General features: G+C 54.9%; 8 protein-coding genes across 13 annotated transcripts in view; 5 read left to right on the forward strand and 3 right to left on the reverse strand.

Moving 5' to 3' along the window:
- Nucleotides 1–3,819: 3,819 nt before the first annotated feature.
- Nucleotides 3,820–13,879, forward strand: PRSS36 (serine protease 36; the record flags this gene model as incomplete). The annotated part of the gene is made up of 15 exons (XM_081131896.1): nt 3,820–3,856; nt 4,129–4,164; nt 4,396–4,428; nt 4,649–4,811; nt 5,164–5,447; nt 7,608–7,774; nt 9,429–9,678; nt 9,785–9,914; nt 10,269–10,519; nt 10,604–10,767; nt 11,846–12,083; nt 12,211–12,352; nt 12,636–12,901; nt 12,979–13,100; nt 13,367–13,879. 15 exons carry the CDS (start codon nt 3,820–3,822, stop codon nt 13,643–13,645), a joined length of 2,562 nt encoding a protein of 853 aa, XP_080988022.1. The 3' UTR covers nt 13,646–13,879.
- A 2,103-nt stretch (nt 13,880–15,982) lies between these two features.
- On the forward strand, nt 15,983–20,009 carry PRSS8 (serine protease 8). The gene is made up of 6 exons (XM_081131897.1): nt 15,983–16,365; nt 16,567–16,590; nt 17,944–18,106; nt 18,397–18,668; nt 18,754–18,920; nt 19,043–20,009. Exons 1-6 carry the CDS (start codon nt 16,281–16,283, stop codon nt 19,355–19,357), a joined length of 1,026 nt encoding a protein of 341 aa, XP_080988023.1. The 5' UTR covers nt 15,983–16,280; the 3' UTR covers nt 19,358–20,009.
- A 66-nt stretch (nt 20,010–20,075) lies between these two features.
- On the reverse strand, nt 20,076–31,483 carry KAT8 (lysine acetyltransferase 8). Of its 2 annotated transcripts, none has more exons than XR_013998435.1 (11): nt 29,154–29,424; nt 27,808–27,882; nt 27,554–27,729; nt 24,035–24,088; nt 23,785–23,949; nt 22,980–23,069; nt 21,299–21,439; nt 21,116–21,209; nt 20,865–21,015; nt 20,513–20,719; nt 20,076–20,252 (listed from the first exon to the last, which is right to left on the reverse strand). XR_013998435.1 is itself a non-coding variant. In XM_081132087.1 (11 exons), the coding sequence occupies exons 1-11, from the start codon at nt 29,362–29,364 to the stop codon at nt 20,188–20,190; spliced, it is 1,377 nt and encodes a 458-aa protein (XP_080988213.1). In that variant the 5' UTR covers nt 29,365–31,483; the 3' UTR covers nt 20,076–20,187. The 2 variants fall into 2 exon arrangements, 1 of the variants encoding a protein (XP_080988213.1); XM_081132087.1 differs by having other exon boundaries at nt 20,513–20,667; nt 29,154–31,483.
- Nucleotides 31,484–31,914: 431 nt separating this feature from the next.
- BCKDK (branched chain keto acid dehydrogenase kinase) lies at nt 31,915–36,221 on the reverse strand. 3 transcript variants are annotated; one of them, XM_081132088.1, is made up of 12 exons: nt 36,097–36,221; nt 35,136–35,506; nt 34,943–35,011; nt 34,746–34,856; nt 34,376–34,423; nt 34,176–34,295; nt 34,001–34,099; nt 33,734–33,807; nt 33,269–33,397; nt 33,087–33,176; nt 32,454–32,612; nt 31,915–32,360 (listed from the first exon to the last, which is right to left on the reverse strand). In XM_081132088.1, the coding sequence occupies exons 2-12, from the start codon at nt 35,328–35,330 to the stop codon at nt 32,216–32,218; spliced, it is 1,239 nt and encodes a 412-aa protein (XP_080988214.1). In that variant the 5' UTR covers nt 35,331–35,506; nt 36,097–36,221; the 3' UTR covers nt 31,915–32,215. The 3 variants fall into 3 exon arrangements, with proteins under 3 accessions (XP_080988214.1, XP_080988215.1, XP_080988216.1); XM_081132089.1 differs by having other exon boundaries at nt 35,869–36,182; XM_081132090.1 differs by lacking the exon at nt 36,097–36,221 and adding an exon at nt 35,671–35,930.
- A 3,242-nt stretch (nt 36,222–39,463) lies between these two features.
- On the forward strand, nt 39,464–42,886 carry VKORC1 (vitamin K epoxide reductase complex subunit 1). Of its 2 annotated transcripts, XM_081132094.1 has the most exons (4): nt 39,464–39,568; nt 40,437–41,057; nt 41,838–41,947; nt 42,425–42,886. In XM_081132094.1, exons 2-4 carry the CDS (start codon nt 40,885–40,887, stop codon nt 42,631–42,633), a joined length of 492 nt encoding a protein of 163 aa, XP_080988220.1. In that variant the 5' UTR covers nt 39,464–39,568; nt 40,437–40,884; the 3' UTR covers nt 42,634–42,886. The 2 variants fall into 2 exon arrangements, with proteins under 2 accessions (XP_080988220.1, XP_080988221.1); XM_081132095.1 differs by lacking the exons at nt 39,464–39,568; nt 41,838–41,947 and having other exon boundaries at nt 40,799–41,057; nt 42,425–42,615.
- Nucleotides 42,887–44,149: 1,263 nt separating this feature from the next.
- On the forward strand, nt 44,150–49,285 carry PRSS53 (serine protease 53). The gene is made up of 11 exons (XM_081132093.1): nt 44,150–44,293; nt 45,206–45,226; nt 45,333–45,495; nt 45,819–46,084; nt 46,228–46,382; nt 46,535–46,754; nt 47,478–47,628; nt 47,714–47,958; nt 48,045–48,190; nt 48,388–48,622; nt 48,916–49,285. Exons 1-11 carry the CDS (start codon nt 44,236–44,238, stop codon nt 48,933–48,935), a joined length of 1,680 nt encoding a protein of 559 aa, XP_080988219.1. The 5' UTR covers nt 44,150–44,235; the 3' UTR covers nt 48,936–49,285.
- ZNF646 (zinc finger protein 646) lies at nt 49,205–57,926 on the reverse strand. 2 transcript variants are annotated; one of them, XM_081132092.1, is made up of 3 exons: nt 57,836–57,926; nt 51,049–56,405; nt 49,205–49,794 (listed from the first exon to the last, which is right to left on the reverse strand). In XM_081132092.1, the coding sequence occupies exons 2-3, from the start codon at nt 56,321–56,323 to the stop codon at nt 49,682–49,684; spliced, it is 5,388 nt and encodes a 1,795-aa protein (XP_080988218.1). In that variant the 5' UTR covers nt 56,324–56,405; nt 57,836–57,926; the 3' UTR covers nt 49,205–49,681. The 2 variants fall into 2 exon arrangements, with proteins under 2 accessions (XP_080988218.1, XP_080988217.1); XM_081132091.1 differs by having other exon boundaries at nt 57,571–57,867.
- Nucleotides 57,927–58,532: 606 nt separating this feature from the next.
- ZNF668 (zinc finger protein 668) overlaps nt 58,533–65,782 on the forward strand; it is a 7,947-nt gene continuing 697 nt past the window's right edge. Inside the window, exons 1-3 of the mRNA XM_081132543.1 lie at nt 58,533–58,609; nt 63,852–64,517; nt 65,028–65,782. The exon at nt 65,028–65,782 is cut by the window's right edge and continues 697 nt beyond it. Coding sequence (XP_080988669.1) covers nt 63,871–64,517; nt 65,028–65,782 — 1,402 coding nt within the window. The 5' untranslated portion in view covers nt 58,533–58,609; nt 63,852–63,870. The remainder of the gene's footprint in view (nt 58,610–63,851; nt 64,518–65,027) is intronic.

Consider the following 65,782-nt stretch of genomic DNA (forward strand, 5'->3'; position numbering starts at 1 on the left):
ACATTGCACCCTCCGGACCTCCTTACACTCTTAAAAATTATTGAGGAATCCAAAGAGCTTTTGCTTACGTGGGTTATATCAATATTTATTGCATTTGAAATTAAAACAGAGAAATACTTGCCCTGGTGTGGCTCAGGTGATTGACCGTTGTCCCATGCACTGCGAGGCCACCAGTTCGATTCCCGGTCAGGGCACGTGCCTGGGCTGCGTGCTCATGCACAGTGGGGAGCGGGCAGGAGGCAGCGATCAATGACTCTCTCATCAATGTTTCTGTCTCTCTCTTTCTCTTCCTCTCTCTCTAAAATCCATAAAAACATTCTTTGGCTAATCCTCACCAGGGGAAATTTCTTCCATTGCTTTTCAGAGAGAGAGTGGAAGGGAGGGAGGGAGGTGAAGACAGAGAGAGAGAAAGAGAGAGAAACATTGGTGTGAGAGACATGAATTGGTTGCCTCTGGCCATGTACCCTGACCAGGGGAGGGGAGCAAACCTGCAACCCAGGTACATGCCCTTGACTGGGAATGGAACCTGTGACCTTTTAGTGCACAGGCCAACGCTCTAACTACTGAGCACACCAGTCATGGCAAAAACATATTTTTAAAAAACACAAAAGAAAAAAAGCCTGAGGAGGGGGCAGGAGTAGGGTGGAGGGGGTCAGTGAGGGGGAAAGGGGAATATCTGTAACACTTTCAACAATAAAAATAAATTTTTTTTAAAAAGAAAAGAACTGAGAAATACTTAAAATATTTATTAATTCATTTAAGAATAATAAATCTGTTATATGTTAATGAGAACCTACATATGTTTCTCATATCTGCTTCTGCAGCCAGCCTTTTGGGACAGTACGTATCAAGTAGCCTTTGAAAGCCTACATTGCCCACTTGACATCATGAAAATACTTTTGCCTTTGGGTACCCCTGGAAAGGGTCTTCAGGACCCCTCCAGGAGTTCCTAGGGCCATAGTTGAGAATTGCTGCTCTAAGACAATTATTTATTTATTTATTTAGAGAGCAGAAGGGGGAGAGAGAGATGTGGACTTGTTGTTCCACTTATTTGTGCATCACTGGTTGCTTCTTGTCTGTGCCCTGACTGGGGATCAACCTGCAACCTTGGTGTACCGGGACGACGCTCTAACCAACTGAGCTACCCGGACAATAATTCTTAACTCTTTCCCCAACCTAGCCGACCTAGGGAGTAGGCCTTGCTCCCCTAAACAGCTCAGCGGCTCACCAAAGCAATGGGTGTGGTGGGAGGAAGGGGGAACGCTTTCCTCTCGGGAGACATCCTACATATTTTCTCTGTCTTTCCTACCTTTGAGCAATGCCAGTTGCTTCATTTTGCTGAGTGTTTTTTGAATAAATGACTGGTTCTTTATCCTTGGAGGGACAATGCCCATAAATGAATGCTGAGGGGACCTAGAAGCTCCAAGAATGTGTTAACAAGTCTGAAGTTGTTACCACCAAGTTCACCTTCATTGTCTGCCATGTTCTAGCTAAGGCTAGCAAGATTATTAACTGAATCCGGTTCATTGTTGGGTCTCTGTACTGGCATTACCTTCCTGCCAGGTGGCTTTTCATTTCCCCTCTTTCTTGCTGCCCTGGGACAGTATCTCCCAATAAAGCACAAGAACGTGGGCTTTGCCTAGGCCTCTGTTTTCTAGGGAAACTGGACTAATGGAATATTATAATTATTAGCTTATATTATTGGTACGGAAATTGATATATGTGTGTGGATGTTCTTTGCTTGCCCTTTGTTAAACATACACAGAAAGAGTCAGGAGGCTTTGCTAGAAATAAATGACAACGATATATTCAAGGGTCTTAGGGTTTGCAAACCCGAAATAACTACTAGGCAATACCCAGGGTGTTCCAAAGGAGAAAGAAAATCCGAGAGTTTTAGAAGAAAAAGTACAACCTTGAGAAGAATCAGTTCTGCATTCTCAGCCCCTGGGTTGGTCCAAGATGGTAATCATCAGATGTCCAGTAGGCGATGGAACATTTTCTTCTTGAGGCCATTCAGGCAGTTAACTGAAGACCTGATGTATGTACAGGGATTAGCGCACAACACACCCATGTGCATCCAGGTACTGATGCGGGGCTGGAAAGTCCAAGAGCTTAAGTTGCCAGAGTGAATTAAAACAAAACTTATCTTTTCCTTGTGCTTCAGCCCACTTGAAGTTAATTTAGCAACTTGCCCTGGCCAGTTTGCTCAGCTCAGTGGTTAGAGCATCAGCCTGAGGACTGAAGGGTCTGGGGTTCAATTCCGACCAAGGGCACCTACCTTGGTTGCAGGCCCGGCCCCGTCCAGGTGCTTGTAGGAGGCAACCAATTGGTGCGTCTCTCTCACATCGGTGTCTCTCTCTCTCTTCCCCCTTCCACTCTCTCTGAAAAAGCAATGGGAAAAAGATCCTCTGATGTGAACTAAAAATAATAATAATAATAATTTAGCAGCTTGACCACAGTGGCTCCATTTTATTTCTTCACTTTATTTCTCACTCTCCATTTTAGTCTCCACCCTTCCCCATGCCTATCTGGTCCCCCAGAGGGTGACCTTTCGGGCCGCATCCCAGACCCCCTTGCTTTTGGTAGTCTTCAGAGGGGGAAGGAGCCGGCAGGGGATCAGAGGGGAGGAGAGTGAGACGGGGATGTTTACTTCCCAGCTCCCTCCCTAAGCCACAGGTTGACAAAGGCTGCATTCCTTTGAAGGCGCTGCTGTTGGCTGGCCCTCCCTACATCTGCGGCTCTGTCTCTTTCCTGGTTCCAGTAACTTCTCGTTGTCTCTTCAGCAGGCCTCTCTATTATTGCTAGCCCCGGGTTGCCTCATCAGCCCTTGCTGGTTTTCCTTAACCCTGCCTACACCCCTGTAAATAGTTCCTTCATTAAACTCTCCTCAATTTCTCTTTGAGATGCCATATGATTCTTTTTTAAAAAATTACTTTTAGAGAGAGAGGAAGAGAGAGAAACATCGATGGTCTGCCTCCTGCCTCTTACTGGGAATGGAACTGGCAACCTTTTGGTGCAGGGGAGGACACCCAACCAGCTGAGCCACACCAGCTAGGGCACCATATGTTTCTTAAATGGGCTTGTATTGATATAAGCTGAGGGGTTGAGTGACTTTCCCAAGGTCACACAAAGAGTAAGCGACAGAAGCCCTGAGAGTACTAATTCTAGTACAGAGAAGGGCGGAGTCTTTTTCTGGCCTGGCCACCCTGCCCAGCCCCCTCCCGGAATCTTGTACCCAGCCCAACCTGCCGGAATCTGTGATCCTTTTGTTGGGATGGGATTGTATTCCCCAGGGCTCCCTTCCCGGACCTGGCCCACAACTTCAGTAACCAGAGCTGTGTGAGAAGAAAAGCCAAAGCCACTGGGGTAGCCGCACCCCAAAGAGAGGTGAGGTCTCAGGTGAGTCAGGCCAAAGAGGGTCCACCTCTCTGTCCCAAAGGCCAATGCTGACCTGTAGCCCTGCCCCACTAACACTGGCCTCTCAGCCGCTGGCTATCCTCTCCTGTCTTTGCCCACAGGGTTCTCCACCCCTCCCTCCCCCACCCAACGGGTGTCCTGGAACTGGGACATCTGCCTCCCACCCCCACCCTGGGCCTCCAGAGATGTGAGATGGGACAGGGCTCTGGGTTGGGCCTGCAGGCTCCCTACTTCCCCTTCCAACCCCTGATCCTCTCAGATTCCCAGAGATGGGTTCTGGCCAGGGAGGGTGGGGCTGCTCCAGGGACCATCACGAGCCACGGGCTGCCTAAACAGTGACAGAGCTGTGGCAGGGAGCAGACCTTCACCCATCTCTGTGCCTCCAGTTGACTCAAATGTGCCATGTTCCAGCGCCTGCTTCTCCCACTTGTGATCCTCGGTAACCTCAGGAGACAGAGGATGCTGCAAGAGGCCTGGGTCCTAGCATCCGAGCAGCTAGAAAGCAGGACTCCTGAGCTCTTCACGGGAGTCCAGTGTCAGAAGAAGGGCAGGGGGCCATCAGGAGGGAGTGAGGTGTCTGGAGGGAGAGGAGTCGCGTATGCTGGGAGGGAGAAGGGCTGCAGTGGGGAGGGAGAGCAGATGTGAAGCCCGGGGAGGGAGTCGGGGAGGGCACCTGCAGGCCTCAGCCCCTTCCTGCCTCCCTCTTTCCAGCCATCAGCCCCATCCCAGGAGCGTCCCAGGACTCAGGTACGGCAGCTGACTGGGGAAAGTCAGGTGCAAAGGCAAAAAAGATAGGAGGGCTAGCTTGGGTGCTGGGGTGGCGTGGGGAGGGTTGAGGGGGTTGCTGAAAGGGCAGGGAATTGGGAAAGAGGAAGGGGCGGATGGAGAAAGAAGGTGAAGGCTGGGCAGTGCCAGGGGCTGGGCAGTGCGGGGCCTGGGAGTCATCAGAACGTCCCTCTCTTTGCCTCTGGCTCCCAGCTCGAAGCCCTTCACCAGAACCTGAAGACCTGGGTAAGGAGGGAGGGGTGGCCTCAGATCCACGGGGAGGCTCAGGCTGGCTAGGCAACGGGAGGTGGAAATGACCAGAAACTTAGACGGGCCTGGGTCCTCTTTGTTCTTTGTTCAGGGGGCAGACCGAAGTAGGTTGGGGAACGGGGCTTTGTCCTCAGTTACCTGGGCCTCTGGGTGGGGGCAGGGACGGGATATGACCTCCGCGGTACCCCCACCGCAGACTGCGGTCGCCCCGAGCCCTCTACCAGAATCGTGGGGGGCGCCGACGCGCAGCCGGGCAGCTGGCCGTGGCAGGTGAGCCTGCACCAGGGCGGGGGCCACGTCTGCGGGGGCTCCCTCATCGCCCCGTCCTGGGTCCTGTCCGCTGCGCACTGTTTCGTGAGGTGAGTCCCCACCCACGTCCAGCTCCTCTCCTTCGAAAGCCAAACGCGCCCGCAGCTCGCGCCCGGGCGCACGTCTCGTTTGGAGACTGGCTGCCCCGCAACCCCCGCCCCCCCACCCCGAAGTCGGGTGCTCCGCGGGGTGTCCTGGTTCCCAGCGAGTGGGAGCCGCTAAGTATCCGAGTGAGAATCACGTCGCTCCCCGCCCCAGTCACCCCCCGCCCGTCGGTCGCAGCTGCCCCGACCGCGGCCCCCGCCCCCCCCCCCCCCCCGGTTCCCGCCGTCCCCACCTCCCCGTCCCGGGCCCCGCCCCCGGTGGGGTCAGCCTGCCCCCTCTCGCCCGGCCCCGGCGCAGCACCAACGGGACCCTGGAGCCCGCGGCCGAGTGGTCGGTGCTGCTGGGCGCGCACTCCCAGGACGCGCCCCTGGCCGCCGCGCACGTGCGCGCCGTGGCCGCCATCCTGGTGCCCGACAACTACAGCGGCGTGGAGCTGGGCGCCGACCTGGCCCTGCTGCGCCTGGCCGCGCCCGCCCGCCTGGGCCCCGCCGTGCGCCCCGTCTGCCTGCCCCGCGCCGCGCACCGCTTCGCCCACGGCACCGCCTGCTGGGCCACCGGCTGGGGGGACGTGCAGGAGGCGGGTGAGCGGGCTGGGCGGGGTCCCGGCCCGGGGACTGCTGGGGAGGTGCAGCCCACGGATCCCTCTTCTGCGCCGCACCGCGGGGGCGTGTCCTCATAGCTGGGCCTCAGGGGCGCGGGCCTGGGGCGGGGGTGCCAGACCGAGGGTAAGCACCTTGCCTCCCCAAGGGCTGCCAAACTGAGACCCCTGCGTCATACCGCCCCACCCCCATTCCATTCCCTCCTCACCTCAGCTTCCAGTTTTCTTTCCTGGGTTTAGGATCAGACTCGAGTTCCCATCCCAACTCTATTTCAGACGAAGCACTACGCCCAGTTCATTTCTTCCTCTGAAAATTGAGGAAAATAGTGCCCACTTCTTAGGGTTATTGGCTGGATTAAATGAGAAAATCCAAGTAAGGTTTATAACACAGTGACTAGCCTATCTGTAATCCGTGCGTTTTAGCTATTTTTACTCTAGGGGATCCGCGCTCCAAAGCACAGCACCTGGTGCAGAGGAGGCCTTCAGCAAATGTCAGTGTCTGCCCTCCTTTCCCCCGTCTCCCTTTCTCCCATCTTATCCCCCCCAACTGCTCTCTCCTCCCCCACCTCCTGTCTTCTCCCTACTCACCCTCATCACCCTCATTCACTTATTCTATCATTTATTCAACAAATATTTTTTGAGGACCTCCTTGTGCCTGGCACTATCTTAGGCATTAGAGATATGCCAGTAAACATAGCAAGCAAAAATTCCTGCCTTCGCAGAGTTTACATTCTAGTGGGTAGACAACAATACTTATTTAGCTAAAGAAGCAAACACTTCTATTAGAAGACATGGGAAGAAACGGACAACTCTTCCATTCCCATCATCCCCATTACCCTGCTATCTTTCCGTGTTAGCAAGGCCCCCACAATAATTCCAAAGCGGTGGCCAGACCTGTGCAATGCCACGGCCTTTAGAGAGGATGCTTGGGGAGCAGATGCCACGGCCTCTGCTCGCAGGGGCCACATCAGGGCAGGAGGTGACAAGGAAGGGTCAACCTGAGCACCTAGGAAGTCTGTGCGGATGGGGCCAGGCCGTCCTGAGAAAAGGCACCCAGAGCAGGAGATTCTTGGAGAAGTTTTGTGAAGTCAGGACATACGTTGGCATTACAAGAAGGTGGGGGGAGATGGAGGCCATCCTGGAAACCCAGGTGAGGCAAAGTAATGGAGAAGGGCCAGGCTACCAGGCTGGAGTGGAGGGGGCAGAGGCAACAGAGGCTGAAAAAGCTAGAGGGGCGGGGTGTTGGGCCATGAGGGCCTTAAGGTCAGACTGAGGGCCAGAGTACCCCAGCAGCTCCAGGGATCCCCAGGACAATCCCTGAACTTCTCTGGTTGGCCCTCAAGCACAGCCTCAGCCATCACCCGGCCTCTCAGGATTCTGGGTGGGGAGGGAAGGAGCTCTGTCCGCACTCTCCCCCACACTTGCTGGATCCTGAGACTTTGTGTCCATTGCAAGCAGGCTCACCTCAGGAAGGGACTGAGGTCTCAGGTTTAGACAGTGGGATCCATTTGGTTGTCCTTGGTAAGATCAGAGTGGAGCTTTAAAAACATTTCTCTGGCAGGCAACAAGTGAAGGGTGGGTTGGGGAACAGATCAGTGAGGAGCCAGGCCAATCATCGAGGCCCAAGGTTTTGCCTCCTGAACTAGGGCAGTTGCAGTAAAAATGCCAAGCGGTCACAAATGATAGGTTTTCTGGACTTGGGAACTTATTGGGGAGAGGAAGTTGAGACAGGGGTCAGGGATGACACCCAGATTCCATGCTTGGCAACTTGGTATAGGACCACACCTAGTGTATATGGCATCTTCGTTGAAGGGTCCCCTCTCAGGACTGACACAGCCCACATCAGGGCTCAGAGCTTAATGATTTTAGCCCCTACGTGAGTCCTTTGTTGGCTGGGTACCTTTGTGCAGTATACAACCATCCATGCAGCTCTCACTGGGTGCTTGATGGGGTCATTTCTGAAATGAGGATTTAGGAAGGGCAGAGAGGAGATGATAATTGATTTGGATCTGGTGGGCTGAAGCGCGATGGGGCATCTAGGTAGAGATGTCCAGGAGACAGGTGGAGGGGACAAAGCTGAGCCCTGGGGAACAGGGGACTCCACAGCTGCCTCACAGCATTTTCTCTCTCTTTCTGCCCGCAGACCCCCTCCCTCTCCCCTGGGTGCTGCAAGAAGTGGAGCTAAGGCTGCTGGGAGAAGCTGCCTGTCAGTGTCTCTATAGCCGACCGGGCCCCTTCAACCTCACTTTTCAGCTGTTGCCAGGGATGCTGTGTGCTGGCTACCCAGAGGGCCGCAGGGACACCTGCCAGGTGAGGGGAGGCCCCTGCACCTTCCTGACAAGGCCAGGCAGAGCAGGGTGAGAAACAGACAGATCCCATCTTTTTCATATCTCTGAGCCTTAGCTGCAGAAAGAAGACAAGATGCCAATGGATTAGATTGATGTGAAGATTATAAACGGACAGAACTTGGGGCTCAACAGTGGGCACTGTTATTTATGGCAAGATAGTGCAGTGATTATGTGCCAGACTCTGGAGTGAGTCTGCCTGGTTTGAAGCTCTGCACCACCACATATTAGCAGTGTGACCTTGGCCAAGTTATTTAACCTCACGTCCAGACTTTGTCATCTGGAAGATTGGAGATGGTAGTTTTACCTACCTCATGGGGTGGATATGATGAATAAATTAATTTGTATATGTAAGAGCTCTTAGAACAGTGTGTGGTCTTTAATAAGAGCTAAATAAGTATTAGCTATTAATATTGTCATACTCCCACTTCCCAGTTCTCCCTGGGTGCTTGATGGAGCCATTCCCGAGGCAAAGATGTAGAAGGACAGAGTATAGCACCTGTTAGTAGATATCAATAAATAGTTATCCTTTAAAGGAATTAATCCTCCACAGAAGGGAATTTTCCAGATGACCTGCTGAAGGCCAAAATATAGTATATTTTGACCATTTTCCCCAGAAACCTTTCTCAAATCACACACATTTTTTAGGGTGCTCAGTGTGCATGGTGGTGATGGGGACTCAAGGTAGGTGGTCTGCAGGGTCCCTCCCAATTATGAGGTTCTGGGACCTATGGACATACTCCTCTGCCTTTATCAATAGGATTGCAAACCAAATTCCAGCAGAACTTCCTACAGTGATGGAAATATTCTGTATCTGCACTGTCCAGGGTAGTAGTCACTAGCCACATTGTCTACTAAACACTTGAAAAACATTTGCAATGTGGTTAGTGTAACTGAGGAATTAAGTTTTTAATTTTATTTAGTGTCTGCCATATTGGACAGCACAGTTCTAGAGGAGTCTGAGCCGTCTTTGTGACCCTGTTCAGGCACAGAGATACCTGAGCTGGACTATAGAGATGTCTTAGGGACAATTCCTCTAAGCATGAACTAGCCCAGACCCACCGTTTTAGTGTCTGGTCATTGTAGTTCTTCCTCCTGTCTCTTCTGGTTGCTTTTAGATTTCCTTTTTTTTTTTTTTTTAATTTACTCATTTTATATCTTATTGCTTTCAGAGAGAGGAAAGGAGAGGGAGAGAGAGAGATAGAAACATCCATGATGAGAGAGTCAGTGATCGAGCCCGCAACCCAGGCATGTGCCCTGACCGGGAATCGAACCCCGATCGCCTGGATCCCAGGTCGACGCTCAACCGCTGAGCCATGCCTGGCCAGGCTAGATTTCCTTTTTTTAAAAAAGTATTTTTTAAAAACATACCTTTATTGATTTCAGAGAGAGGAAGAGGGAGAGAGAGTTGAAACATCATCAGCCTTTCTGCTTTACAAGTCTTTCTTCTGTTTAGAGTCGTAGGAAATACAGAAGCTGACACAGCCAAGGCAGGTTCCTAGGAGACAGTGGCTGTATGCTGGGCCAACTAGAAGAGGTGCAGAACCTTTGGAAGGTGGCCCATCATAAGCTGGTGGGTACCTGGGCAGATCCCCTGACACGGTGTCATCTATCACCAGGGAGACTCAGGGGGGCCCCTGGTCTGTGAGGAACATGGACGGTGGTTCCAGGCGGGAATCACCAGCTTTGGCTTTGGCTGTGGGCGAAGGAACCGGCCGGGAGTCTTCACTGCTGTGGCTCCCTACGAGGCATGGATCCGGGAAAAGGTGATGGGCTCAGAGCCTGGGCCTGCCTTTCCAACCCAGTCCCAGGGGCCCGACTCAGGCCCCTGGGAGCCCATGGATGAAAACTGCACCATCGCCCTGCCAGGTGAGGGGGTGGGACCCTGGATGTCCGCTGAACATGGGAGACTGAGTTGGGATGGAAAGTGCTGGGGGCTCAAGAGGCCTGCTGACCCAGGCCTCTCACCCCTCAGTGTGCGGGAAGGCCCCGAGGCCAGGGGCCTGGCCCTGGGAGGCTCAGGTGATAGTGCCAGGATCCAGACCCTGCCACGGGGCACTGGTGTCTGAAAGCTGGGTCTTGGCACCTGCCAGCTGCTTTCTGGAGTGAGTGAAAACCCACGTCTCAGACAGATGCTTGCCCCTCCCCCCTTCGGCCTGAAACACTACCTGCCTGGCCCCAGCCCTGAGTGGGGGGACCTCAGCCTGGACTGCCAGGGAGGGGGGCCTTCTCCTTGGGTGGTGTAGGACCCAGCTCACAAAGCACGGTCCTGGGCCATGGGGGCGAGTAGAAGGGTTAGTATAAGTTCGATCCAGGATGCGGGAGTCTGAGTGTGCGGTTCTCAGGCCTGTGATACAAAATCCCAGCCTGGGATACGGAGCCTAAGTCAGGGTGGGAGGTTTGAAGCCCGGGGTGCGGAACCCAGCTCACGTCCCCAATCTCCCCACCCCGCGGCCCAGCAGCTCCGCCCGCCCGCCCCGGGACCTGAGCAGCTGGCGCGTGCTGCTGGCCTCGCGCCCACGCGCGGAGCAGGTGGCGCGCCTCGTGCCCCACGGGAACGCTTCCTGGGACGACGCCTCGGACCTGGCGCTGCTGCAGCTGCGCGCGCCCGTGAACCTGAGCGCGGCCCCGCGGCCAGTGTGCCTGCCTCACCCGGAGCACTATTTCCTGCCCGGGAGCCGCTGCCGCCTGGCTCGCTGGGGCCGCGGCGGTGAGCGGGGGCCCAGGGGCGGGGCGGGTGGCGCGGGGCCCGGCTGAGCCGCGCGCGGACTCCTCCTTCCCTTTCCTCTCCCAGAACCCGCGCCCGGCCCTAACGCGCTGCTCGAGGCGGAGCTGTTGAGCGGCTGGTGGTGTCACTGCTTGTACGGCCGCCAGGGGGCGACAGTGCCGCCGCCCGGAGACCCGCCGCACGCGCTCTGCCCCGCCTACCAGGAGGAGGAGGAGGCGGGCCGCTGCTGGGTCAGTGGCGGGGGCGGGGCCTGCGGATCCGATTAGGACTCGGAGAGAGGCCGAGGGGGCGAGGGGCGGGGCCTGCGGAACCGACTAGGACTCGGAGAGAGGCCGAGGGGGAGAGGGGCGGGGCCTGCGGACCTGACTAGGACTCGGAGAGAGGCCGAGGGGGCGAGGGGCGGGGCCTGCGGAACCGACTAGGACTCGGAGGGAGGCCGAGGGGGCGAGGGGCGGGGCCTGCGGACCTGATTAGGACTCGGAGAGAGGCCGAGGGGGCGAGGGGCGGGGCCTGCGGACCTGACTAGGACTCGGAGAGAGGCCGAGGGGGCGAGGGGCGGGGCCTGAGGCTGAGCGCCCCTGGGGGCGGAGCCTGGCCCGGGGGAATTTGGGGGGGGGCCGGAGGCGAGCTCTGGGCTCTGTCGGGCTTTCTCGCTATCGGTTTAAAGGGAATCCTAAAGTGAGGATTGACTTCTTATGTAGATTATTAATGGAGCCTGGCTTGGAGGAAGTGGGACTTACGCCCGAGAAGGGGGTAATGTGGAGTCCAGGAAAGCCCTTCGATACCCTCTCAACACACACTCACACACACACACTCACACACACACACACACGCTCACACACACACACACACACACACACTCTCTCACACACACTCGCACACACACAGTCACTCACACACACGCACACACACACTCACACACACAGTCACACACACACGCACACACTCTCACACACACACACGCTCACACGCACCTACTCACACTCACGCACACTCACACACATGCACGCACACACACACACTCACACACGCTCACACACACACACTCACACACACAGTCACTCACACACACACACACACAGTCACTCACACACACGCACACACTCTCACACACACGCTCTCACACTCACGCTCACACACACACACTCACACACACACTCACACACACACACACGCTCACACGCACATGCACCCACTCACACTCACGCACACTCACGCACACTCTCACACACATGCACGCACACGCACACTCACACACACACTCACACTCACACACGCAGGTGTTGGTAACACGCTCTCTTGCTGCAGAACGACTCCAGTTGGAGCCTTTTGTGCCGGGAGGAGGGGACCTGGTTCCTGGCTGGAACCCGAGGTTTCTCCAGTGGCTGCCTGCGTCCCAGAGCCTTCCACCCTCTTCAGACCCACGGCCCGTGGATCAGCCATGTGACTCGGGGAGCCTACCTAGAGGACCAGCTGACCTGGGACTGGGGCCCTGAGGGGGAGGAGACTGAGACACAGACTTGCCCTCCCCACACAGAGCATGGTGGTGAGGAGGAGGCCTTTGGGGCTTAGTTCTTGGGGGTGCTTAGTTCTTGGGGGTGCTTAGATCTATGGTGGAGGCTTCAGGGGTCAGCTGTGAGACCTTCACTTAGGTGGTCACCTCCTCTCCCTAGCCTGTGGCCTGCGGCCAGAGCCCGCTCCAGTGGGGCTCTTGTGGCCCTGGCTGGCAGAAGTGCATGTGGCCGGTGATCGAGTCTGCACTGGGATCCTCGTGGCCCCAGGCTGGGTCCTGGCAGCCACTCATTGTGTCCTCAGGTGGGTCCACCCATTTCCTGGGCAAGAGGGAAAAATTAGGAGATGAGCCAAAGGATTCTTGCAATAGTGGGATATTCTCCCTTTAGGGCTCTTAGAGCACAGGGAAACTTCTGTGAAGTGTTTTGAGACAGACGAGAGACTTGGAAGGAGCAATGATAAAGGAGTTAGTGGAATAACGCTGGAGATTCTTTCCACCCTTTGCCCTGGGCTGGGAAAGACTTTACCAGTAAGGGGATGAGGGCGGAAGGTGGGCAGGAGGTAACAATGGGCTTTGTTCCAACAGGCCAGGCTCTACAACAGTGCCTTATATTGAAGTGTACCTGGGCCGGACAGGGGCCAGCCCCCTCCCGCAGGGCCACCAGGTATCCCGGTTGGTCATCAGCATCCGCCTGCCCCGGCACCTGGGACTTCGGCCCCCGCTGGCCCTCCTAGAGCTGAGCTCCCGGGTGGAGCCTTCCCCTTCAGCCTTGTCTATCTGCCTTCACCCAGGGGGTGTCCCCCTGGGGGGCAGCTGCTGGGTGTTGGGCTGGAAGGACCCCCAGGACCGAGGTGAGAGCCCTGGGTCCTGGGGGTGAGAAGTGACTGGAGGCCAGAATCCCTGGGACAGCCCTCTTTCCTCTCTCTAGTCCCCGTGGCTGCTGCTGTCTCCATCTTGACACCACGACTCTGTCACTGCCTCCATCAGGGTATTCTGCCCCCTGGGACTCTCTGTGTCCTGTATGCAGAGGGGCAGGAAGACAGGTGTGAGGTACAGGGGCCTGGGCATCCTGGTCTAGGGAGGGGAGAGGCAGTGCTGGGCAGCTGGACCCTGGAGAGAAACAGGGTTAAAATTCTTGGGCGCTGGGCCCTAAATGGGTATAAGCAGTGCTTCCTGGTTGGACTTTGGAGAGCAACCGGGGTCCTGGATTCCTAAGGATGGAGACAAGCAGAGCTTTGGACTGGACCCTAGGAGAAGGTGCAGGGAACCAGGACGAAGGGTAAGAGACCCTTTTGGCCTTGACTTTTACTCTGCAGGTGACCTCTGCGCCTCCGCTCCTGTGCCAGAGTGAGGGAGGCTCCTGGGTCCTCGTGGGCATGACTATTAGAGGGAGCCGGGAGCTGTTTGCCACCATTGGCCCTGAAGAGGCCTGGATCTCCCAAACTGTGGGAGAGGCCCATTTCTTGCCCCCCAGTGGCTCCCCCTACTGGCCACCTGAAGGCAGCAACCTCTGTCCTCTGGACATGGCTGGGGCCTCAGGCTCCACTCCTGCTGCTCTGTTCCTGCTGCTACTGACCTCCCTGATTCAGGGCTGAGGGGTCTGACTCCCTGACCACCAACCACCTCCCCTTCTCCTTCCCCACCCCCTCCAGCCCTCCATTTGCCTCCCAGTGGGGTTGGAATGTGACTTAACCGGCTTTCAATCCCTTTGCCAGAACCTCCAGAGCTTCCCACCCACCTACAAAGGCTTCAGATAATTGGGCCTCAGTGCCTGGATATTTTGGGCCCTGGAACCCTTGGGGGGCAGCAAAAGTGGACAATAAAGGTGTAAACAAAGACACATGGCCTTGTGGCATTGCTGAGGGCAGGCTGGGGGGCTAGAGGGAAGCCCAAGGGATAGGGCCCCTCCCTCCTGGGCCTCTGTGAGTCAGGCCTTGGGCTCCCAGGAAATGTGTCCCTGATAACGTGGCAGCTGTCTCTCATTCCTGCCCCAGGGTGGGGGAGGTTGGGCCACCAGCTGTGTGTGTGTCACCTCCCCAATGGAATCAGCATCCCCAGCACCTGCTAGACACCTCAGCCCTAGCTCTGACGTTGCTGCCCCTCCCCCCAGAGTAAGAAGGACTGAGGGTGAGGGTCATAGAAGAAAGGATCCAGGAATCCGAGTCTGAGGTCTGTCTACAATATCCTATACCCACAGGGAGCCACCCCCATCTACACACCCTGATGAATGATGTCCCAAAGTATATACCTCCGGTGTTCCCAGGACACACATGACACTTGTACCCACCAAGGGTCCACAACTTTCACATCCTGCCCAGTGCTCTCAGGGTTGGAGTCCCCTCACCATCCTTGTATGGACATCCCTCCGCCTCACCCACCAATCTTGGCTCCCCTCCCTGCATTAATTCAAGCATGTTCCCGGCTAACTACAGAGTCACAGCACAGCTAGGGTCTGTGCTCCCTAGGTAGTGGGAACACACATGGACAGCCCTGGCTGGGGTCAGGAAAGGGCCACAGAGGTGACGTTTGAGCACAGAGAAAGAGCAAGTGGGGACCTGGGGAAGGGAGGTGCTCGCGGTGGAAGCCAGCTGATGAAGGTGGCAAAGGGGTCACCTCTGAGGCTGGAGTCAAATCTCTGGTTGAGTAGGCAGAGGATAGGGGTGGGGACACCTAAAGGGCAGCTGGAAGTTCTTCTTGGGAGACTGAGGAGATGGGCAGAGGTCCTTAAAGGGCCAGGCTTATCTTTAGCTGCCAGGTCCCAAATAGAATATTCCCCTGACTCTCCACAGGGACATACATCCCCACTTGCTCCCCCTACCCAGTCACCCATATGCCACCCCCCACAAACATTTAATATACCCCATCTTCTACCCCAACACACCCACAATGCCCAGTGTCTTGCCCCCTCCTTCCCACCTTAGACCCCTTCGGAGTCAGCCTCCCTCCTCTCACCCACTCCAGGAATTCCCTGCCCTCCAGCCTGGGCCCTGAAGTCTTGGCTTAGGGGTCCAGACACCTAGTCTGTGGAAGGCAGTGGGGAAGTGGGGCTCTATTTTTCTGAACCTTGAAGCCAACAAGTATTCGCAATTGCCCACAGATTTATCCGCTCACAGAGGAAGTGCCCCTGACCTAGCCACGCCGGCCTTCTTTCCCTGAACCTGTGCCACCCGCACCCTCCACCTGAAAGTGCTTCGCCTGAGCCACTCCCTCCGACCTTTATTTTGTGAACACCTTTCCGTAACACCTTTTCTTTAGGTCTCAGTTCTGAAGGCATTTCCTTGAGGAGCCAGCCTATGTCAAGCTCCTGTAAACGGCTCCCCGAGCCACCTTTCCCCCTTCTTTATCACAGTTGCTAGTTTGAAATTATTCTATAATTGTTTGTGTGAATATTTGAGTCAAGTCTGTCATCCCTACTTCAGGGTGAGCTCAGGGAAGGCAGGGATGGTGTCTGTTTTGTCTCCTGGGACAGAGTAGGCACTCAGTAAATATTTGTGAGATGATTGGCACTGCCAGACACGCTCACCCCACCTCACCACACAGATGAGGCTGCAAGCTCTACAGAAGGCTTGAAACAGCCCTAGCCTGGGGCAAACCCAGGTTCCTAGGCTCAGAAACGGGGCCTTAGAAGGAAAGGGGGTAGGAGCATCTGTGGCCCCAGGATAACAAAGGCTGAGCCAAGCCCTGGGAGGCATAACTGGTTTGGGAGACCTGAAAGGCCTGGGGCCAACAGCAGCTGGGTGGCCCTCCAGGGAGCTGGGCCACTGGACTTTCCAATTTCCATCCCTGCCTGGGGCTGCTCTCTGGTGGACCAGCCGCCCCCTGCCCGCCCCCATGCGAGCGCTCAGGACGGGACACCCACACCTGGGGTCTGGGAGGGCTCAGGGCTTCCGAAGCGAGAGAAGTTGGCAGAGCTGAGCGGGGAGGGCGGGGCCAAGGGAGGGGCGGGCAGGTAGGTGCCTCGGTCCCGGGAGCTGCCACTCTGGGAGTTTTCTGTGTAGGCAGGCAGTGCTGGAGACGTGTCCTCACTGAGGGCTGCCGAGAGTCCTTCGTCTCCTTTTGTGCCTGCTCCCTGCCTTTGAAACCAGCCTTGGACACCCGCTCCGACCTTCCCAGCGCGGATTCCAGCATCTCGTCCCTCTGGGCCGGTCACCTGAGTCTTGGCTTTGAAACCAGTCCTAGGTCCCTTCCCTTGGGTGCCCGGCGTCTCCCCAGGGGCCCTCATCCTGGGCCATGGCCCAGAGGGCAGGCCTGGGGCCTAGTCGGCTGGAGGCTGTGGCCATTCTGCTTTTGCTTGGATTATTCCAGTCCGGGCTGGGTGAGTATGGAGGAGGAGGGGGCACGGGGAGAGGTTGTCCTGGGCTCAAAACCCCCGGCTCCCTAGCTTTTGGCCTCTCTCTTTCCCTTCAGCTTTGACTCCTGGGTGGGGGGGCAGCTGTCCAGAGAAGTGGCAGGTGCTAAGAAGTCTCAGAACTTGAGTCTTCCCTGCTTACCCCTCCCTCTTTCTCTTGCCTTCCAGGAACTGCTGGGGCCCGGGCCGAAGGTGAGGCTTGGGGGAGGGGAGGGAGGAGGGGGTAGAAGAGGGGACACAGACTCCGATTCCCTTGGAGGGTTTAATGAGTGCCTGCCTCTCTCTGCCAGGCTGTCTCCCACCCGTAACCCTCTAACTTAAGTCCCCCCAATGGCTCTGTGAGATGAGGACTGTGGCCCTCGTTCTACAGATAAAGAAACTGAGGTACAGAGAAGTGATTTGCCCGAAAGCGCACAGTCAGTAAGTGGGAGAGCTGGGGTTTTGAGGGAAAGAAACCAAGGGCCTCCTTTCTTCAAAGGAATGTCACCAGACTCTGAGTCCTGGCTTCACCACTTACTGGCTATGCGGGTGGCAGGTCCCCTCAACTCGAAAATGCAGTTGATTATGTGTTATCTCCTGGGGCTGTATGAAGAATCCTGAAGATAAAGGAAGTGAAAGCCCATTCAGGGCCTCGAGTTGTTCGAAGTCACTAAATAGTAGCTATTGTCATTATTATGAGGGAGGAGGAACCTGGCCGGGCAGTTTTCTCCGCCCCTGGGAAGGTGACTTTGTGAAGGGCAGCTGGATCCTGTTCCAAACAGCTAGCCTCAGTGGGGGCAGGGTGGCCTTCACCTGGACGGAGCCCAGGTGTCCTGTTCCTTTGTTTGATATCCGCATGCACGACTCCATCTTTGTGCCTAGCCCCATGCAGGGCACTGGGGATATGGGACTCTGCTCTGGCCCTTGCCTTTAGGGAGTGCCCAGGTTGGTGTGGTTGAAGCGCATGGAACAATCGTGTGATTGGGCAGTGTCAGGGAAGCCAGGCCCTGGGAGCTCCGGTGTATTGCCTGACTCAGTCAGCAGGTCAGGGCAGGCCAAGGAGGGGCTGCCATAGGCAAATGGAAGTTTGCCGAGCAAAGTAGGGCTGAGGAAAGGTATTCCAGGTAGTGAGCTAGATAAGCCAAGATCTAGAGGTGAGTGTGAGGCCCCATGTCTGTGACAGGAAGTGTCCAGGTAGATGGCTGGAGTAGATGGCACTGTCGTGGATGGTCTGGGATGTATCTTAAGGGCAGTGTGAAACCAGGGAAGGACTTAAGGGGGTGTCACCTGGCCAGACTTCATTTATAAAGGTCTTCAGACTTATAAGGGGTGGACTGGATAGAAGGCAGGACAGCCTGAAAGGAAGGAAGCTATAAGAGACCTGAATGAGGTAATGGGTCAAGGTGGCAAAACTGACCATGGGGACAAAGGGGTGGCTGACTTCTATGAACTCACTTCCCAAGTTCCACAATAGATCTCCTGGGCTCTACTGGGAGTGGCAGGGCTAAGGATATGGTATGGGGGTCCCAGAATGGCCTGACCCCCCGCCCCTTCCTCCCTGGGCAGCCTATTGCGGTGTGGCCTCCCAAACACGCATCACAGGTGGAAACAGTGCAACCCCTGGCCAGTGGCCCTGGCAGGTCAGCATCATCTATGTTGGCGTTCATGTGTGTGGCGGTTCTCTCGTGTCTGATCAGTGGGTGCTGTCGGCTGCTCACTGCTTTCCAAGGTACCAACTGGGTTGGAGGCAGGGTGGGAAAGTCAAAAGTAGGCTGGAGGTCAAAATTCAGGGATTCATTTACATCAGAGGTTGGGTTCTTGGGTTGGGTCTAGGGGTATCAATCAAGTCTGAAAGACCAGTCAGGAGTGAAGGCCAGAGGTCACAGGTCACAGGATAAAACTAGGGCACAGTTTGGGATGACAAAGTTCTTTGCCTGGGATCAGAATCTGGGGTTAGATGCCATCCAAGGAACCAGGACAGGTCTCCTGGGTTCTAGCCTTTGCCCCCACTGCTTGCAGGGAGCACCGCCATGAAGACTATGAGGTGAAGCTAGGGGCCCACCAGCTGGACTCCTATACCCCTGCAGCCGAGGTCCGCACTGTGGCACAGGTCATTTCCCACACCAGTTACCACCACGAGGGCTCCCAAGGGGACATCGCACTCCTCCGTCTCAGCAGCCCTGTCACCTTCTCCCGCTATATCCGGCCCATTTGCCTCCCTGCAGCCAACGCCTCCTTCCCCAATGGCCTCCAATGCACTGTCACTGGATGGGGCCATGTGGCTCCCTCAGGTGAGGGGGGCACTAATGTCTAGAGGCATGGAGGGAGCCTGACTCAGGGTAGGAGACCCTGGCTAAGCATCTTTTGTCCCCACAGTGAGCCTCCAGGCCCCCAGGCCACTACAGCAACTTGAGGTGCCACTGATCAGTCGTGAGACATGTAACTGCTTATACAACATCCAAGCCAAGCCTAACGAGCCCCACTCTATCCAGCAGGACATGGTGTGTGCTGGCTATGTAGAGGGGGGCAAGGATGCCTGCCAGGTAAATGCAGGGGGTCCAGTGGAACAAATGAGATGAGTGCATCTTGGGAAATGAAGGCTGACATGGGTGACTGGAGGCCTGGGGCCTGATCCTAATGGCTGTTGTATGGCTTTTCTCCTCAGGGTGACTCTGGGGGCCCACTCTCCTGCCCTGTTGGGGGCCTTTGGTACCTGACAGGCATTGTGAGCTGGGGTGATGCCTGTGGGGCCCCCAACAGACCTGGTGTGTACACTCTGACCTCCAGCTATGCCTCCTGGATTCACTACCATGTAGCGGAACTCAAGCCTCAGGTGGTGCCCCACATCCAGGAGTCCCAGCCCGACATCGAACTCTGCAGAAACCATCCGGCCTTCAACTCCACCCCAGGCCAGGGTCTGTTAGGGCCCATCCTTTTGCTGCCACTAGCCCTGACCCTGGGCCTCCTCCACCCATGGTAGGAGCACTGAGCTACTCATCCTGGGAGTTGACCCTGCTTCTAGGACTGCCATATATTGTGCCCAAGGACAGATGCCTATTCCCAGGAATGGACCTGGCCCCTCCTTGACACTCTTTGGGCCTGAGGCTTAAGTCATTCCTTCCTCCTAGGACCCTGTGGGAGTTCAGGGCACCATCCTGACGTTTGAGCCCATTCTCCTACAGTCTCTTTGGGACTATAACCCATAGCCAGGAATTTTACTGCCTGTGGTACTGGCCAGAACCTCTGGCCACCTGCTGTCCATAAGCCTATTGGTTGGGCTCCTGTGAAGCTCCCAAGGAGCCTTAGCTAAGAAAATGGACCCTGGCTCTTATGTTTCTGGAAGACTGGACAGCTGCCCAGCTGACTGCTGCTAAAGGGCTGGCTTCCGTGCCTGACTTGCTCTGCCTGATGAGCCCCATCGCTTCACCCTCGTCTTCTGGGCTGGAGCTGTCTCTGAGCAGCATGTTTCTAAGGACAGAAAAGGCCCCAATCTTGCCCCATTGGCTGCCATGCCCCCACTGAGCCTTGATTTCTGCACTCCGGAGGACTGAGCCCCCACCGGAACTGGGCTTGGGCTTGGATCTGGGGTGGGGGGTAGAAGGAGCAAGAAGGAATAAAATGTTTTGAGCACAACTGGCTGTGTGTGTGACATGCCATGAAGACCATCAGTTCTAGGCTTCTCCCTCCCACCTCTGAAGTCCAGAGCCACCGACAGAACTTGCTTTATTAAAAAAATGACGAAACAGACTGTACATATTTACAGGCTAGGGGGCAAGGAGGTGTGGGTCCAGCAGCAGGGCCACAGGCCACTCACTTCTTGGAGAGTTTGACTTGCTTGTGCTTGGGGGGTGCCCACTTAAGGCAAACAGAGTCCACTGTGGGGAGAACAGACATGAGAGAGACAGGGCTGGGCCTCTGGGCCGAAGCCAGGTTTCACCTTTAGGCAAGAATAAGGGCAGACTGAGTCCTGGGGAGGGGGCAGGGAAGCCCGGGCATGAGTAGCCTGCCCCAGGCTCCGGTCCTGGGAGCTGGTCAGACTGGTTTAGGATCATGTGACAGCAAAAGGAGACTGTGGCTCCCAGTAGTCCTTACACCTACCCCCTACCACATACACCCTAGGTAGCCCCCCACCTACCTGTTATGGGTGGTTTTTTATACTGAGCACTTTTGAGGTGTTCCTCTACCAGCTTGGGTGTGACACAGATGACATGCTGGCCTTTCCAGTACTTGACCATGTTGAGGGACTGTAGGGTGCTGATGATGTCATTCTGGGTGATGCTGGTCATCTGGCTGCAGAAAGGGATTGGAGCAGATGCTGGGAGAGTTCCCTTGGGGGGTCTGGCTGGGACAGCAAAAGGGGACAAGGAGACAGGATCACGGCCAATCTTAGGAGAATCTTTCCTTCTTGGAGAATTCCAGGAAGCCTCCCTCATGAGGTCTGTGATGGACAGCATGCCCAGGACAGGGTTGGGGTCCAGGGTCCTCACCTAAGGTCCTTGATGGAGAGCGTGCCACGGAAGTCTCGCAGAATCTCCAGCAGGACCCAAGACCAGTAGCTGCGGTAGCTGAGCTTGCCCAGGTCGGACAGTGGCTTCTCAGGGGAGCCTACAGTGCTCTCTAGCTTGGATAGCTCATAACCTGGCAGTGGGAGGAATGAGGGTCCTGAAAACCCAGCCCCACCCTGGTACTCTACCCCCACCACAGGTGCCCCTTTCTGGACAGAACAGGAGCCACTCACTGAAAGCAATGAGGAACTTCCCATAGCCACGGCGCTGGTAGGGAGGCAGGGTCAGGATGCAGGCCACATTGTTTCCATCTGGAGACTCCTTCTCCTGCAGGGGTGAGAGGTCAGGGTCTCTGAGGAAGCTCAGCCCCTACTTCAGTTCATACTCACTGCCCTCCCTCAACCTCGACCCAGTACCTTAGAGAAGTAGCCAACGATGTGGGCCCCCTGCCTGTCCACCTCAGTCAAAATGTAAAAGACGAAGGGCTCCACGTCGAAGTACAAGGTCTTGTGGTCCAGGAAGAGCTTGGCCAGCAGACACAGGTTCTGACAGTAGATCTGAGGGGCGGGGGAGGTGGAAGCAGACTCAGGAAGCAAGTACAATGAGCCCATTGAGGCCTGGGCAGGAGCTGCCACCCTGCTCTGCAAATACCAGGCTCCACAGACCAGCCGGTGCCAGGCCAGTGAGAAGTGCCTCCTCACCAGAACAGTAGCACAGGGTTTCCGTGTGGAAGTGTACCTGCGCAGTTCAAACCTGTGTTGTTCAAGGCTATGTCCCAGCACCTGGCACAAGGCTAAGCATGAAGCTGGGTGCTTGTTAAATACATACTTGATGAATGAATGGGCCTCAAACCTGACTCCGTAGCCTGAGCGGTCTGCCTGCTTGGCCATGCTCTCTGCTGAGCCTCGCCTGCTGCAGGCCTAGACACCACCTGGCCAGAGACCAACGTCAGGAGGAACAGTGGGACCTAAAGGTTGGCTTCATGGCACAGAATAAGGGTCCCTCTGGTGTACGACGCCTTTTATATCCACTCTCATTTGACCCAACAACTGTGTAAGCCCAGCATGGCTAGTCCCATTTACTTAAAACTGAGGCTCTGGGAGGGGAAGTGCTTGCCTGAGACCTCAAAGCTGGCAGAGGGTAGAGCCAGCAAGAATACCCATGCCTCCTGTTAGAGCCCTTTCTGCCACTCTCCCCATTGGTGCTCAAGAAGGCAGAGCAGTGGGCAAAGGCCGGGCTCAGAGTGAATCTTCCTTCCCCAAGCTAATTATCACAGGCTGACTGAGCGGCGACAGGTCACCAGTAATAACGAAGGCCCATTACTGAGCACCTACGTGGTCCAGGTACCATGCTAAGTATGTAAGTATGAGACACTGCTATCTCAGTTATTCCAACAACCCCATGAGGTAAATATTATCATGACTCCTGTCTTATAGATGAGGAAACAGGAACAACGTTAAGTAACTTGTCTAAGGTCAGCTAGGAAGTGACGGGTCATTTGAAGCCCAGAGCCACTCAGAAGCCTGTCTTCTTCGTCTTACACTCTAACTGCCGTTCCACAGGAAATGGCAACATCTGCTGAGACCTTCCCAGACTGACAGGGCAAAGGCCAGGTTCTCAACAACGGTGAAGCAGATCCCAGCCCCACCTGGCCCCATTAAAGTCCTTTTGCCAAGAACAAGGAACTCAGCCAGCAGAGCCACAGAGCTCTCAGACAGGAGACCTTACACAAGGCAGCTCCCTCCCAAGGAAAAACAAACACCTTTTCTTCAGGCAGGAAGAGAAAGCCCTTCTAGAAACAGCCTCAGGCATGACAATCTCCACTCTGGGTTCCAGAACTGCCCGAACCTAAACTACCCCGAACCTAAACTACCCCATCAGGAGAAAAGTCCTCAGGGAAAGAAAAACCAGTTCCCAGGCTGGCACCACAGGCCCACATGTTTACCACGCATCAGCCACAGGGCAAGTGCCAGGCTGAGCGTGATCCTGCAGGCCTCTTCCTGGCAGGGCTGCTTACCCTGATGACAGTGAAGACTGTCCAGAGATGCCAGTGCTCCCCCACCTCCCCACATCCACCACCTTGGCCACCCAGCTCACCTTGTGGTCTTTGCCATCCACCTCATACACAGAGATGTTGCTCTTGCGGTAGATCTCCTTTCCTGGGGGCTGCCGCCACTGACACTGACCCTGGGGTGGGGATGGGGAGATAGACGCCTGAGATCCCAAGGTTCTCTGCCAGGTGCCCGCCATCCTGCCCTGTGTGCCTTGCAGCAAATCTCTGCTCCTCTGTTTCCCTCTATATAGATCCTGGGCTCAACACTTTACCCACATCAAGTAATCCTTCCAACCACCTGACAAGACAGCCTATTTTACAGATGATGAAACCAAGGCCCACAGAGGCTAGGTAGCTGGCTCGAGCATCACACAGCTGGATGGCTTGAGTCCATGTCAGCCTGGCTCCAGAGGACTCTGGAGGGCTCTGATCCGTGGCACTGGTGTTTCCCAAATTGCATGCATTTGCCTCAGGTTCCTCCCTTTGAGAAACACGCTGCTTGCTGCATGAAAGATGAGATGCCCCACCCTGGCAGCTCCTGTGCACCAGTGCCTCCCATCTGTCCACACCTTCCAGTCCCATCACTTGCTTCTGCTTTTGCACTGAAGAACCTGGCACTGGGTTGGCTTTGATACATATGTGGTGAAGGGCAAGGAATCTGAGGAAGGGGTAAGGGCAGGGATTACTGTCCCCATTCCACAGAAGAGGAAACTGAGGTCTGGGGAGGGGCAAGTAGGCCTAAGTCACTCCAGCAAAGATGGAACCAGGCAGGAATCCTTTGAACCTGTCTCTGTCTCCAGTGCCACAGTGACAGCGCCCTCAGCGGGCTGGCCTGCCTGGTGGCCTCACCAGGTGGAAGCGGTAGCTCTTCTCGTATTTCATGTATTTGAGGCAGTACTCGCAGAGCCAGAGCTTGGGCTGTTTCCCATAGTCTTCAGGGAATGGTGAGAAATACCAGGCATCAATTTCGTAGTTCCCGATGTGGATTTTGTCCACATACTTCACCTTGGTGATCTGTGGAGGGAAGTGGATGGCTCAGTAGAGCAAAGAAAGCAGGGGGGAGGAGGAGCCCACAGTCAGGACCCCTGCCCCTGCTTACCGCCTCATGTTCTTTCTCCAAGGCTGCAGTTGTGGGGTCCATCTCTGCATAGGTCTGGGCAAGGAAAGAGCAGTGGACAGAGATGAGAAGTGGTGGTCAGGCTGTCCCTCTCCTATCCCAGCGCCCACCGTGCTTCCCTCCTGTCTTCCAGACCTCACATCCGGAATGACAATAACCACATAAATAGCTCACTTGTTTTACCTGGTTCTGAAGCTGCCTTGTCCAAGCTCCTCTCCCGCCTGCCCACCCATGTATCCCAGATGTCCGTGATGCCCAAGTTTGGGCCTTTTGCCAGATGAACAGGACTAGGATCAGGAAGCCTGGTTATAGTTCTTGGGCTGGTAAGAGCTTCAGCTTCACAATGAAATCAATCCAGCTCAGCCAGAGTTGTGAGACAGATGAAATAATGGATCCAGTGTGCCTGGACCTCTTTCCTGAACACCTGAGGAGATGCCTGCCCATGGGACTGCTCCCAGAGGTTCCTCCCACAGGCATATCAGACTTGAAATGTCCAGAAGGGAACTCATTCTTTCTTCCATGCAAACCTGTTCCTCCTCTTGGATTCCCCATCTCACTGGGAGCACCACCCTCAGTCCAAATGCCTGAGACCAATAATGAGCCTGTCTTAAGACTCCTGTCTCGGCCTGGCATTCAATTAACAGCCAAGTCCTGTCAACTCTACTCCTTGAAATCTCTGGAATCAGTTCCTCTCTGATATTCTCCTCTCCGTCCTACTCCAAATAGCCACTGCCACCATCCTAGGTCTGGACAACTAACTAGGTTTCCTTAGATTCCCAGCCTCCAGTCTCAGCCCCCCTGCAAATCTACACTATCATCCCTTCTTTTTCCAGCCTTTGTGCCTTTGCACATAAAGTTCCTTCCACCAGGAATGCCCTTCCTTATGCTATTACTGCCAGAAAATGCTTACTCAGTCTAGCAGAGGGTGAACCGGGTGACCGCGTGATAAGGCAGAGCTCTGTGAACTATCGCATGTAATTGTTTTTGTTCTGTTCTTTCCTGTCCCTCGAGGCCCAGCATCCTCTCCATCCCCTCCAGGAGGCTGGACCAGATTCTCCCAGTGCAGAATTTACCCTGTCCTTCCCAAGTCAGGAACACAGGAATCAACAACAGTAACCTCTAACTGCCCCACTTGGCTTCCCTATTTTCCACATTCTTAGAAAGCAGGGACTGAGTCAGGTCACACTCACAGCACATCCTGTTCCTAGGCCCAGCTCTGTAGGAGGAACCAAGTATAGCCTGACAATGGAGTGGGGACCCAAGAAGGCCTGTAACCTATACTAGAGCAGACAGCAGCCTTGCCCTGAGAGGTGAGAAGGGAGAAAGGAGCCAACGTTTTACTCAGAAGCCCCTTCCACAACGCACTTTGTCTGTATGGACTCATATATACAGCACTCACTTCTATTTTACAGAGCAGTAACCAGGCAGGGAGAAGTGAGGTCACTTGCCCTTGGGGATGAGCCAGCTGCCATTACTCCCAGTGCCAAGCACTCCACAGGCATTATTTCATTTAGTCCTCACAATAAGCCTGAGACAAGACTGCTCATTATCTGCACTGCACAAAAGAGGAAACTGAGGCACAAGGAGGTGAGGTCACTTGCCCATCACAGAAAAGGTACTGCTCAGGACAGGTGGGCATAGGCCCCTGGTCTGTCCAACTCCAGAGTCTAACCCCCACAAAGATGAAGGAAGATTTTCCTCCCCACATGCCTCCTTCAAATGCATCTCCCAGCTTTCCAACGCACAATCCTCTTCTGCAAATGCATTAAAGAACTACAAAAACACTACTTTTCTTAAATGCTGCAATTTATTTAGAATTAAACATTAATTAGGTTCCAAAGAATCTTGCTGCCTGTCAACTTGATTATCCATTCTTTGATTTTATCTCCACTGACCCACTGTCATCCACCTGGCCGACTGCCAGTGAAGAGGTACATCTCTGAGACTTAATTGGCCAGTGCAAATTGGTTGAGGATCTTAAAGAACCTTAGACCTGTGCTGTCCAATAGTGTAGCCACTAGCCACATGTGGCTACTTAAGTTTAAATACATTAAATAAAATTTAATTCTTAGTAAACACATCTCAAGTTCTCAATAGCCACATGTGGCTAGTGGCTACTCTATTGGACAGTACAGATAGAAAGCATTTCCATTTATCACAGGAATTTCAATTGGACAGCGCTGCCTTAGGCCTTGAAGGGTCATTTTAGTTCAGGGTATTTCAATTGCTTTTTATCACAAAACCATAATAGAAAGTGCAGTTAACACTATAAGTAAGTTGATGTTTATGCATATATATACATGTAATTGTATGTGAAATAAATGCTCAAAATAATACTTACCTTAAATAAAGTGCAATATACTCTGTTATTTTTCTGTTTTATCCTATTTTCTTCCATTTAAAAATTTAAATGCTGGTCACAACCCACTGGTAATCTACTAACAGCTATGTCCCACAGTTAGCAAAACATTGCTGCAAAGCACACGAGCACTTTAGAAGAAATCACATTAGTCGAAACTAATGAATGTCTGTGTGTCCCAAGAGCTCAATAAATCCAGTTCTCTTGCATTCCCCATTTTACAAATCAAGAAACTAAGGCTCAGAGGGGGAGAAAAGTAACCTCGCAGAGGCAGGCTGGCTTGATGAAAAGAACCTGGGTTTTGGAAACAAGTGGACTGAGTTTCTAGAATGTGTCAAAGTCACAGTTAAGGATTTGTGCCCTGAAGGTGGACAATGGCAAATCTAATTCATGACGGGGTTCCTAAATCTATCTGTACCTCCCTTATAAGCTGGTGATAATCATGCTTACCTCAGGGGGTTGTTGTGAAACTTCAATGAGATCATATATTCAAACACTTAGCCTAAAACTTTAGGTCACAAGCCAATAAATGTTTGCCATTATTAATTCCAGACTCACCTTTTACTAGCTGTGTGACCTTAAGTATGTTACCTAACCTCTCTGAGCCTATTTCCTCATATACAAAAAATATATACAGGATGGGGCAAAAGTAAAGTTTACATTTGTATTATTTTCCATACAAACAACTGCAAACCTACCTTTGCCCCACCCTGTGTGTGTGTATCCCTGTGGTGCTGAACTGCTAAAGAAGATTTGATGAGTTTATACACATACAGTACTCAGCATGATTCTGGGCAGTAGTAAATGCCCAATATCATTCATTCTCTTCCTTCCCTTTGGACTTCAAGTTGGTTTGTCTAAGGTGGCACAACAGGAGACAGAAGAGACTATCAGTGCAGGAGGCCTGAGTTCCAGTCCCAGCTGTGCCATTTGCTACCTATGAGACTGTAGCCAAGCCCTTGCCCTCTCTGAACCTGTTTTCTCATTTGGTAAGAGTAAATGAGAAGAGGTAGGTAAATGCTCTGACACACTGTAGAAGCTTAAGAAATGGGAGCTGTTGTGGTTCTGGCACTGGGACCCAAAGGAGTTGGCAGAGGCAGCTGAGCCTCCAGGGGCCCTGGGGAAGGGGAGAGAGCCCGGACCTTCTGCACATGGTTGATTTCATCATGCTTGCGCTTTTGGTTGCGAGTGATCTTGCGCTCAGGCTGCTCAGCCAGCTCGCTCAGGTACTTCTCTGAGTTCTTCTGGACGGCATCCTTCACTGTCTTGGTCAGCGCCAGCCGGTTCTTGTCTACCCATTCGTCTAGTCGCCGGTTAACTGTGAGGATGCACCATGAGAGTGCTGCCCTTCCACCCCTCTCCCCCCACCCCGGCCCAAATACCCCAAGTCACTCACAGCCCACATAGTGTACATAGAATTCCTCTCGGCCCTCCTGATCATTCACTCGAGACTGGATCACTTCAGCAGAATCTGCAGAGGAAAAAAGCTAGTATCATTAGGAAGGCAGAGCTGGAACACTGAGCTGTTTCCAGATTGCAGATGGAAGCTAACCTCACCTGTCCACATCTGCCATTCAATTCAATCACTGCCTGTGAGGTACTGTTATTCTTACTTTGCCCTCGAGAAAACTGAGGCTTACCCAGGCTTACAGATTTGAAAAGTGGTAAGAGCTAATACTTAACTGAGCTTAAGCCTGACTCCAAATTCAATGCTTGGTTTACAATATTCAGTTATTTGTTCAGAGGTCATGAAGGCTGGCTCTAGAGTCACACAGTCTGGGTTTATATGTAACTCCAGCTCCCCACTTCTTAGCTATTTTAACTGAGCAAGTTATTTTGACTTTCTGAGCCTCAGTTTCTTCATCTGTAAAACAGAGATAATAGTGCCCACCTCAGAGAGTGAGTTAATGCTTCTAAAACTTTTAGTATAGTGACTGACAACTAGCAGACCATTCAGTAAGTGAGGAAGGCAACCACCGCGTGGCTGGCCCTATGCTTTGTTGTTGCTGCATGCAGAGGACAGGGCAATGAATCACAAGCAATCCTGCCCTCCAGAAGTTCCCACTTTGATGCGGAGGGCAGAGACAGAAAATGACAACAATGTTACATATGCCATGGCTGAGGTATGAAGGTGCAAAGCACACACACAAGAGAATGACTCACTTTGCCTAAAGGGAATCAGAAATAGCATCACAGAGGGATGGGGTGTTAAAAGGATGAGTTAGGAGCTAGGCAGGTGTGCAAGGAGAAAGGGCGGGCATTCCAAGCAGAGGGCAGAGGCAGCAAAAGGTCTTCAAGGAGTATAGCGTGGTCTGGTAATGACCTTTAATAGGGGTGGCGAGAAACCAGAGAGGACACGACGATGAATGCCATTCCGCGGAATTAGGAAGGAAGGGGAGGGGAGGGGAGGGTCGTTTTTGAGTTCTGGGAGGTCCTCTCTGCCGGTAGCTGAAGGGGGCAGGTGTAGGGGGAAGTCGCAGAGACAGGAGACCAGTGAGGAAGCACGGTTAACAAGGAAAGGGAATGAGGCCTCAGGCTGGCAGAGTGGGCTGGGAGCTCGACACACACAAGAATTTGGAGATTGCCTGACTGGTGGCATTTGTGGGATGGCCCGAAACTCCGCGTTCTTTCCCAAGCCCCGCCCCCCACTGCTCACAGCCGGTCTCAGAACCGGCCGGCCCCGGCCCCGGCCCCCGCCCCGGCCTGCAAACACCGCCCCCTGGCCCTGGACTCCGCCCTCACGCCAGGTGCTATCCGGCCGCCGGCACAGGTAAGTCTCTCCGATCTCCACGGTGACTTCCGGCTCGCCGCGCGCCGGGGTCGGCGGAGAGATGCGACCCGGGGACGGGGCGGCCCCCTCAACCGCCGCATTCTCCCCGGGCCCGGGCTCGCCCTCCCCCGCGACCCCTGAAGTCGCCGCCGCCACCGCAGCGGCTGCTCCCTGGGCCGCCATCGCTGTAGTGGAAATGACGCCAGATCCCGGCGCCGCGCTGTGCTTTTGGCTCCGGGTCAGCGCCGCGTGGCGGAGGCTGCCGGCCCGGGGGCGGAGTCTGTGACGTGGCAGGAGCTCATTGGTTAGTGTGGCAGCCTCCGCGGCGCCGGACGAGCTCGCCGTTTACTGTGCCAGTTGCCCTGGAGTTTCTCTTTCCGGATGGAGGTATGGCTGCGCCCTAGAGCTCAAGAGAGGACTTTCCTGATGTGATGATTCAGCTCGATCTTTTTAAAGGCCTTGGTGCCTGGGGAAGCCAAGACGTGCCAATTCGCAGGGGCGCTGTTCCCAGTTTAACCGGGCGGAGCCAGAGCAGCCTCCCTGGCTGCGCGATACTAAGGCTGTGGGCCTGGAATTAACAGCCACCTGCACTGCCGCTTCCGCCAGCCTTATACTGGTCACCCCTTTTTTAAATGTTGAAGAAACCACCTTCCTTGTTCAGGATGGTTAAAGGATACAGGGTGGGGGAAGCTGAAGAGTGCCCAGGGACAGCCAGTAAATCACTCACAGAATCAAGCCTTTGTAAAGAATGGACCAGACCCCCAAACCAGACGTCTTCTGAACAGAAACTAGCCAGAGGCAGTGGACATAACGGAGAGCCTTCGGGCTTAGCGAGTGAGGAATCCTGGGTATGACCCTACTCTGGGGTAAGTTGTACAAGTGTGTCCATTCTCAGAGCTTTAGTAAGGGTTAAACTATGTGTAACTGTGTAAGCCATATAACTAAAAGGTTAAACCATGTATTCATCTACCTCTTATGTATATAAAGCAAGTGCACTGCACAGTTCCAGATAGGGTAGGTGCTCAATAAACATTCCTTTTCGCCACTCTCCTGATCGATTTATAATTTGGCTATTAGACTTCGAAACAATTCTAAGAGTGGTGAAATGCTCAGGGCCTGAGAGTGGGACTCAGAGTTTACAGATCAATAAATAGCTGAGTTAGGTCTTTGTGGGGGTTGGTGTGTAAATGCTGGTAACTTGGCTTTTGGGAAACGGAGTTTGGGGGAGGGGCAATGAATGCCAGGTGTCTGGCAGCATAAAAAGAAAAAACCCAGAGGGAATAAATAGGAAATAAAAAATTAAAATTGTAATGTCTTCTCCCACTCTCCAACCCACTCCCCCATCTTCAAGATTGTTAATTCTATCTACCCAGGGTTCTGGTGCCTCACTTTTGACTTCACCTGACATCTTCAATTAGGAGTGCTGTCCCTTCTAGATAAGGATTACCCTTGGCTTTGTTAATCCCTGATCAGGGTCATTTCACCAACCTCCTATTCTCCCTCCTATCCACCAGCCACCAGTGGTTCTTCTAATGTGCAAATCTGACTTTTCTCCGAAAACTATATAGATGTTTCACCCAGATCCCCTGGAATCTTTTTGTTGCTTCTGTGTGCCAAATTACATTCTATGTGCTTTCAAAATGTAGCACCAGAGGTTTTATTTGGCATACTGCCTTTCTGGCTAAGAGGTGTTTTGCCTGAAATAACTGAAAACTATTTCAAGTACCTCCCAACAGACATTAACCAGTGTCTGTGAAGCTTAGCTCTCTTGCCTCCAACTCTGTGGCAGAACTAACTGGCTCTGGACTTTTGCCTGAGATCACATCCTTGCCTGGCCTTCTGCCCTTCCCTTTCATGCTTCCCCTACTCCCTTCTGGGAGCATTTTCTCAACAAATCACTTGGATGCAAATCTCCCTCTCAGCATCTGCTTCTAGGGAACCCAACTTGATATGATACACACTTTCCTAGCTTAAAATGCACCTGTGGATCCCTGCTGCCTCCAGGATAAAGCTCCTGCTTCTTAGCGGGACAGTCAAGGCCCTGAACCCTGACTGCTTCTGCCCGCCTCTCCAGCCTCACTCCCTGCACTGCAGCCAGCAGATTTTCAGCCTGGCAAGTCACTAGTTTCCTGTCCCCCCCTCAATCCCCCACCTCCATCAGCAATCCCACCAAGCAGGCTCTGGGACTTTCTCCTTCCCTGGTAAGATGGGCAGGGGGGGACTCACCTGCCCTATGGAGCCCTTTCCTTTCGCCCTCCCTGCCAGGGTCCTACTGTCCTCTAGGGCTTGCCAGGGCACAATCGTGTGTTCCTTTCCTTGGCAGCAACAGGCACAGGTGGTAGGCAGTATTTTTAACCTTACATGGGCTCAGGAATCAGGTGGCTCAGGAAGTTGCCCAGTCGGGTGACCTTCGCCTCCAGAACCTGTGGCTGCCAGGAAGGCAAGAGTCAGAACTGAGGCCTGAAGCTGGGCCAAACTGGGCCTTCAACATTGTCTGGGAAGTAGAAACGTTTGTTAAATGAAATGAAAGATCTTTGCATAAACTGCCAGAGTCACCCCCACTCCCACCAAACCAAATGTGCAAGAGACTTGGAGCAAATTCTATTGCTGGTCTGCCAGTCTGTCAGGACAGTTAGGAGACTGGACATGAACTAGTTGAACCCAAGGGCCCAGGGAACCTGAATGGGGTCAGAAACAAAAGCTCACCTGCCCTCCCCACACGGGGCCCAAGAGGGCATTCAAAATGTGAACTTTAATAACAGCAGGTCAAAATGGGATTCCCCAGGAACAAGAATGATGAAGCTGATGCTGGAGGCCTCAAGGGTCCCCACTTCCTTCCCTCCAAGACCGGAGGTGGGGAAGCAGTGGACCCTGTTGAGGGGGGCACCCAGCTCCATGTAAGTCCATCTGTTAGGGGTCGTAAGACCCAAGATGCAGCAGCATGTGGAGCAGAGTGGCACCCTGTCTGGCCCAGAAGGTCCTGGCAAGGTGTGTGGCCCGGGCTGATCAGGCAAGCAGGCCAAGGGCTGTGGGGTCAGATGCGGAAGCTTTCCTCCCGGCCATCGATGTGACGGAGCCGAAGATAGACATCCGTGCCAATGCCCTGCAGGGACTGCAGCTGAAGGGAACCACCAAGGTACTCCGCGTAGGCCCGTGATGTGGGCAGCCCGAAGCCAAAGCTGGGGGTGGGGGTAGGGGATAGGACAGGGGCTTCAGAGGCTTGAGTCTCCTGGGTCCCCACACCCCTCCATAATGGCCAGGTGGGGCCTCACCCATGCATAGGTCCTGACTGGCCACTACTGTGCATGTCCAGGTGGCCGAAGAGTGGGTTGATCCGGGGGTCCTGGGTGCTGGACTCAGCTGTAGTGAAGTGGTAGTCCATAACCCGATCCAGGTCTTTGTGAGCAATTCCCCCGCCCCGATCTGAAATCCTGATAGGATGTCAATAATATGAGCTTGGCTCAGCGTGGTGGGGGGGTATCACTACCTCCCAGGCAGACAGTGCCATCCTGTCCCTTCTACCCAAAGGTGGAATGTGGTCCACCTAAAGCCTTGTACCTTGTTTTTTATAAGCTACATTTCTCTATCCTCACCTCTGCCTGGGCCACTGACTGCTTATACCTTCTCACAAGATTTGACATTCTCAGCTCAGCATCATAGACTGGTTTACTTCTGACTCTTTCCTCATTCTAGGCCCCTCAGTTGCCAACGAGGACAGTGCCCTGGGGCCTGCACCTGGCCCAATTCATTCTTATCCAGATCATGGCAATCTCAGGACCAGAGAGTATGTCTGATCAGGGACCAAGTCTCAGAGTGGGGCAGGTACTGGCTTGAGGTCATACAGCAAGACAAAAACAGTGCCTGGAACAGTGTCCACCCCAACCCAACTCCAACTCAGGGCAAACCTGATGACGAGATCAATATCGTTGTTGGCGATAGTGATAACCACATCTGGGACGTTATAAGGCGTGTCTAGGTGACTCTCCATTGTGGCTCTATATAGGGGGAAAGACCAGTAGTGGGTGGTGGTATCCCAGCCTCACCCTAGTCCCTATCTGTCCTCTTTCAACATACCCAGCCAGCCCACCTCATGGCATTCTTGAGCAGCTCCGGCAGGATGTAGTCCAGTGGCATAGGGATGAAGGGGAATCGAGCAGCCACATGTCCATTGATGCGGACACGGGGGGCATTGCCGTACTTGTGCTCACACAGGCGTCTGTGGGTAGGAGCAAGGGTTCAGACCTACACCAGTGGTTCTCAACTGGAGGCACTTCTTCTGTGCCCCTCCCCCCAGGGAAATTTTGCAATTTCTAAAGACATTTTTGCTTGTCACAACTGGGAAGTAATACTGACATAAAGTGAGTAGAGGCCAGAGATCCTTCTAAACATCCTAACAAGCATAGGACAGCCCTTCACAAAACAATTATCTGACCCAAAATGTTAATAGTGCCACAGTGGAGAAACCCTGTCCTAGACCATGCCCCAGGCAAGGGCTCAGATCCAAGCCTTCCCGGCCCAAAGGCATCCACCCCCTTAGCTGTTCTGGCCTTACCTGGCAAAATCCACCCACTTTTCAATAATCTTCTTTGGCGAGAGGCGAGTGCAGATGATGCCGACAAAGTCAGGCTGTCAGGAGAAAGAAGGTCCGGACTAGGCAGCCCTCCACCCGCAGCCACCAAATGCTTGCAACTTCTGGACTGCTGAAGTGGTCCCAAGCCCCTTCCCAGGCCCTTGGCCCAGGTCCCCAGTCCAAAGGGACCCCTGGCTCAGTCTGCCTCACTTGACATTCCCAGGGGGGTCTCAGGTCCCAGGGTCCCACCTTGTCCTCATGCAGTGCCAGATGATGTGTAGCCAACATGCGGATCCCAAGCCTTGAAGTCAGGGTCTTGTCCAAGAAGTAGCGAACAAGCTTCTCATCCTGTAAACAGTGGGGCCTCAGTAACGCTCTGCCCTTCCGAGGCCCCCCAACAGGCCACCAGTGCGCTGCCCCTGACCTCTATGTGCTTCCGGCTCTCACGTAGGCCCTCAGCTAAGAGGGTCACCACATCTTTGTGGTCGTCCAGCAGCTGACGCACCAGCTGGCAGTATTGGGCTTCCTCCGTCCGGTCCTTGATCTGCAGGCCACAGAGTGATGAGTATGGATGGTCCAGCCCTGACCTCTCAACCCCTCACCCTGCCCTGGCCCAGCCCTCACCGGAGGGAAGTCTGTCAGCTTCTGGAAGGCACGGATGTACAGCTCGTGCTGCAAGGAAGAGGCAGTGTCAGAATTCACAGGGATGCTCTGGGCACTGGGTAGAAAACAACTACCTATGCCTACCCTAGGGGACTGCCATCACCCCAATTCACTAGGTTCAAACCCCCATCATGGCCTTTCAAGTCTCCAATGAATATGCAGCCTTGGCTTCTGAAGGCTTGGGTTTGAGTCCTCTATGACCCTGAAACCTTTTGGCTGGCAAATCTCTGCCACTCTGGTCCCATTTCCTCATTTGTCCCTTGGTGGTGGGCACACTGACCTAAGGCTCCCCTCTACTAGGGAAACCCATGCCCCCTCGAGGCCACCTTACCACGTGCAGTATGGTGGGGTTGCAGCCAATGATGAAAGGCAGGCTTCGGAAGCCCTTGATTCGGTGAGCGATCCTCACCGGCAACTCTTGCTGCAAGTACCGCCCACTTTTCTAGAAAAAATGAAGGGAAGGGCTGGGGCCTGAGTGGCTGGACCAGAGCACCAGGAACCAAGAGAAAAACGGGGCAGGAATCTTACCAGAAGGTGGCTGCCATCCTGAGAGCGGCCTGAATAGAGCATCATGGTCGGAGTGAGGCGCACTGAGGGCTGCAGAGGCAGATGGGGCTTGAGCACTGGATCTCCAACACTTTGCCCCGCCACCTTTGCTCCGCCCCTTCCCTGGACACCCACTCCAGCTGGGGACCCAGACCTTGCTGCCCCAGCTGCGCACCTTCTCTGCTGCCACGTCAATGGCGGACTGGTTGTAAAAGGAGGTGACAGTCTTGGAGCGCTCCCTCGCCATCTCCACGTGGTGAGTATCGGTGGCGGAGGTGGAGAGGGCCCGGAGCAAGAGTGCAGGCCCCAGGAAGGGCCGGAGTGGAGGCCCCACCCGGGGGCCACTTCCCAGCACCGACGCCAGCATCATCCTCCTGCTCCTCTGTCGGACTGGGCGGCCACTAGGGCTAAGGACCAGGTAGACGGAGGCGACCCCAAAACGGGGCAAGGGTGGTGTGGCTAGGCAGGCAAGGGCTCTTCTCTTGAGTCAGGGGCGAGGGCCGTAGGAGGATGCTGACCAGCTCAGCCCCGGGGAGCCGCTCTCATCTACCGGGGCGGGGGGAGGGGGAACCGTAAGGATCCAAATCCAGACGACCCGCACCATCTCCTCACTCAGGCGCTGGTATCCTCAGACCTAGGCAATCTCCCTAACCCTAACCCCAACCCCGTCAACCACCTCCCCAAACACAGGCAGGCCGAACCCGGACAACCTTGCTTTCCCGAGCGCCTATTCTTCACCCTGAGGCTCTATCTGGTGGTCTAGAGCGGAGGGGATCCTGGGACCCGTCCAGCTCAAAAGCCTCGCCCCGGCTCCTGGGCACCCTCGTTCAGGAGACGGGGCGACCCCTGCCCGGCGCCTCGACACCCGGCCCTCCTGCCCTAACCACTCCCCAGCTTGGCCTGCGTACGTGCGGCGCAGGGCACTGAGCGCCAGAAGCTGGCTGCGGCGAAGCGGCGACCCGGAGTCCCCGTCTGGGCTCCCCCTCCGCGAGACACTTGGTTCAGCCGCGTCCCCCACTCCGTATGGTAGATGCCAAGCCGCGTGCCGCGCGCTCCCGCGGTCCAGCACAAGGGCGCAGGTTGCGGGCATGCGCTGCGCAGCCTCGGCCGGCAGGGGCAACGGCTGTCCCACTTACCGCGGGGCCCCAGCCAGGGCCGGGGTCTGAACGGAACGGCCCAACTGTCGACGGGCCGGGCCGGCCGAGCTGCCCAAGCCCAAGCCTCTGTGACGCTGCGCGGACGGTGGGCACCCGGTGCCTCCTGGGAGTTGTAGTTTGGAGCGGAGTACTCGCAGCCCGGGCGCCCGCTGCTCCTGAGTCCCTGCTCCCGAACTCCCAAATGAGCTCCACGACTCCCTCCCCAGGGCTGCCCGATTTATCTGGTCTCCGTAGCCCTCTGTCTCCTAGTATATAAAATGGGCTCCCCGGGAGAGAAGCGGGAGAGGGTGAGAAGATTCTTAATCAGCTCACAGACAAACCCTACCTGGATTCCTTCCCTGAGGTCTGGCTTTCTCCTTTCAGCTCTTGATTCGTTCATCGGAAATCGGACTGCCTGGTTCAAACCCCAGCTCAGCCACTTACTATCTGGGGCAATTTACTTAAACCGCTCAATGCTTTAATTTCAGTGTTGGTAAAATGAGGGTGAGCAACCTTGGGGTTGTGTGGCTACGTGAATTTATATATGAAATTTGCCTGAAACTATGCCAGGAGTGGAATTAGCACTATGGAAGTGTTAGGTGTGATCATTTATTCATTCATTCCTGCAACTAACACTCACTGGGTGACTTTTCCGTGCCAGGAGAGGAGGTTGGGTGTTCAATCAAATAAAAAACCCTTCCCAAAACCCTTTCCTGTCTCGAAAACAGTTTCAGTGTCATCAGCTGTAATGAGGGCTGCACAGGAGGTTGTGGGAGTGCCAAATAGGGATGGGGACATTGGTACAGGTGCAGCGTAAGAAGGACTTGGCCAGGCACGGGGGCTGGAGTGGGAAGGGCGTGATGGCAAGATAGAGAATAGCCTGGATAACCTGAGAATATGGCTGCAGCCATGTGGAGACTGGGAAGAAGAGGAGCTGAGTGGGGTGTCCAGAGTCAGATCATGAGGGAAAACAGTCTGCATTTGTTCTGAGTGGTAAAAAGCCACTGAAACGTTTTAACTTGTCAGGTTTGCCCCTTAGAACCCTCTGGCTACAGCGATTGGGAAGGTAGGAATTGGTGAGACCAAAGGCAGAGAGACCGGTGAAAAGACACTTTTTCCAAGCAAGAGATGATGGGAGACTTTTCAGAGAATGTGTGTGTGTGTACTTGTACTGACTGGATTTTTTAATTTTTTTTTTTTTACCGTGGTTATGTATTTTATAAATATTTAAAAGTTTTTAAATGGGGAAAAAAAAATGAGTTAAGTGAAGCACGGGACATTTTTGGAGCCCAAAGGCTGTCTTGAACCTTAAGCGGTTAGGACCCTTCACTATGGTTGGCCTACCTGAGGAACTAAGGGAAGATCTGCAAAGACCACGAGGAAGGGGCTCCCCGAGTCTCTGGATTTCCTCATCGCTCCCCATCTCCCTCCACATACACATGATTCCCATCCTTTCTTTTCCAGGGTCCTGGCACTATCCTGGAGTAAAGCCAGGCGGCCACTCAGCTCTAGAGGCAGGCGCTGCTTGAGCCCCTAGCAGAAGGGAGCGGGGAGGGTGCTTGGAGCCGAGAGCACGCGCAGAGGCAAGGTCTCGGCGTGCTGGCCTTGTGCCAGACTCGGGGCTCACGTGGCCCCCGTGTGGACCCGGTAGGGAGCACTCGCGCTGGGCCCGAACACTCTGCTGCCTCCCAGGGGCGAAGATTGGACGTGCACCCCACGATTCCTCTTCCAGAATGCCGCTCTCATTTAGAGCTTACGGTTGGTCTGGCACTCTTCTAATAGCCTTATGTGTACGAATTTCATCTCCCTAACAACCCTCTGACTTGGTACCATTACTCTGCTCATTTTACATATGGGAGAAGTGAAACCCAGAAAGCCCCCCCACCTCCTCCCCCCACACCCCCCTCTTTCCTCTGGGTCCTTAACCCCCCACACTCACTGGCTCCAGCCACACTGGCTTCCCTGTTGTTCCCTAAACATACCAAGCACATTCCACCTCCGGGCCTCTCACTAGCTGTTCCCTCTATGTGGAACATCCCCTAGGTATCTACATAGCTTAATCCCTCATGGCCTTCAAGCTTTTGCCCAAATGTCACCAGAAGGAAGCACACCCTGACTGTCCTGTTTAAAATTGCAATCGCCCGGCCGCCAGTGGCACAGTGGTTGAGCATCAACCTGGGATCCAGGCGATCAGGGTTCGGTTCCCGGTCAGGGCACATGCCCAGGTTGCGGGCTCGATCAATGACTCATCATTGATGTTTCTGTCTTTCTCTCTCCCTCTCCTTTCCTCTCTCTGAAATCAATAAAGATATATTTTCAAAAATCCTATTCTAAAAATAAATAAATAAATAAATAAATAAATAAAATTGCAATCAACTCCATTCCTGCTGCCTACTGTGCTCTACTTTTTATTTTATCCGTAGCATTTAGCACCATCAACATACTATATACTTTATGTATTTAATATAACTGCTCATTTTCTTCTCCTCTTCAAAAATGTGAGACCAGAGCATGAATACTTGTCCGCTTTACTGATTTATCCCAGGCCCCTAACCCTGGCACATAACAGGTGCTCAATAAACATTTGTTTTAAAATGACTCCTAGCCAACTGGGGGCGGAACAGAGGTCAGACCTAAGTCCTAGTCCTCTGTACTAGTTTCCTGTTGCTGCTGTAACAAGTTACCACAAACTTGGTGGCTTAAAGCAATATGAACTTATCTTACAGTTTTACAGTTCAGAAGTCTGACGGGTCTCACTGGGCTAAAACAAAGATGTCAACAGTTCCTTTCTGGAGAAGCCAGAGGAGAATCTATTTCTTTGCCCGTTCCTGCTTCTAGAGGCCACCTGTATTCCTTAGCTCATGACCCCCTTCCCCCAACTTCAAAGGAACCAACGTTGTATCTCACTGTGCCTTTCTTCTATAGTCACACCTCCCTCTGACCCTCTTGTTCTGCAGCCCCGTTTCAGCCCCTTTTCACTTTAAAGAACCCTTGAGATTACATTGGATCCACAGGATAACCTCTGTTTTAACTTGTTTTTAATCCTCACCTGAGGATATTTTTTCCATTGACTTTTAGAGAGAGTGGAAGGGAAGGAGAGAGAGAGGGAGAGAGAGAATAGATGTGAGAGAGACACATCAATTGGTTACCTCTCGCACCAGCCCTGACCAAGGGTTGAACCTGCAACCGAGGTATGTACTGTTGGCCGGGAATCAAACTCCAGACTCTTTGGTCTGCAGGCCGATGCTCTAACCACTGAGCAAAACCAGTCAGAGCAATCTCTCTGTTTAAAAATCAGCATAGTAGTAACCTTAATTCCATCTTCAATCTTAATTCCCATTTGCCATATAACCTAATATATCCACAGGTCCCAGGGATTAGGACGTGGACATTTGTGGTGGCTGTCACTCTGCCAACCACACTATCTGGAAGAAGAGAAGTGGGCCTGAGAAGGAGCAGCCAGGGAAAGGAGGTAGGTCAGCAGGAGAGAGACATATCACAGAAGCCAAAGGAAGCCTGAGTTCCCAGGAAGGAGTGTACTACAGTGATCAATACTGTTGGGAGGTCAAGCCTGATAAGAACTGAAAAATATCCGTTGGATTTAGTGTCCTGATGACACCAACCATTAGTTGGGGTAGTTTTGGGGGCAGGAGCTAGTTTATGGTGCCCTGAGCATCAAGGAAGAAGTGAGTAAGTAGAGACTGAGAGTGTAAAATCTTCCCAAAAACTTGATTGTAAAGGGAGATTTGTTGCTGTTTCTTAAAATAGGAAAGAAGAAATTTTCAATGCAGATGAGAAGGAAGGGGAGATATAGGAGCGATGGGTCATCAATAAATGCGATGTCGCTCAGCTGGCGTGGCTCAGCAGTTGAGTATCGACCTAGGATCCAGGAGATCTGGATCGGATTCCTGGTCAGGGTACATGCCAGAGTTGGGGGTCGATCCCCAGCAGGGGGCGTGCAGGAGGCAGCTGACCAACGACCGTCTCTCACCATTGGTGTTTCTGTTTCTCTTCCTCTCCCATCCTCTCTCTGAAGTCAATAAAAACATATTTAAAATAAAATAAATGCGATATCTGTGAAGGGGAGAGTTCAGCTAGTCCACCGAAAGCTTCACCAGGAGGGACTGTTGGATTGACCCAGGCTCAGGTTTTGCCAGGCGGGCACCGCAATAGAACAGAGGTTAGGATACCGTCAAGGGTGTGGCCGAGCTGGTAGAGCTGGGAATTTAAGGAGAGAGAAAGCGAGAGAGAGACCCGCCGGCAGGAGGCGCTGGTGAGGCAGGGGGGGATTGCTGTAACTAAGGATATTGCAATCTTAATGGCATCTGAAATAATTTCAGGGGAAATGCTTGGTTCTCGATGGATCGCACTACTCGCTGGATTTCGTGACCCGCTGGCCTCTAGGTCCTGGACGTCCCAATGCTTAGAATAAGGCCTGTCATAGAGTAAGCGCTATGTACTGTTAGCTATGATTAAGATACGTACGTAATTTTTAAAACTCCGGGGACTCCATTTCCCTTGAGGCTTTGCGGCCCCTTGGACTACAACTCCCCTAATGCCTGGCAGAACCTCCAGTGCCTGAGGACCCAGGGCGGGCACTCTCGTCCAGTCCCAGCATCCCGCGCTGTTTTCCTGCCTCACCCGCGCGCAGTTTCAGCCGGAGGGAAACCCCATTGGGTCGAGAGTGCGGAGCTAGACCTCGCCCCGCGGCGGGGTGGGCGTGGCCGTCCCTCGCCCCGCCCCTGCTCCGTGGCTGGTTCGCTTTCAGCGGGCGCCCGACACCCAGACATGGGCCTGACCTGGGGGAGCCCCGGGGCGGTGCGGCTGGCGCTCTGCCTCGCAGGCTTGGTGCTCTCTCTCTACGCGCTGCACGTGAAGGCGGCGCGCGCCCGGGACCAAGATTACCGCGCGCTCTGTGACGTGGGCACCGCCATCAGCTGTTCGCGTGTCTTCTCGTCCAGGTGCGTGTGGGAGTGGAAGGCTTGGGGCGCCCGGCCACTCGTGGGTGCGGTGCTTGGGGACCAGGTGTGCATGGCGAACAGGTTGCCAGGAAGCAGATGCATGGGGACCAGGCTGCTCCGGGGGGCACTTGCCCAGCGAATCGGGTGTGTCCGTGATAGGAGGGGCGGGCTGGGGGCGCAGATAACGCTGGGGACTGTGGTTACTATGGGGAGTAGTACGTGGATCTGGATTACAAGGAATAACGGTGACCAGGCAGGAAGGGGGGGCCAAGGTGTAGGGACTGATGATGGTCTTGAGGATAGTCGTGCCTGGGGATGAGGCAGCCGGGTCTGGCTATGCTTCAGGGCCTCGGGCTAGTGGGATGACCAAATACAGAGGAGGGGAATGCGCGGCCAGGAAGCTGGAGAATTAGGGGTCCAGAGAGGTTCAGCCGGGGATTCCCAGTCTCTGGTAACTCTGTAAAGCAAGGTCAACCGTTATTTCTCACCACACCGGCTTAAGAATTATTGAAGGTCTAGGATGAAAAGAGAGGCCTAAGGGGGAACCTTGGCCAGGCCTGGCCTGGGAATAGGGAAAGATAGGAGCAAACACATGGAATCCTGAAGCGGTCAAAGGGAAGCTTCACCAGGAGGTCATCAACCCTTGGCCTCAAGCTGGGGTAGGGGGTTGGGGACAAAGGGCAGGGAGACAGTCCACGTGGCTTCTTGGAAATCACCCCTCCAGGACAGGGCCTAAGGCACTGGGTTGACACTCCTTACCTGCGCCCTCCCCTCCACCAGGTGGGGCCAGGGCTTCGGGCTGGTGGAACAAGTGCTGGGCCGGGACAGCATCTTCAATCAATCCAACAGCATATTCGGTTGCATCTTCTACACACTACAGCTGTTGTTAGGTAACTGGCCCTGCCCCTTCTTTGCAGGCCCCCTTCCTTTCCAGTCCCATCCCTTGCAATCTTGGGGACTCCTACAGCTGACAGGCAGCTGCTCATCACAGCACCCTGGGGGTGGGAACTAATAGGAGGCTTTCAGTTAGTCTAGGAAATGTCAGAGCCAGAGGACCCTTAACCACTTTGTAAGACACCAGTTTTGTGGGAAAGATGCAGAAGTTCTTTTTGGGGGGAATCTAAGGATCGTTTGTCTTTCATTTCATGTACATGAAATTTCAGCAGGAAAATTCATTACTTGGGTCCCAGGGATCTTTGAACAGATAGGAAAACCAAGGCCTTGGTAGGACCTGTCAGACCCTCTTATTTTAGAGACTCTTTCCAGCAGCCCCTGCTGTCTGGGTGGCACCATGTAATGTAGTCACGGCAATGTTCTAGAGGTGGCCTGTCCCTGAAGCCCATGTTTGACTCTTTTCTTCCTTGCAGGTTGCCTCCGGGGCCGCTGGGTATCTGTCCTGCTGCGGCTGAGTTCCCTGGTGTCTCTCGCTGGTTCTGTCTACCTGGCCTGGATCCTGTTCTTTGTGCTCTATGATTTCTGCATTGTTTGCATCACTACCTATGCCATCAATGTGGGCCTGATGGTGCTCAGCTTCCGAGAAGTCCAGGGACCCCAGGGCAAAGTCAAGGGGCACTGAGCCCTCACCCCGAGCCAGGTTGACCGCTTATGCTGTGCTTTGGCATGTCAGCCTTGCCTAAGGGGGACATGTCTGGGTCCTTAGAAGAGTCTACAACCCACCTCCACCATACTCCCAACACAGGATAATGGACCAAATGTGCCACACTCTTTCCTCCACCTAGTAGCTCTGGCTCCAAGGATTGGTTTCCAAAGCTCCTGCCATTGCCTGAGGAGGGAAGGTTCTGAGCAATAAAATTTGTTAAATTGGTTAAGTCTGAGCCACTTGTCTGCCCGCGACCCCAAGTCTTGCCTCCTCTGGGGCTGGAAGGATATGAGTCAGAGGGAAAGTGAGGGTCTTCCTGGGATGGGTGGTTAGTTCCTCCTCCAGCATGTGGAGTCAGCAAGACTGGGGCACCCCTAGCCCCAGGAAACAGGCTGGCAGCTTGCTGCTGCCCACGGGAGCCAGGCCTCCTCTCCTGTGAGGGCCAAGCACCCACTTGCAAGGGGAAGCTGCCCTGGTTCTACGCATGCTTGCTGAAACCTTAACCCTTCTGGTGGCCTTATCAACCACCCCAAGACAGTGTTGGCAGCCCTGAAGGGCCAGGGACAGGTTGGGGTTTTTTCTTGTTCTCCCTAATACTTACTCAGAACTTACTTGCATGCCAAGAACTGCCTAAGAACATGACATGTGTTAACTCGTTTAATCCTGATAGCAATTGTATGACATAGATACTATTATTATCCCTATCTTGATGAGGAAACTGAGGTGAAGAGAGGCTAAGTAACTTGCCTAAGATCACACAGCTAGTGCCTGGAAGGGGGTTAGGGAGCCCTCAGTATTTTAACCCACCAGGGCCATCTGGTTCCGGTTTCTGTGCTCTTCACCCTATCCATAGCTGCCTCTGTGTTGGAGTCAGGGTTCCTGAACATTCTGGGCTGGCCTGAGTTAAAGTCAGGAACACGAAAGAATGTACCCTGAATGTTCTTCCCCCCTGATTGAGTCTTCCAACACCAGCAAGAAAGGTGGGCACCACTGGAACTGTCTGCTGAAAAGGTGGCAGGCCTAGAGGGGTGCTGAGATTTGCCAGTCTTATGGCTAGCAAGTAGCAGAGAGCCCTGGCCCCTTGACTGCCAGCCCTGAACACACTGTATCTGAAGCAAGATGGGAGAAGGTATGTGAAATCCACTTGGACCTGGGCCTGGGAGAGAGGTGCAGAAGCTGAAATGGAAAGTGGGAACTGGGAGGGCCTGCCCATGTGTCCTTCACAGTTACAGGAGATAGTTTACTCTATGCCAGGCTCTGGTCTAAGTGTTTTTATGTTCAAAAGTTCTGAGTTTTTCAGACTAGGCACAGACAGGCTAACTGTCCAAGGTTACTCAAGGAGTGAGGGAACTGGCATTTGAACTCAGGCTGTCTGGCCATGGCTGAGGCCCAGAGAGGGGTGGTAAATAGCCCAGGGTCACACAGCCACAGAACCAGGAGCCACTGGCTTCCTTCCAGCCTAGGAAAAACAATGACACCTGACTCCTAGCCAACTGGGGGCGGAGCAGAGGTGGAGCTAGGGAGACCCAGGTGGCCTCTCAGAACCACAGCACAGGCGGCAGAGTAGCCTGGAGCAGCATGAAGCAGAGCTGGGGACCAGGGCTACTTATCCTGGGAGCTGTGGTCCTCATAGAGGGTGAGCCACCTGTGTTTGAGTGGGTGGGGGAGTGGTATCGTGGGGGTTCAGGGGCCACCCTCTGCTCCAGCACATCTTGTGTGTGAGGAAGACGGCCTGTGGGGTGACAGCCCACCTGTGGTGATGTAACTGTGTCTGGCTGTGTGTGGGGAGGTGGATGTGGCTGCCTGTGTCAAAATAGATATGATTTTCTTGGGCTGGATTGTCATAGTACCTGTGCGTGTACCCTGTGCCCGTCTGCCTCTCTACTTCTAGGAAGACCATAGGCAAGCTCTGGGGCCCTTTAGCCTCAGTCTCCCAGTCTTATGTCCCATCTCTCCTGGCTCAGGTGTTTAATGAGTGTGTTTGTGTGTGCCTATTATGGGGAAGAGGCAGGGCAGGGGACTCTTTGGTTGAGTCTGGCAGTTTCTGCAAAGGTGGGGGTGTCTGAGTCGTCAAAATGGGTGGGGTGAATCTCAACCTCTTAGAGCCCTCCCTCACTTGGACATGACGCGGGCCCCTAATCCTTCCTCGAAGGCCTCCATGCTGAGGGCACAATTAAGCTAATGCTCTCCACATACATAGGCTGCCTCCTGACTCAGTGGGGGGCGGGGGGGCAGGAGTTGGGGTTTCTGAAGCGTGGAAAAGGGTTGGCCTGGTCCCAAGCTGAACCCCAGGCCCTGCTCCTCAGGCCCTGAAGTGCTGAGCACAGCTGAGGGAGGAGAGTTAATTACTGAGCATATGCTCTGAGTAGGTTCCAATAAAAGCTGTTTCTGGACCTCATATAAATATTTTCACTCTGGGAGGGGCTGGTGAGGTAGCCACAGAGTCATAGACAAGGGCCCAGGGCCTGTCCTCCAACCTGTCCCCTCCACCAAAGCTGGGCCAGGTAGGTAAGGCTCCCCCAAGTCTTACCTGTGTCTCTCTCCCCAGGTCTTCAAGCAGCTCAGCGTGGTAAGCTCTGGGGACATGGGGCCTGGGCCTTACTTGGGTCTGGGTCGGACCCTGGGTGAGGGCAGGATAGGGGCCTGCTGTCAGCCTGACCCACCCCTCTCTACAGCCTGTGGGCAACGTGGCCCTGGCCCCCCTGAGCCTCAGGAGGGCAACACGGGGCCTGGCGAGTGGCCGTGGCAGGCCAGTGTGAGGAGGCAGGGGGTCCACATCTGCAGTGGCTCCCTGGTGGCAGACACCTGGGTCCTCACCGCGGCCCACTGCTTTGAAAAGTGAGTCATGGCTGGGGTCCGACAGGGTTTCTGACTTTGGGGTGGGTGCTTTGGGATCAGACTCCACAAGACTAAACCCTGCCTCTAGAATAACGAAGGACTGTTTCCTAAGACGACGCCATGTGCCAGGGACTCATTATCGAGTTACTCTTCACAGCGTCACGGTAGAAGCCTCACAAACGAGAAACCGCTTGGGAGGAGGAAAGACCTTGCTTAAAGCCGCAGGCTGATATTTGTCCACTTTTCACCTACCTTGTTCTGTCTCCCCTGGTGTACTGTGCCCCTCTGCACACCATGCCTGGGCCTTGTCCCTCTCCTTCCAGAGCGGCAGTGACAGAACTGAACTCCTGGTCAGTTGTTCTGGGCTCTCTGCAGCGTGAGGGGCTGAGCCCAGGCGCAGAGGAGGTGGGGGTGACGGCTCTGCAGCTTCCCAGGGCCTACAGCCACTACAGCCAGGGCTCAGACCTGGCCCTGCTGCAGCTCGCCCACCCCACAGCACACACACCCCTCTGCTTGCCCCAACCTGCCCACCGCTTCCCCTTTGGGACCTCTTGCTGGGCCACTGGCTGGGATCAGGACACTAATGATGGTAAGTGCTGTCCTAGGCTGAAGCCCAAAGGGCGAGTCCACTTGCCCAAGGTCACAGAGCCTCAGCTGCCAACTGTTTCTGTTTCTAGTCTCCCTTGCTCCCCAGAGCCCAGACTCTGGCCCCAACCCCCCATCTCTTTCCAGCTCCCAGGACCCTACGGAATCTGCGCCTGCGTCTAATCAGCCGGCCCACGTGTAACTGTCTCTACAACAGGCTGCACCAGCGGCTGCTAGCCAGCCCAGCCCGGCCTGGGATGCTGTGTGGGGGTGCCCAGCCCGGGGTGCAGGGGCCCTGTCAGGTCTGAGGGGGAGGAGAGGGGAAGGGACCCGAAGGGGGAGAGGCCTGGCTTTGGGCTGGGTGCTCAATCCACAGGGATGGGTGGAAGGATGGCAGAGGTCTGCCCAGGGCTGGGGCTCAGGTGTCTGTCCTTGACTCCTTTGCCCCCTCCAGGGAGATTCCGGGGGTCCTGTGCTGTGCAATGAGCCCGATGGACACTGGGTTCAGGCTGGGATCATCAGCTTCACATCAAGCTGCGCCCAGGAAGACACTCCTGTGCTGCTGACTGACATGACTGCTCATAGCGCCTGGCTGCAGGCTCGAGCTGGGGGCGCAGCCTTTCCGGCCCAGAGCCCCGAGACCCTGCAGATGAGTGATGAGGACAGCTGTGTAGGTACGAGCGGAGGCTGAAGTGCGGTGTGTGGGAACACCCAGGCCCGCAGGAGGACTGGGCAGCAGGCGGAAGCCACAGTGAAATAAATTTCAGCTTGGGATAGAGAATGGACACAGGGCACCCACAAACTGTCCTATGCTAACTAGGGGAGTTCTAAGGCCCACCCCTTTGAGCCCCTAGGGTGGGAACAGCCCCATTTAGGGCTGAGACGCATAGACGTTTCAGAACTTTATGGGTTTGGTGATGTAGCTGAAGGTTTTTGGGGTTAGCTGCGTTTCCAGGCAAGGACCAGGTGAGACTGGACGGGCAGGGCTTCCACTCAGAATTCTAGCATAAAGCGATTAACGTGCAAATTGCATGCAAAATAATTCCTGGGAAGGAAGCTATGTCTTGATGGTAAGAGAACTAGTGAGCCAAGAATTCTGGGGCAGGTCCAAGCCCAGAGGGGTGCAGACAGGTGGGGTGGAGGAATAATGAGCCGGCCACTCCCTTGAGGCTGGGCCATTAGTTAAAAGCTTAGGCCTAGCTTTTGAATATCAAATCTGCTACTTACCTGTAGTTACTAAGCTAGAAAGTCACTTAACCTCTAGGGAACTTTGGTTACAAGGGTAACGAAATAAAAGGCTGTGAGGATTTGATAGTACATGGGAAGCACTTAGCACAGGGCCTGGCAGGCAGTGAGGACTTCGCAAGAAGGCAGATGGTATAATCCGCCTGTTTCAGCCTGCGGATCCTTGGGGAGAGGAGGTCCCCAGGCAGAAGCCTCCTCCCCATGGCCCTGGGACGCCAGGCTGAAGCACCAGGGGAAGCTGGCCTGTGGCGGAGCCCTGGTGTCAGAGGAGGTGGTGCTGACTGCTGCCCACTGCTTCATTGGGTGAGCCCCATCTCCCTCGCCTTCGTGCCCCACCATCCCTGCTGGCAGTCCTGCGCCCAATGCTGTCAGTACTGTCTCCGCACAGGCGTCAGAACCCAGAGGAATGGAGTGTAAGGCTGGGAGCCGGGCCAGAGGAACGCACCCTAAAGCAACTCATCCTGCATGGGGCTTACACCCACCCAGAGGGGGGCTATGATGTGGCCCTCCTGTTGCTGGCCCAGCCTGTGACATTAGGCCCCAGCCTGCGGCCCCTCTGCCTGCCCTACGCAGACCACCACCTGCCTGATGGGGAACGTGGCTGGGTCTTGGGTCTGACCCACCAAGGAGCAGGTATGTAGGACAGGGCCACAAGCAGCTGTCCATCCAGCCCAGAGGCCACTGAGGCAGCCGGGTCTTTACCCCTCACCCCACCACAGGCACCAGCACCTCTCAGATAGTACCTGTCACCCTCCTGGGGCCCAGGGCCTGCAGCCGGCTGCATGCTGCCCTTGGGAGCGATGGCATCCCCATTCTGCCAGAGATGGTGTGTACCAGTGTTGTGGGTGAGCCGCCCCGCTGTGAGGTAAGCCCCAGTCCCCCAAACCTTACCCCTGGCATCCTCACCCTGCAGCTCATGTACAAGACCTGCTAGGCTTGGCCTCCAGACCTGCCTCTTATCTGAAATTCAGCCTTTTTGCCAACTGGCACCCTAGCCACTCTGCCCTTTGCAGCTGCCTGGGGGTAAGAGGAAGTCACCCAGTGTTACCTGACCCCTGACAGGGCCTGTCTGGGTCACCACTGGTGCATGAGGTGAGGGGCACATGGTTCCTGGCTGGGCTGCACAGCTTTGGAGATGCCTGCCAAGGCCCCGCACGGCCTGCAGTCTTCACAGCGCTCCCCACCTATGAGAACTGGGTCAGCAGTTTGGACTGGCAGGTCTACTTTTCCACGGAGCCGGAGCCCGAGCCTGAGCCCGAGCCCGAGGCCGAGATTGGAAGCTGCCTGGCCAATACAAGTATGTGGCCCTGAGGCCTTTCTGCTGATCCTCCCTCTCCAAACCTCTTCTGTCTGTCTAGGGAAAGATCTGTTCTGAGTCACCTCTAGGTGCCCTGAGTGGGGTGGAGCAGTAGACGGGCCCATCTGGATTCAGTTCTGGCTCTCGTCACTGAGTCGAACAGGCATCTCAACCTCCTGAACCTGTTCCCTCATCCATCGTGGGGGCCAAGTAGCACCTTCTCCCTCTTCCTTCTAGGGAGGGAAGAGAGTTGTGAGGTGAGGACACTGCCCCCCTCTTCCTCTCCCTAACAGGCCAACCAGCTGGCTGTTGACAGGTGGCTCTGGGATGCTGCAGACACATCACCACCTCTTCCCCTCTCCATTCCCCCCATCCACACACGATTCCAGGCGCTGGAGCAGCCCAAAAGCCCAGTGGGCTCTGGAAAGGAGCCTGCCCGGATTGGCAGCTGCCTCCTCTCCCAACCCTGCAGGACAGGGAGATGTCACCTGTAGATGCTTCCCTCTCGGCTCTGCTCTCCGACGCAGGCGTCCCAGCTTTCCCTGGTCTTCATCCCCTCAGATATAATCACACCAGCCAAGTACTTGGAAAATTTTCTTTTTGGAGGAGGAGGGGGGAATGGTGGTGCAATTTTCCTTTTTTTAAACTTAAATAAATTGTTACAAAATAGACTTTAGAAAATAAGTTACAAATTGTAGCAAAAGGCCCCCTTCCACAGGCAACATTCCTACCCCTGGCTCTCTGAATCTGCCTCCCCCAATGTTGGAATCTGATTGGTGAGGGTGGCCCAGCATCACGGCAGACCCTGGCATCAGGTTTCTTACGGGATGGTCATAATGAATAGCATAATGACAAAGGCTGGGAAAGGAGATCCTTCAAGGACAGGGACATGAGGAGAATCTCACCCCCTGCTTGGGAAAGAAGACAGATCTGGATCCTCTTTGCAAGGGGAGGGGAGAAGAGATGGGGTTGCCCAAACTACTCCTGAGTACAAGAGATCAAGCCTTTCCCTGCAACCTGCACTCTTGCCCTGTATTCTGATCTTTGGAGAATTGAAGTTCACAGGGAGAAGCTGAGGTCTGCAGACCACTGGGGTGAAGGGTCCAGGAGTGGGGTCGTGGGGGTGGATGGAGGGGGCAATGACAGGCCCACCGCTGGTGCCTTTGAGGCTCCTGGGGAGAGAGAGAAGTTACTGACTGAGGGGGCAGACACCACACAGCTTATATTCCCCCTCCCTGGCCCTGCCCATGGCCCCGCCCATGGCCCCAGGAAGCTGTATGAGAACCCCAGAGTCCTAGGACTTCCAATAATTTTCCCAGACTTGGCTGACTGGCTCCTTACTCATTCCCTTGAGGTCACAAGAATCTTTTATCCTGAAAGCCATTTCATTGGCTCTCTCAGGGGGATCTCAGCCACCATCCCTCCTTCCGTGACAATCTCTGGTCAAAGGCCCACCATCTCAGGACACCCTCCCTTGGTGGCCACTAAATGGAATGGGTCCTGGGAGATCTCTAGAGGCGGTAGAGTGAGCAAGCCCAGGGCTTGCTGAGGGAATAGGCTGTCCCACTATTCCACAGTCTTCCAGCTTGGCTGGGTGGAGGTGACTCTGTGGAGATTCCCTGATAGAGGGAGATAGGGGCTAATGACTGTTGTTGCTACAGCTGGGCCTGGCTTCAAGGAAACCATTATCTATGACTCAGTCCTCCAGTTAAAGGTGTGCTGGCGGTAGGGGGTGTGCAGGTGGAAAGGGTGGTTTGGTTGGATCCTAAAAAGGACATTCACAGCAGAGAGAGAAGAAAAGGGTTGAATAAAGGGAAAGAGAAGAGACAAGAGGCAATACTGGTAGGAAAGGACCAAAGGTCTGGTTTTCAAAAGAGGAGGGGGAGCAGAGACCAGATGCAGGGAAAGAGGGACAGGGAGCTGGGGGCCATTCAGTGGCCTAATTTCACTGAAGCCACGAAGTCCAGTATGGGGGTGTCTCCCACACCCCATTCCTCATTCCCTGGCTCCCTGCTTACTCTAGAAAAGAGCAGAACCTAAATCATCTTTTCCTCTGGGAATCATTATTGGCTGGATCAGGAGGATTTACAGATGTAGTAGCCAAAACAAAAAGACTCCTTCTCTTTGGCTCTGGCACAGCAAGGAGTCCAGACAGCTAGCTGCCTCTGCCCCTGCCTACTCCTTACCCCATCCCACCATGCTATATCTATTTACCTGGCCCAGGGGTTCAGATTTAGGCCACTCAAAAGGCAGATCTTCAAACTAGTTTTCTCTCATACTCAAGCTGCTGGTCACCTCTTGGAATCCACGTGACTCCCTCCTCTCACTCCTTGCTCTCCCATTACATCGGGGCCAGATTTTGCCCTCCACTGTATGCCCACCTCCTCTGGGATCCTTCAATCCTCTGCCCATTCATACCCCCGTACCAGAGTTGGCCACTGTCCATTCCTCCTGGTGCTGCTGCTGGTGCTGCAGAAAGCTGATGCGGCGGCGGAAGTGGCGAGGACAACGGGGGCAGGTGAAGGGCCCCTCCTGGGGTTCATGGACCCGCCCATGGCCCTCCAGCCGGGCAGCTGTCCGGAAGGCCTTGCCACAGATGCTGCAGCGATGGCGTTTGGGGTCCGTGTGGGTCCTACCATGGTTCTTAAGGGAAAGCAGGTTGGGTAGAAGTTTGGGGCAGAGGGAGCAAGGATAGAGTCCAGTGGTGTGGGCCTTCTGATGGTTCAGCAGGCTACCGGCATGGCGGTAGGAACGTCCGCACTGGGCACAGCGGAAGGGCCGCTGCTCATCTTCAGCCACTGTGGACTTTACTCCCTGCCCTCCATTAGCTCTCTCAGCATTCTCTCCAGGGGCCTTCTGGGCTTTCCCTTGACCATTGAGATCTACCTCATCCTCTACTGCCCCAGCTTTGGGACCTCTGGCTTCCTCTATCTGGGGTGGCATCTGACTGAGGCCCCTGGCATGAGTTTGCAGGTGACTGGCTAGTTCATGTTGGGACTGAAATGTCTTGCCACAGTCAGGACAGGCAAAGGTCTGGGCAGCTATGTGGTTGTGGCTGTGACTCTTAGTGGCCACAGGATTCAAAAACTCCTTAGAACAAAGCAGGCAATAGTGGCAGTCTGCCTTATGGGTGTGGTGGTTCAACGGGCCTTCCGATTGGCAGTAGGTCTTACCACAACGGCAGCAGGGAAAGGGGTGGCTCTCTGGCTGGAGCTGAGGGCTGCTGTCTCCAGTGTCCCAGCTATCCACATGACTCAGACTAGGTCCACTGTGCTGGCTGTTGCCAAGGTGGCAAGGACTTTTGGGGACACTGTCCCCTGACTCCTCTTCTGGCTTGGTCAGTACATGACCGTGAGAAACCCAATCTCCATCATGATTCACCAGTCCCCTGTCTCCTTGCTGCCCATCTGCTTGTTCCATGCCCCAGGATACTGGCTCTGTGGCTTCTGAACCTGCTGATATGATGGGACTATGATTCTTCTCCCCTGGCCTCATGGCTCCATACTCCAGCTGGCACACTGACTCAGTACCACCAGGTCTGTCCTCTAGTCCCTCGTCATCAGTGAGGTTCCCCTTACTGCCCTCTGTGCCATCGGGGCCTCCCTGACCACTTTTGGTCTCTTCCTCATGCTCTCGCAGGTGCCGCTCCAGAGAACCCCGGCCAGGGAAGCCCCGGCCACAGAGGGCACAGCGGACAGCAGCCCGCCGGGATCGCCCTGCTCGCCGCCGGCGGCTCTCTGAGTGCAGCCTCTGGTGGTCCTTCAAGGCCATGAGGTTGGAGTAGCTTTTGGGACAGGTGGGACAGCTGTACTGGCCTGTCTCATGGCTGCACCGGTGGTTTAGGAGGCTGCCAGCATGGCGGTAGTTCCGCCCACACCGCCCACACCGGAAGGGCCAATCTTTCCGAGTCAGTTTTCGGGTGCTCCCACCCCCACCGCGCTCCAGGTGGATCTGCTGGTGGCTAGCCAGCTGTTTCCGCAGGCGGAAAGCCTTGCCACAGTCACTGCAGCGGAAACGCCGGGGATCTGCATGGATGCGCCGGTGGTTCTTGAGGGACATGAGGTTTGAAAAGCCTTTGGAGCAGGCCTGGCAGCCAAAGTGGCCTGTTTGGTGGCTCTGCCGGTGATTAATGAGGCTGCCAGCGTGCTTGTATGACCGGCCACATACCTCGCAGCTGAAGGGCCGCTCAGAACTGGCCTCGGTCTGGCAGCCCTTCTCTGCAGTCTCCAACCTTAGCTCCATCTCCTCCCCCTTCACAGTGGTCTCCTCCCATGTCTCTTCTTTCACCCTGGTCATCTCCTCTGGAGGCTCTACTTTAAGTTCCTCTTGGAACTTCTCCACTTCTGCCTGCCCCAGCCCCTCCTCTGCCACATTCTGGGGCTCACTGCTGCTTTCTGCCTCTGGGATGGGCCCCACTTGGGGCTCAGAGCCTTTGCAGCGTGGGTGGTTTCGTAGGTGATTGCGGTAGGCAGCCAGGTTGGGGTAGCAGCGGGAGCAGACAGGGCAAATGTAGTCTCCAGTCTGGTGGATTTTGCGATGGTTCACTAGGCTGCCCCCATGGCGATAGGTTTTGCCACACTGGTTGCAGCGGAAGGGACGGGGCTGGGCCTCCAGAGAAGTTTCCCCACCCTGTAAGCAGAGGCTGTCTGCAACTGTGGCACCTACACCCTCTCCAGACTTTTTGTCTCCATCCACTGCAGACAGAAAACTCACTGCGCCCTCCACGATTCCATCTGCAACTGCTTCTGTGGCATCACCTGACTCTCCCAAGTGGTTGGGAGCCTTGTCTGTGGTGTTCCCAGAACTCTGACTTTGGTGATGACGCTCCAGGCTCCCCAGGTCATCATAAGTCTGACCACAGCAGCCACAGATGTGCCCATAACCAGCTCCATCCAGCGCCTCCACCTCCCGCTGCAGCTGATTCAACAGCTCTGTTTCCGAGAGCTGCAGTGAGGTACTATGGGAGGAGGCTGCCACTGCTGCTCCTTCCTCTTCTCCCTCCTCCTCTGAGCCCTCAGTCATGCCAGAGGAGTCATGAGCCTGGCGCCGGTGAAGCCTGTAGCCAGCCCGCCCAGGGAAGATCATGCCACAGAGGCAGCAGAGGAAAGGCTGTGCTGGGGCTGCCTCCCCGGGCCTGTGGTTCTGGAAGTGGCTGCGCAGGGCAGGCAGAGAGTCAAACTCCTTCGGGCAAACGGAGCACTGATAGATGTCTGGTGGGTGGCAGGGCCTGTGGCTCAGCAGGCCGGTGGCATGGGGGAAAGAATGCCCACAGACAGAACATGTGTGGGAGACCTCAGCCTGCCAGCTAGTGACAGCTTCAACAGAGTGAGAAGAAGAGCTGGGCTGGCCAGTGGCGGGTTTCTGGTCTTCATCCACCCCAGGGAGGCCATCACAAAAGCGTGTTCCATTGTTTTCCTCATCACCTGGGATTTCCAAGTTGTGAAGGAAACAGGCCTCCTTCCTTTCTGGTCCTTCCTCAGGACCTCTGCTCTCTTTATCACTGTGGAAACAGGCCTCATCCCTCTCAGGCCCACATTTGTCTCCTTCAGCTTGAGCCTGCAAACAGCCCCCATCACTTTCCAAGTTGCCTTTGGCTCCACTAGGACTTTCCCCTGAAGGGTCCTGGGGACAATCTAGGCCCTCATTGTCTTCCACCAACTCCTGGGCCCAGTTCCCACCTGACGGGAGTTTGGCTTCTCCCCCACCCCCAGCACTGCCAGTCCGCCTCCAGTGCCGCCTGCTCCGCCGCCGACTGTGGCGTCGTAAATGATTCTTCATGGCAGCCATGGTATGGAAGTGCTTGGCACAGGCCCCGCAGCTGAAGTCCCCTGTCTGGTGGGTCTGCCTGTGGTTGATAAGGCTGCCTGAGTGGCGATAGCTCTTTCCACAGTCACGGCAGGCAAATGCCCGAGGAGGTGACACCCTGGTCTCTTTCCTGCTGTTTTCCCCTTCCCCATGGATCCGGCTGTGATGTTCAAGGCTCTCAGGGTCTTCAAAGTGCATCCCGCACATGCTACATACCTGTGGTGCTGTCCTATCTGCTGCTAGGGGGACATCAGGGGCCTTCTCTTCATGTCTGCACCCATTCCCCTGATCTGTACATGGGGCTGCCTTTGCTCCTACTGGGTCAGGCTCCACCTTGAGATGGCTGGGGGGACCTTCAGCCCCTAGGCCTGTGCTGCGGCGAGCAGATTTGCAATGGACCCGCACATGGTTGCGCAGAGCCATAAGGTTGGGGTACTTGCGGGGACAGAGCGAGCACTGGTACTCTCCTGTCTGATGGCTGTGGCGGTGGTTCACCAGGCTTCCCCGGTGGCGGTAAGCCCGACCACATTCATTGCACTTATAGGGGCGGTGGTCTAGGGTGGTGTTGGGAACTTCTCTCTCTTTGTGGGTGGTCTCAGCCAGAGGCAAGGAAGCTGGTGGCTCGGATGGCTGTCCATCCTCTGCAGCTCCTTGTCGGGGTCTGTGATGAGCCCGCACATGGTTTTTGAGAGCAGCTGCGTTGTACAGCTGCTTAGAACAGATGGAGCAGGGATAGACACCTGTCTGGTGGCTCTTGCGATGGTTGATAAGGCTCCCAGCATGGCGGTAAGTACGGCCACAGTCTCCACAGCGGAAAGGTCGGTACTCCTCCAGGCCACTGTCCTCCAGCTCCCCAGAGCCATTCAGCATTGGTGTACTAGGGAGTTGATCCCAACTGTTCTCATCTGTGTGCCCATTGGTGGTGGGCATCCCTTTCTCTTCCCACAGCTGCTCCTGCCTTTCTCCCTCATGGGATTGCTGGTGTTCGAGCAGCTCTTGGGGGACCCGAAAGGCACGGGGGCAGTGGGGACATTGGTAAGGCCGATATTGGGCATGGAGTCGGGAGTGGTTCTTCAGAGCCATGAGGTTAGAGAACTCCTTGAAACAGATGGCACAAGGGTAGATGCCCAGGGTATGGCTCTGGCGGTGGTTGGTGAGGCTCCCAGCATGCTTATAAGTCTTGCCACATTGACTACACTTGTACCGCCGTTCCTCCTCAGCAGGAGAGGACTGGGTGGGCTCCTGGCCCCCTGTGAAATTCACCACTGATTCAGCTAAATACTGTTCCAAATTGCTAAGGAGGCTGCTGGCTGGAGTGGGGAGCAGTGGGGCTCTGGCAGAGTTGGTGATGGGCCCCCAGTCCTCTGCACCCTCCTCAGGATTTGGCTGGCTTTCCCAGCCTTCTCTTTGTCTGGTGGGTGGATCTTCCCAGGTGTCCAGAGCTGCCCTAGGGTCAGGCCCAGAGTCACAGCCAGATGTTTCTTCGATATGTTTTTTCTGGTTTCCCCAGCTTTCCCCATGGCCAAACCTCTGGCCCCAGGAGTCAGTGGACACTGTCTCCCCCTGGAGGTGTGCAGTGGCTTCCTTGGGGAGGCCCTCAGGAGCATGAGTCCTCATGTGCCTCTTGAGCGCCATGGGATTAGTGAAGTCCTTGCCACAGGTGGTACAGGGGAAAAGTCCGGTCTCCTGGGTACAGTGGTGGCTGACCAAGCTCCCTGGGTGACGGTAGCCCTGCCCACACTGCTGACGACGGTAGGGCTGAGGGATGCTGTCAGCCTCCTCACTGTCCTGGTTGGAGGATGGATGGAGCAGTTCACGGTGAGTTGACAGTTCCAGGACGCTAGAAAAGTGGTGCTGACAGTCACAGCAGCTGAGTGAGGTGGGCACATCCTCCATGGGGCAGTGTGGCAGAAACTTGGAGGTTCAGGAAGAGCAGGCAGGTGGTAAAAGCATCTTCCTCTGGTGGGGGGGCCAAGGCCTAGGAAGAGGGGACAGTGGTCAGAAGGAAGGCCTGAATTAACTTTACCTCTTGGCTCTATAAGCAACAAGTTTACCAGAGGTCACAGAGAGATTCCCCAAACAGCAATGCCCAGGGACCTGCTTTCTACTGGATCTAATCTGAAAGCACCATCATTTAAGGACACCCTGTAAACAAGCTGCCCAAATATGGGAGCTTCCCCAGGCCTAACTCATCCCTAGAGGTATAGGTAAGTCTAGAGGGATGTAACTGACTTCTGATCGCAAACCTATTAACCTGTTCTTCAGACTAAATCCAAAAAATCTTACTGCCTTAAGCCCTCTTCTCTCCATAATTCTGAAACAAACAACGTACCTCCTGTGACATCTTAAAAGGAAACCTGAACCTTTTCTGGGCTCTGAATAAGAGATGCCTAATCCTCCCTCCTTCACCCCTCAGCTAAATAGAGTAGCCCAGAGGCACTGAAAAAGCAGCCTTTCTCCAGCTGATAGATGAGGGTCTGAGAGATGAAGTTAGGGCTCCCATTCAGAGAAGGGGCTGGCTTGTTCCCCACATCCCCTATTCCTTTCATGGTCACAAAGTCTTCTTTCTAAAAGACTCTCTTGGCCACTTCTTTCACCCACTTCCCCTGAACCCAAACTACCTCCCATCATGGAAATTCCATCCCATTTCTTGTTCTTCACCCCCTCTGCCTTTTTCTTTCTGGCACCTCCGCACTACTGCCCCTTCTCAGTTTTTCTACCTCCTCTCATAATACTGATGATGACAGCAACACATGCTAACTGAGCATTACCAGGTGCCCAACACTGTGCTAAATAAAGAATACTCATTGTGTTACTTAATCTCCCACAACACATAGCAATGCCTGTATACACCCGAGCAAACCCACTGATTGAGGCAACCTTCTTTCCAAAGCCTTTGCCCTCTCCAGGGCAAGGACCCCATCGTCCCTTCTACATCACCTTGGCTTTCCGACTTTTTCTTCACTTCCCCTGGACCCCAATACAACTATCCCAGACTAACCCCCTCACTGAACCTGCTCCCCGAGCTCTCACTTCTCAAAGCCCCTTCGTTGAATCCCCTCTCCCGATCGTCTGATCTCCTTATCAAAGGAGTCCTCTCGCCTCACTGATCTTTTAGGCCAATTTCCTCTTAGGACCCCTACCTCACTCGGGTGGCCCCTTCTCGTTCCCGCCGCGGGTGCGTCCGTTGAGGACCGCGAACGGGAGCGCGCCTGCGCACTGGGACCCTCACCCTAACTGCAGCCGCGCGCCCCAAGGGGTGGCTGTGGGGGGCTCTCGCGCTCCCACACACGCACACCCCGCCAGGGCTCCCAGGAGGCGGGAAGGGAGGGAAGGAGGGAAAGGAGAAGGGGGAGAAGGAAGGAGGTAGAGTAGTGAGGGCGCAGCTGGCAGGAGCCAGGAGCCTACCCCCAGCTCCGCGGACACTTCCTATTGTTACTAGGAAACAGGAAGTGTTCTAGCCGCAAAAGCTTCCCCGCGAAACCTCCGCCTGGAGAACACTTCCTGACCCGCCTCCTAGCCCCAGTTCTACGCAGACACACTTCCGGTACTAAGCAAGAAGCAGCTAAAATGAGACTCTGACCCCGCCCACGAAGGTCAAAGCACGGCGTCCTTTCCCACTAACCTTAGCCACACTTCCGGCAAGAGCAGCTAGAATTGAAACGGTGCATACTGGCTAAGCGTAGAAGAGGGAAAAAGGGTTCCGCAGTCATAGCCTGAGTACTTTGTTGCAGTTTTCGTGGGGGTCCCTGAAAAACTTCTCAATACAGGTGGGGGTGAGCTTTATGCACTCCCTGCTGTAAAGGGAAATGTCGTGGAATATAAGAGGATTTAGGCACTACACAGCTTGAACATGGCCTTTTTGTCCTCCCACTTTATAGTTTTTGGTGATCTGGCCCCGAGCTAACAGGAGCCCGGTGTACATAGTAAGCCTGTCCGGCGTCCTCTGTCTTTAGCACCCACAGAGACTCCCTGCAATTTACTTCTCCGCCACCCTCCGTAAAGTTTGCTTTCCTCCGGGTCGGTGAGGCTCTCTTCCACTTCCGCCCGCCGGTCCCGCCTCTCCGCCCTCCCCTTCCCGCCCGCTGGGTCCTAGCGCCTGCCCCTCCCTGGCAGTGTCCGGGGCTCCGATGGTGAGAGGAGCTGTCGCTGACGCCACGGAGCCAGCCCAAGTCCGTTCAGGTAGGAAACGCCTGCGGGAAGCCGCGGGTATCCCCGGGTGCCCCCAGCGCGGACAAAATCCGAGCGGACCTCAGTTTCCGAGGGCGGATGGGGTTGGCCTGGCGCGAGCAGCGCGGGCGGGGCGGGAGGAGTGCGGCCCCGGGAGGGCTCGGGAGCGCTCCGGGCCCAGCGGGTCCTAGAACCCGCCGGCTGTCCCCGCGGGCCGGCTGCTGCGGACGCCTGGGCTCCGCCGGCGCGGCTGCCCGCCTTGCGCGGCACGGACCCGGGGGTCCTAGAGCCCGCCACGTTGCGGGCTTTTGTCCCTGGCGCGCAGCCCGCCTAGCGAGAGCCCGGGCGCCTGCGGTCCCCTCCCCGGCCGAGGTCCTGGCCACCCCTCCCGCGGTCCTAGAGAACGCCATCTTGCAGGTCTTTGTCCAGCCCCGGCCCTCGGTCCATTCATTTGTTCATTCTCTCATTCTTCGTTCACCCCTTGCCACATCCTCTAAGGCCACTTTTTCCCAGGGCTTATTCCAAGACGAGTCAGCTCAGGGCCCTGGCCTGCGGGGCTGTCTGTCGGGGGCGCAGACACAGACGGTTGCAGATTGCAGGGGGCGAGAAGCGCAGCGTTTCTGCAGCTCTCGGCCCCTCCTCAGCGCGTCTGGAGAGGCCCTAACGCTCTTCAAACCCCCACATACCTCAGGGACCGCTTTTACTGATGAGAAAACCGGGGCCTAGAGCGCCGTTGCGCTCTTACTTCTGCCTTTTCCCGAGGGCACTGGGGAAACCGGTATTTGAAGGATGGCAAAGAGTTTTCCCATGGGAGAAGGCAGACAACCGAGGCAGAGGGCAATGCATGTGGAGATGCATTTAGGTGGGGAAGTTTGAGAACTGTGGCTGGAGCTTAGGCTGCTGCAGGGAGGGGGGGAACTCGCTGGAGCTGAGGCTGGAAGAGTAGGTTGGGGTTAGGTTGTGAACTGACCAGATTGGAGGCCTAGGAAGTAATTAACTCTCACCTCTGCTCGCGGGGTTCACACTTCCCCACCGCCATCTCACCAAGTCTGTGAGGCCTGTGGGTGCCGACTTGTTTAGGCCTGGAAGACTGAGGTGCAGAGACGTTAAAGAGTGGCTCTTTTCACTTCATCCATCCCTCTGGGAATTAAATCTCTGCATCCCTGGCGTTTAGGCAGCAGGACTTCTAAGCCAGTAGTGAAGCAAAGACAAGCCTCCCTCACTAGAGCAATGAAGCCAGGGTGGGAAATAGGGGTGAGGTTTGGACCTTGGATAGACAGAGAAATTCAGTTAACAAATAGTTGTTGATGGACATTCTCACAAATGTCTACTATGGGGAAGGCAGAGGCTATAGGCCTGGTTTTTTTTTGTTTTTTGTTGTTTTTTAAAAAATATATCATTATTGATTTCAGAGAGAGGAAAGGAGAGGGAGAGAGAGAGAGAGAGAAACATCAATGATGAGAGAGTCATTGTCGCCCTGACCGGGAATCGAACCCTGATTGCCTGGATCCCAGGTCCACACAACCGCTGAGTCACGCCCGGCCAGGCTCGGCCTGGGTTTGAATTGCGTCTCACAGGTTGATTCTTTCAGTTTGTTTTGGGGTACCAGTCACAGTTCTAGGTGTAGTGGATACAGAACAATAAAGGTTCCTGGGTCTTTGCTAGCCTAGACTCTTGTGTTAGAGACAGAGAATTAACAACCAAGCCATAAAATGTGTAAGTGCTATGAAAGCAATAATTAAAGGACAGAGAGCAGAAGTTTGGGAGGCAGACCACCTGGCTTTGAATACTGACTGTCACCGTGACTACTTCATTTCTGTGTGCCTCAGTATCCTTGTCTGTATGTGGGGGAAATAATACTGTCTAATTTAGTCTATTCAGGCTACCATAATAAAAAACCACAGACTGGGAGCTTAACCAACAGAAATTTATCTCTCACAGTCCTGGAGGCTGGGAAGTCCAAGATCAAGGTGCTGGCCAGTTCCTGGTGAGGACTCTTTTCCTGGCTTGTAGACAACCACCTTCTTGCTATGTCCTCACATGGCCTTTCCTCCATGTATGCACACATTCAGTCTGTAACAAACTTCTAGGCATTTGTGAGACTTGAGTAGTACACATAACATTCTTAGAATAATACCTGGCTCATGCTAAGCTTGCAAGAAGGAATGTTATCCATAAAGCCCCATAAAGGAAATTAAAGAGGGGGGAGGAGAGAGAGTGATTAGCAGGGGTGCTGATAGCATTAAGAAAGGTGGTCTGGAAAGCCCTCTTTAAGAAAGTGACGGGGACCCAAAACCCAAATAAAATCAAAGGGATAGCTACACAAAGGTCCTTGGGGAATAGTGGTTCTGGCAGAGGGAGCTGTGTGCAAAAGCCCTGAAGTGAGAAGGAATTTAGCTCTTTGAAGGAAAGAAAAGGAGCCAGTGTGGGTGGAGCTTAGTCAGCCAGGGAAGAGGAGTGGGAGTTGGGGTAGGCAGGAGTTAGATGGTTCAGGGCCTTTCTGGCCATGAAAAATATATTGGTCTTTGTCCTAGGAACATCTCATGGTTTGGCTAATAAGCCTTAAGTAAATGAAGACTGCTAGAGAAGAGCCGAGCCCAGAAACCTGAAGACTTGGATTTGAGTCAGGGTTCCTTGACTAGCTCTGTGTTCTTATGCAAGTTTTTTCCCTTAGTGGGGCTTAATCTGCACATCTGAAAACAAGGTGTAGTAAAAATGCCCCTCTCCTAGAAGCTTGTGAAGACCTAAGTATGTGTCTTTGGTTCTTAAGTAATGAGTAGTGGTTGGAATGACCCAGAGAGTATGTTCATAGAAAAGATTTCTGAGTCCTGCCCCACACTGCCTGAATGATTATTCTTGTACAGAGGGTTCAGACGCCTGACATGGAGAAACACCACTGTAGGGAGTGGTGGGTGAAGAGTCCTCACTGAACTGTGAAGTGAGGAGATAATGGTGGGATTTTAGACAGGGGCCTAGCCTGCCTGGCCCTCTGCTCTTCGTGGAGTTGGGTGCCTGCTGGCACCAACCTGGTGCTCCCTTTCCCTTGGAAAGTGCCTTAGTAGAGATTTACCCATCCAGCTATCTGGTGTCTGATTCACTGATAGGAAGACTGAGGCCCAGAGCTCAAAACCCAGGGGTCCAGCCCTCTGAGAGGGAAACAGACATGCAGGGTTCTGACCCTGGTCTCAAGGCAGTTCTACAAGGATGAGAGAAGACGAAGATGCGACCTGAGCTCAGAGTCTGGTCACTGTGGGGCTGGCCCAGGTGGCAGACAAGTCTGGGAGGGCCCAGATAACTGAGCAAGGGCCCAACAACTCAAGGCAAGTTAAACACCTGGATTCAACTTCCAGTTAAGAATTACTGGCTGTGTGACCATGGGCTAGTTATTAAGCACAATGCTATATTGTTTCTCTGGGCCTCAGTTCCCTTATCTGTGAAAAGGGAATAATAATAGTACTTTTCTCATGGTGTTGACAGGAAGTTTAAATGAGTTAATACATGTAAAGAGCTTAGGATACTGCCTGTTATTTAGCAAGTGCTCTGTAAATGTGAGCTGTCACTTTTTATTAAAGAGAAACTTTATTAGTCAGACTGTCCAGAGATGGTCTGGAAAGGAGGTAGTGAGTGCCTCATCCAGAGATAGGGAAGGATCCCCTGGAAACTCTAGGGAACTCAAGCCTGGGGGAGGTTGGTCCTCAAGCCCTTTAACTCACTTTCCAGCCCTAGGATTTAGTGGGAAAGGTGGAAAAAACAACAAAACAAGCTGAGAGTGGAACAGAGTTGTGTAGGATTGGGGCCAAAAACCAAAGGGGAGATGCAGGAAGAGTTTCCTGGGTGAAATGGGACTCAAAGGAAGGACTGGTGGGATTTGTAACAGCAGGAAGAACCTGGGAACTTGCATGGTGTGATGGAAGCCATGGAAAGTTCTTGAGTGTCACATAGTACTTTAGGGAGTAGACGCTGGCTGCCTGTGTACACTAGATTGTGTGTGTAGGGGTGGGGGACTGAGGCAGGTCCACCAGGCAGAAGGGGGCTCACTCTAAAGAGGCAGCCCTTGCCACTTACTCCAGGGGCTCCAGTGTCCTCCCTGGGTCATAACTTAGAAACCACCAACCCCTGAGGTGTAGAGATGGGGAAATAGGCTTAGAAAGGAGCATGAGAACTCAGGCCTCCTACCTCCCATCCTAGCTTCTGGGCACACCAGGCTCCCTTCCCTTCTCTATAGCAGATCCTTACCCCACCCAGGCCACCCCAGCAGCTGCTGCTGAGCACTCCGTAAGTGGATCTGCCCATAATCCCCTTCCCTTCATCCCCCAGGGAGGATGAGCTGGTGTTAGGGCTAATGCAGCTGTTAATCCTATTTCTTCCCAGCCGTGATCCACAGGAACAGCTGTGTGGAGGGCATCTGGCTCTGAACTGAGAATGAAGGGACCTCAGCTAGAGTGGGTGTCCCAGGAGGCCAGGTTAGATCAGATACATTGATTATGACCCAGAGGCTTCTAACTGCTAGCACTGACTCAAGCTGCCATGAGAGTGACTGAGCTTCCCATTACCAGAGCTGTGGGAGCAGAAGCCCACGGTGATTCCAGAGCAGAGGGTGGACCAGGATTCTTGTCTGGGGTGGAGTCCCTTACAGCTGTGTAAGGCCAGGATTCTGTGTGAACAGTTGCTGCTTCTGAAAGCTAACCAACCAGAGGGGAAAAACAAAATGCCTATGCTGGGGACCTGTCACTTCCAGACAGACTGTGCCAATCACCACACTGAGCCCACTGGTCCTGCCCTCTTCTGGGCCTACCTCTGTCTTCCCTGGGCGCTTGGAGACCGTCAGGACGGACCCACATCTAGGTAGCCTCTGTCTGCAGCCTTGTGTAGGAGCCTGCATCCTGGCACAGGCCTTGGATGCTGACCTGAAGGAAGATGGTGAGATGGATGGAACCAGGCCTGGGAAGGCCATGGGGTCTGGAAAAGCTCAGGCAGGGGATTGAAGTACAGGTGGGCATGTTGATGACCCCAGCCTCCTCAGCCCATCTGAAATCACCCTGCCCAACTCCTTTCATCAGTGTACAGACCAGAGAGGAATCTTGAGCAGACTGTCAGAGCCAGGAGTGGCTAAAAGGAAGGATGTGACACCCTGGGTGGGAAATGCAGATAAGTTAGGGTTCCCACTGACGCCTCATGAGGGCTTTGGTGAGGGGAGAGGCCTTGGAGAATGGCAAAGGGATGTGGCTTCTGTTTAAATTTGCTTCTCTCGCAGAGCTTTGTCCATCGAGGCCATGGAGGTGGAGTCTGTGGAGGCCCGGTCCCCAGGCCTGGGCTACAAGCGCGCGGGCCGCCGCTACAAGTGCCTGTCCTGTACCAAGACCTTTCCAAATGCACCCAGGGCAGCGCGCCACGCTGCCACACATGGGCCTGTAGACTGCGCGGAGGAGGTGGCAGAGGTGAAGCTGAAGCCAGAGGCAGAATCTAAAGCAGAGGATGCCAGCGGAGACAAAGTGTCAGGTGCAGCAGCCAAGCCTCGGCCTTATGCATGCCCACTGTGCCCCAAGGCCTACAAAACAGCACCCGAGCTGCGCAGTCATGGGCGCAGCCACACGGGCGAAAAGCCCTTCCCTTGCCCCGAGTGCGGCCGCCGCTTCATGCAGCCTGTGTGCCTGCGCGTGCACCTGGCCTCGCACGCCGGCGAGCTGCCGTTCCGCTGCACGCACTGCCCCAAAGCCTACGGCGCGCTCTCCAAGCTCAAGATCCACCAGCGTGGTCATACGGGCGAGCGGCCCTACACCTGCGCCGACTGTGGCAAGAGCTTTGCCGACCCCTCGGTGTTCCGCAAGCACAGGCGTACGCACGCTGGCCTGCGGCCCTACGGCTGTGAACGCTGCGGCAAGGCCTATGCCGAGCTCAAGGACCTGCGCAACCACGAGCGGTGAGGGCCTGGAGGGGTTGGGAAGAGCCGGGCAGTGGGGTGGAGGTGGGACAGCAGTGTCTGCTCTGTGACCGGTCCTGGGCTTAGGTCTTAGGAGTGGAATGAGCCAATGGGAAGGTGAGTGGGTGGAACTATGGGTAGTGGGGGGGGGGGCTGGGCATGATGGGGGGGGCTGGGCATGATGGGGCGGGGCCCTGGAGGATACAAGCGGGGTCTGATTAGTCTGGGTTTCTGGACAGCGGGAAGGCGGCAGGGCTTGCCGTTGGGCCACTCAGAGGGTCTTTGGTTGAGCACAGGCGTGAGTGGGGTCCGGTATGTCTAGGTCTTTGGAGTACAGACGGGCATTTTCTGGAATCTAGACACCCAACCTACAGGTTTCTTACTCTGGGGTGTAGCTCTGTGGCCTTTAGGGGACTGGACCAAGGCCCCCAGGATGTTAGGGTGCAGACAGGCAGCGCGCTCAGGTGACGGGCCTGCCGCCTTCATGCCGGGTTCCCCGCACTCCCACAGGTCCCACACTGGCGAGCGCCCCTTCCTCTGCTCAGAATGTGGGAAAAGCTTCTCGCGGTCATCCTCACTCACGTGCCACCAGCGCATCCATGCGGCACAGAAACCCTACCGCTGCCCGGCCTGTGGCAAGGGCTTCACCCAGCTCAGCTCCTACCAGAGCCACGAGCGCACGCACTCGGGCGAGAAGCCCTTCCTGTGCCCGCGCTGTGGCCGCATGTTCTCCGACCCCTCCAGCTTCCGGCGCCACCAGCGCGCGCACGAGGGCGTGAAGCCCTACCGCTGCGAGAAGTGCGGCAAGGACTTCCGGCAGCCGGCCGACCTGGCCATGCACCGGCGCGTGCACACGGGCGACCGGCCCTTCAAGTGCCTGCAGTGCGACAAGACGTTCGTGGCTTCCTGGGACCTCAAGCGCCACGCGTTGGTGCACTCGGGCCAGCGGCCCTTCCGCTGTGAGGAGTGCGGGCGCGCCTTCGCCGAGAGGGCCAGCCTCACCAAGCACAGCCGGGTGCACTCGGGCGAGCGCCCCTTCCACTGCGGCGCCTGCGGGAAGTCCTTTGTGGTGTCGTCGAGCCTGAGGAAGCACGAGCGGACCCATCGAAGCAGCGAGGCCTCAGGGGCGCCCCCCCAGCAGGAGCTGGTGGTGGGCCTCGCGCTGCCTGTCGGCGTGGCGGGCGAGGGCCCAGCGGCCCCAGCGGCAGGCGCCGGCCTCGGGGACCCTCCAGCGGGGCTGCTAGGGCTGCCCCCCGAGTCAGGCG

This window comes from Miniopterus schreibersii (genome assembly GCF_964146895.1).
Source record: "Miniopterus schreibersii genome assembly, chromosome: 3".
Lineage (NCBI taxonomy): Eukaryota > Metazoa > Chordata > Mammalia > Chiroptera > Miniopteridae > Miniopterus > Miniopterus schreibersii.

Bases quoted from the DNA above. Each gene is read 5' to 3' on its own strand.
- PRSS8 (XM_081131897.1), top strand. From the start codon at position 16,281: ATGGCCCAGAGGGCAGGCCTGGGGCCTAGTCGGCTGGAGGCTGTGGCC. The intron at 18,107-18,396 runs GTACCAACTGGG...CACTGCTTGCAG, and splicing joins GCTGCTCACTGCTTTCCAAG to GGAGCACCGCCATGAAGACT. The intron at 18,669-18,753 runs GTGAGGGGGGCA...TTGTCCCCACAG, and splicing joins GGGCCATGTGGCTCCCTCAG to TGAGCCTCCAGGCCCCCAGG.
- KAT8 (XM_081132087.1), bottom strand. From the start codon at position 29,364: ATGGCGGCCCAGGGAGCAGCCGCTGCGGTGGCGGCGGCGACTTCAGGG. The intron at 21,440-22,979 runs GTGAGCTGGGTG...CCCGCCCCTCAG, and splicing joins TGGATGGCAAAGACCACAAG to ATCTACTGTCAGAACCTGTG. The intron at 20,253-20,512 runs GTAGGTGGGGGG...TTCTCCCCACAG, and splicing joins TAAAAAACCACCCATAACAG to TGGACTCTGTTTGCCTTAAG.
- BCKDK (XM_081132088.1), bottom strand. From the start codon at position 35,330: ATGATGCTGGCGTCGGTGCTGGGAAGTGGCCCCCGGGTGGGGCCTCCA. The intron at 35,012-35,135 runs GTGCGCAGCTGG...CTGCCTCTGCAG, and splicing joins TTGACGTGGCAGCAGAGAAG to CCCTCAGTGCGCCTCACTCC. The intron at 32,613-33,086 runs GTTTGCCCTGAG...ACATCCTATCAG, and splicing joins GATATTGATCTCGTCATCAG to GATTTCAGATCGGGGCGGGG.
- VKORC1 (XM_081132094.1), top strand. From the start codon at position 40,885: ATGGGCCTGACCTGGGGGAGCCCCGGGGCGGTGCGGCTGGCGCTCTGC. The intron at 41,058-41,837 runs GTGCGTGTGGGA...CCCCTCCACCAG, and splicing joins TCGCGTGTCTTCTCGTCCAG to GTGGGGCCAGGGCTTCGGGC. The intron at 41,948-42,424 runs GTAACTGGCCCT...TCTTCCTTGCAG, and splicing joins CACACTACAGCTGTTGTTAG to GTTGCCTCCGGGGCCGCTGG.
- PRSS53 (XM_081132093.1), top strand. From the start codon at position 44,236: ATGAAGCAGAGCTGGGGACCAGGGCTACTTATCCTGGGAGCTGTGGTC. The intron at 46,383-46,534 runs GTCTGAGGGGGA...TGCCCCCTCCAG, and splicing joins GGGTGCAGGGGCCCTGTCAG to GGAGATTCCGGGGGTCCTGT. The intron at 47,959-48,044 runs GTATGTAGGACA...ACCCCACCACAG, and splicing joins TCTGACCCACCAAGGAGCAG to GCACCAGCACCTCTCAGATA.
- ZNF646 (XM_081132092.1), bottom strand. From the start codon at position 56,323: ATGGAGGATGTGCCCACCTCACTCAGCTGCTGTGACTGTCAGCACCAC. The intron at 49,795-51,048 runs GTACGGGGGTAT...CTCTCTCCCCAG, and splicing joins ATGGACAGTGGCCAACTCTG to GAGCCTCAAAGGCACCAGCG.